The sequence below is a fragment of the Corythoichthys intestinalis genome, chromosome 1 (assembly GCF_030265065.1).
Source record: "Corythoichthys intestinalis isolate RoL2023-P3 chromosome 1, ASM3026506v1, whole genome shotgun sequence".
NCBI classification, from domain to species: Eukaryota; Metazoa; Chordata; class Actinopteri; order Syngnathiformes; family Syngnathidae; genus Corythoichthys; species Corythoichthys intestinalis.
This window is the reverse complement of record NC_080395.1, coordinates 27,161,784-27,233,872: the sequence shown is the minus strand read 5'-3', so window position 1 is coordinate 27,233,872 and position 72,089 is coordinate 27,161,784. Positions and strand designations below refer to the sequence as shown.

Below are 72,089 nucleotides of genomic sequence, written 5' to 3'. Positions count from 1 at the left end.
AAAATAATAAGTACTCACTGCTTTTAACTGATTTGTGCATGCGTGCGCAAGTGCACTGCAAATTCGTAGCACGTTAAGCCGTGTAGCATATTTTGGCAGAACACCATTTCAAAATGAGATTTGTTCTTGGACACGTTGCAATTTGAAAACACGGTACTGTAAACTAAACACTAAAAAAATATTGTTGATGAAAATACACCGCAAGTCGAGTATTTTATTTTATTTTTTTAATTCGTCATTCATTTTGACCCTATGGAAGTGGTCACCCTATGAGCTAGACATGTTACATCTTATCCAAGTAGCCTAAAAACAATTAAGTTATGAACGCGTTTTTTTGACGCCTTCAGAAACCATAAATGAACTTTATACCTCCGGTACATCGTACAAGCTTTGCATGCTTGGAACCACAAACAACCCTCTAGTGCACTTGAATGAGTACATGGATGAAGAAATTTCGACAATATAGTTGTGTCGTGCAATGGCAAACGGGGTCGACTTAAATCCCAACAATGCACACGTCGGCAAATACATCCTGTACATGCTGCGAAAATTTGTCGGAAAATTAAAAATCAAACACGCAAATCGCATTGTTCTGCAGATGCACCTTTTTTTCCTGACATTTTTTTTAAAGCCCCGCTAATCTCAAAACGAGTGAGTCGAATTCAACTCTGTCAGCGTTTGTAGACATTATGCTAATCTTCCTAGCATAGGCCCTTCTGTTTTTTTCCCCCTCTCCGACCTCCCATCTCAAAGCTAAGCACTTTGCCTTATATACACACGACAAAAAGCAGAGCTCCAGGAGCTGTTAACAGCACCGCTCTCATTATCTGTGTCGCCGAAGGAGACGAGGGGCTCCTTTCAGGTGCAGATGTAGAGCATCATTGATAGGCTCTTCTTTTATAGCTGTGGCCCCCCTCTGATCAATCAGTGCTGACAGGGCGCCAGCTTTTGTGTGTGGCACACGGCAGGGACAAACGTCTGCCATGGAGCGGGGGGCACACCTGAAAAGAGGAAGCAGATTAGACCCCCGGCCCGCTTTGATGGATTAGCATGCGGAGAAATTGCTTGATTATTGATATGAAAATGTTTTTCGCAAAGGGTGGGGGGTGGTTCCCTGCCTGGTGTGGTTCTTTTCCTACTGGTTATCTACCTCACTTCCCCTTCCTCTCACCTAACCCCATATACTGTAGGTCTTTAAAGAAAAGGGGTGATACAAAGGAAGGACATGGGGAGGAGAATCACCCCCATCATGAAGGGACATGTCAAAACGCCCTTCACGAAATATTGTTCATCATCATATTAACAGGGCTGAATGTGCAGAGATAAGGGACGGAAAATAAAAAAAAATAGTAAGCATAATGTCCCATTGAGATATTTCAGTCCCCACCTAGTCACCTTTCCTTCCATCTACATTACCCTTTCATTCATTCTTTCACAGTGAGTATGAAATATACTATGACCTTTTCCAAGACCTCAAATAGATGACATAATCTCCTCCCCTTTTAATAGCTTGATTTGTCAATCCTTGTTCATCCTCTCAAACCAAATACCACTCTTGTTAACGGAGCCTTTTGGATAGTACGAAATCTAGTTGATCTTGCCTCAGCATAGTAATGTTTCAATTAATTGAATACATTACTTAGCAGATTTAAAGTCAATTGTCAACGGTGTTGTTAATAGTGCATGCTACGATTAATCGATTAACTCGAGTAATCGATTAGGAAAAAAAGATTCAAATTGAATTTTGCTGCTTCGAGTATTTGTTGAATTAAAGTGGTGTTGTAATGGTTTGTTTTGAAAGTTTTTATTCATTTGGGTGGATGTACAGCCCACTAGTCTACCTTAATTTTACATGGCTGAATACATCTGCTCCCGGTTAAGACGAATATAAGCTAAGTTTTTGTTCAAGCTAATGTTTTTTAACTTGTAATCATTACGAAATCTGAATGTCAAAAATTGATATTCGATATTTTCTGCGTCCTATATGGTATACTGGGGACGGGTTTCAATAAGCTTCGGCTTCTCCCGTCAGCCCTTTTCTTTTCGGGTTGAATTAATTGTAAACACATACAAATGCTGTATGTTTGTTTGGATTTGTCATGCCTGAAGGGAAAAAAAAAAAAAAACGTTAGCATTTTATAGCATTTAAGCTAGCGGGCTTTTGCTTTGTAAGTGAGCCAACTCTTTTGCTGTACATAGATCCTTATTTTTTTATACAGTTTTAGGCTCAGCTCAGGTATTTAAATTTTTATGTTCCTTATCAGATTACTCGATTATTCAAATTAAATAATTCATCGATTAATCGACTACTAAAATAATCGATAGCTGCAGCCCTAGTTGTTAATAATGGTGTTAGAGTATAGCGGCGTTACTAACGGCGTTATTTTTTCTGTAATTAGTAATCTAATTACTATTCTCATCTTTGAAATGCCGTTACCGTTACTGAGGGGTGCGTTATTGCAATTTGTAAAGGGGAGGAGGGAAGAGAGTTGTGACGCCGCTGCAAACACAATGCTAGGTGGCTCCAATAATACCATCTTCTCTCATAATACTTGACTGCAGCCGACAGCCTACAAACTACGCCTGTGTTGCTACAAACTACGCCCACAAGATGCTGTGTTAGATATTACATGTACAGTGGTAGCTTTACATACGAGGTAAATTCGTTCCAGGACCTTGTTTGTAAGTCGAAATTGTCGTATGTCGAGCAGGATTTTCCAATAAGAATACATTATAATTCCATTAATTCGTTCCACAGCCCGAAAACCAGCACTAAAGTCTTAATAAATACTGACGTTACTATTGCAAATATCAGTTACAAAGAGCAAAACAAATAAATTATGAATGAAAATTGGAATAACAATATAGTAATAGTAATTATAATAATCTAATGTGGCGAATGTGTTTGCGTGGTGTACCTGAACGCATTGCGTGGCTGAATTGACACAGCGAGCCTTTTTACTTTCATTTTGTTTACTTGCTGCGGGAGACACTAGGTGTTTTGTGTTGCACTAGTTGATGGAATAAATGATTAGAAACCTGATGCAGCTGCCGATTTCTTTGGCGATGTTACCACAATAATTGCCACCTTAACTTATAAAGGCTGACGAACGGAGGAGGACCGCCGAGATAGACAGTCTAAGGCTATATTGTTAAGCCATATCACGGATGCGCACCCCACGCTCATGTTTTTCAATCATATCCATCCTCATGTCAATGGTAAGCATCATCTTTTTCCTTTTTTTCACCACCTGCACTAACATTGTTGAAACCCATGTTGATTTCTCTCACAAAAAAATATACCATGCGTCGGTCTTGCGGGAAAACAAAGAAACTGCGGTGCTGTCATAGATCGTCGTATTTAGAGCATGTCGTCGGAAGTAGAAACAAATGGCAAGTCAAATTTTACGTCGGATGTCAAAAAGATCGTGTTTCGAAGTGATCGAATGTTGAGGTACCACTGTATATAGAACTAAATGTGAAATGACACTCACCGGCCATCTTAAAGCAGTAGACTTCTCAGGAAGGCTGTGTTGTCGCAAATCTTCCTAGCGAACCTAAGTAACTTTTTATCTAAAATACTCCTTAATCGGCAAAATCTTGACTTGAATCTATCTTTAAATAATTAAACAGTTTTAAAACTTTCACATGTCGAAAGTAGACAGAAGGGAACTAATGCAATAACGTGAGCAATTTTACAATTTTAACGGTTGATTCACAACAATAAATGACTTCCAAACACGGCAAAGGTTACTATATACAGTAGTTATCGCAATATCCACAATACCCCTGTGTCTAGTTAAGTTTAGGGTAGAGAATTGGGCTAGGGCCTATTTTTTGGAATGAAAAAAAAAAAACATTCAATTCATTCTGTTAATATAAATATATTTGATGTAAAAGACGTTATAGAATGGATCAACTAATAATGTGTAAAACATGAAAAGTAACGCTAGTTACTTTGCTAAGTAACTAATTACTCTTACATTGAGGTAACTGAGTAACTAACTAAATTACTTTTTAGGAGAAGTCATTTGTAACCTGGGTAACACTGTACAATAAGGGTCCCTTAATTAACATTAGTTAATGCATTTTTATACCATAACTAATGTTGAAGTTACATTACAATAATTAATATGATTGCTTATCTAACATTTATTAATATATTAACCCTTTAACAACTAAGCCTATTTTGACCGAATTTGCATGCATTTGATGTTGCCTTTATATTTCAAAGAAAAAAAATGTTTACAATGGCCAAGTTGGGTCCCTTTTTTCAGGACACCTTGAACTTCATGTCCACACTGTTGTTTTCTTCAATGACCAATTGTAATCCACATTTTGGACCAAAAACGACAAAAAAATCCCAAAATCTTTTTTCAAAATTTGTAATGTTGACGTCCCATTGACAACCAAACATGCTCGACCAACTGTTTTGAAGCTTGATAACATTTATTCAACTTGTTAGAATAAACATTCAATAGAAAAAAATAAGATTGAATAGTTTTATGTTTGACAATTCAACACAAACAGCAGGTATGGTCATAGGCGTTTTTGACATTTACACATACTATGGTCAAAACAGGTTATATGCAGTGCAAAATAGTGAGGAAATTTTTTATATATATATATATATATATATATATATATATAAAATCATCTAACACAAAAAGGGTCTGGAGGATATCTCTTTTTGAAGTTACAGTGGGGAGAACAAGTATTTGATACACTGCCAATGGGTTTTCCCATTGACTGTGTATCAAATACTTGTTCTCCCCACTGTAGGTGTTGTACCCATCACCTTATCAAAAGTATATATGTACATGCAATCAAGTTTCTCGAACACACATCTACATAAAAATCGAAAAGATTATAGTGCAGAAAAAATATATATAACATTGAAAAAAGTATTTTTAAAAATATTGCCAAGTAGTTCAGTTCAATTCAATTTTTTCAGGCATGCAACCCAATAAAGTTTTTAAAAAATTTTTCCACTCAACAAAGCTTCTTCTTGAACAGGTCTTGGAGCTGCGTCACACACGTAACACAGCCTACTCTTTTGCCGTTTGCACGCTGCTCTCACTTCTACTCGTCGAGACGCCGACTCATCCCAAGAAAACGACAAATACAGCTCATCTTCTTCCTTGAGTTAATGAAATAATGCATTCGCTTGCGCTAAATGTAGTTTTAGATTCATTCTGCACGTTTCAAAGTCGCTCGCTCAAACCAACCGGCCGTTGCATGCTTCGCATGCCTCCCTTTCATTAGTTGGCACCTCGCTTGGAAATTTATTAAAAATGATCACATTCGCTTCGTCCTTCTAGACAACACAACGGCTCTTGGATATGTAGTCTTTTGTGCTGCTTTCGGTTTTGAAAAAGGACAAGAAATGATGGAAATATGGAGACAGATACATGGTCCATGCAGCGTTTTAATGCATATTTATGAGTGCAATAAAACTATAAAACTAAAATGACGTTATCTCCCGTTTTTCTTGGTCGATTGACTTCAAATAAAAACTGGTGTGGACATCAACTTTTACACTTTCAAATGAGACCAACCAGCGGCACGTAGGTGACGTAATTACAGCGTGACGAAGCTTCAAAGACTATATGCGTAAACACGTCGCCGACACGTTCGGTGTTAAAGGGTTTAACATGAGTTAATGCATTAGCTAATGCATTAGTTAATGCTTTAGGTAATGCATTAGTTAATGCATAACCAGACAGTAAGTAATGGTTTGGTAAAATTAAAAATATATATAGGCCTATATAGGGTTAGGGTTTGTTAACTTAGCATTTATAATTTCTTAGTTAAGGGACACGTGGGTTAATTAAGGTCAAGTAATACTAATGAGGTACGTTAAGTATTACTTAACCTTAATTAACCATTACTGAATGCTTTTTGGACCCTTATTGTAAAATGAAGCACATGTGTCCCTTAACTAAGAAATTATAAATGCTTAAGTTAACTAACCCTAAACCCTAACCCTATATAGGCCTATATATATTTTTAATTTTACCAAACTAGTTACTGGCTGGTTATACATTAACGAATGCATTAACAAATGCATTAACTCATGTTAATTAATTTATTAATAAATATTAGATAAGTAACATGACAACAATTCATTGAATCCATTAAACATGAGTTACTGTCTAAAAATGCATTAACTAATGTTAATTAAGGGACCCTGATTGTAAATTGTTATCGTAACCTGTAATTAATCACTTTTTTAAAGTAAGATTAACAACACTGATTGTCAATAATTCAAGTGTAATCAAAAGGTGTCAGAATCACATTGAGAAGCACACCAAATCCCCCCAAAATATCTGAGCAAAATGATTGTTAAATTGCACTAGAATTTGGTCATCAAGCTCAATATAGTTAATAAAGAGGCAGATTATGGCGAAAAAAAAAGATAAGTAATACTTTCCAGGGGTTCAATGGTTCGTGTTTAATATATGAGATTCTTTTGATGGAACATTACTCACAAGCAATGAAACGTGTAATTGCCTTGCACTCGACTGAAAGTAAACCAAAATGTGATCTTAAAACCAAGGTATGTGATTTGTGACATCTTGTTATACCCTAGTTTCTGTATCACAGCTGTTGTCTCTGAACAAAAGACAGTGTAACATTTGATGGTCTGATGCAGTAATTATTGGTCACCAAAGGCCAACACATTTAAGGTGTCCTCTAGGTAGAGAACAATTCAATTGTGTGTCTCACTAAAAACACATTAAAATATCCTGTGGTGAGTCGGAGCTTCAAGGGTCAACGCTGACGACCACAGATGTCAACCTCCGTACGTCTCTCAGCACTACCATAGAGGGATTTTTTAAGGGTGTGTGGTTAGAGCTATAGCAATCTCAGGAAATCGGTGCCCCTGTCTGTCGAGCATCAAGCGAGAATTGGTGGACGGGATGAGAGCTCTCTCACGATCCAGACTGTGGCCCCCTTGATGGAGTAGAGCCTGACTAATGGGAACAGTGTGTGCTCAGTTTGAACCCCCGCCCCCAGAACACCGGTGACAAACATGGGCAACGAAAGAAAAAGTTAGTTTTTTTACAACCCTCCTAGTAAAGGTCCAGTCGTAAATGAGAAAATTTATGCCCTTCATTAGGGGTAATACAATGCACATAAGTCCCAAGTATAACAATTGCAAATAGCTGTAAAGTTAGTGTTTTATACTTTCTTAAATCTCTGACTCGTAGGTGACCTCCGCAGAGGCAAGCCAAGGGCAATCTGATTTACGTCCACTTTTCATGCCCTCAGATTGGCCGGTCTGTTTGGGGAATTAAAAAGGTGCTAAAAGACAAAATAACTGAAGCGACTGCACAGCGTCAGGATTATGAATCTCCAAAGAATCATTTACAACTTGTAACTGGAGTTTTTGTTCAAGGAGATTTCACAATAACTCATGTCTAACTTTGTTTTTATGGCCAGCCAGGGACAGATTGAAACGTATTGCTCTTTTCCTGCTTGTTTTACCCTCTCGGTACACTAAGATGAGGTTTTTACTGTTAGCATTCCATGTAGTGGTTTTATGTCTTGTATGGTATGATGTTTAAAAAAGGAAAATGAGGTAATCGGTCGTCAAGGTGGGAACATTTGTACTTGGCAAACCATGAGCCCTACTGTGAATCTGCAACTACAGTTAAAGGGCCTCTGATGGAAGGGCCCCGTGTTCAGATTTCTGGATTTTAAGCTTGCTTTTAATGCTGCGGTTACCTTGAGCAAGGCACTTCGTCTAGAGACTCACCAGGCACAAAGCAGGTATGTTGCTGCAATGTGTCATTAAATGTAAAGGATAGAGGAGGGCACATTCATGATAGCCTTTGAAGTAAACATTTGGAACTAGAAGGAAACATTTAATAGAATTAATAAAAATATCATTAAAACATAATCTAAACAAAACAGGATGAGAAGAGACCTCGCATACATGACACAAGTCAAGTTTTAGCCATGTGTGCATATTTGAACATGTCAATCAATTATTATTATTATTATTTATTTTGTAATTAATCATATCCATAACATCGTTAACTTATTATCATGAACTAGTGAGCTGCATGTTTTTTGGTGTAAGTATCCCATAATATAACGCAGACATTTACAGTGGATGGTCCAGTGCGGCTCATTTATGAACAAATAGTTTTCTTGTAAAATATTTTTGTCGCGGCTTAAAACAACACTTGGCAGGTTTCAGTTTTGGTAGATTTTAGCGAGGCCGGTGGACAAAAGCGGTAGTGTTTTGCCTTAAGGGAGACTGCGTTTCCCATGTTGAAGGACCCATGGAGTTGAGGACCAGCGCACACCCGCAAAGTATCGTAAAATCATCAGTCAATCAACCTGCAGACGGATTAAACAACATTTCTGTTTCCAGCGGAAAGAAGAAGAAAGATGAAAAGTAATGAAGTAATGAATCCAGTTGTGACTAAACAATTGCATATGACGGTTAGCAACCATGTGGCTTAAAATCACCCCCACGTGAACTCTTCAGTGCTAACGAGTTCGGTTGAGGGGTGGGGTTCACGCCTTCGAGTGAAAGCCGGGCCCATTTTTATTTTGTAGATCCTGGTAGCCTTCCTTTTTTTTCCTCCTCAGACGAAACTTTTTGTCTTTTTTGGTGCTCTGCCATCTTTACAAAATTCACGCAGAAGCGTTCGCATGTCTATGACTTCCATGACTTCCATGTCTATGATGTATGGGGAAAGGGGGAAGTGACATATGTCGTTAAGCAGTCAGCACAGCTGTAGTTCTTTTTTTTTTTTTTTCTGGTTCCTGCCATCTTCCTCAAAGTTAATTAGTGTTGGTGAAAGCGATACAGACCCCTTCAACTTATGAAACAGGTGTCATCCAACTAGTTGTCAGTTGACATATTATCAAAACTGTATGAAAATATTTTATAAAGGTTGAAATTTTTTTTTTTTTTTTTTTGCTTTTAAGTCTGGTACATCTCATTGTCCAAAAATTACGGCACTCTCTAGCCTTACGAAATAGATGTGGATTTGGGCGCAGGAGACATTCCCTACAAGTTCACAAATTACAGTGTATCACAAAAGTGAGTACACCCCTCACATTTCTGCAGATATTTAAATATATCTTTTCATGGGACAACACTGACAAAATGATACTTTGACACAATGAAAAGTAGTCTGTGTGCAGCTTATATAATAGTTAATTTATTTTCCCCTCAAAATAACTCAAAATATAGCCATGAATATCTAAACCCCTGGCAACAAAAGTGAGTACATCGCATGGGTACTACGTACATCCCTAAATGTCCAAATTGAGTACTGCTTGTCATTTTCCCGCCAAAATGTCATGTGACTCGTTACAGGAGTGCTGTCAGCATTGCTGCGGAGATTGAAGAGGTGGGGGGTCAGCCTGTTCATGCTCAGACCATACGCTGCACTCTGCATCAAATTGGTGTGCATGGCTGTCACCCCAGGAGGAAGCCTCTTCTGAAGACTGTACACAAGAAAGCCCGCCTGTCACATCAGACCATAGGACATGGTTCCAATAATCCATGTGCTTCGTTGAGATGACTTCAGCAAACTGTTTGCAGGCTTTCTTGTGGACCGTGAGACAATGAGAAAATGACAAGCAAGATATGCTTAAATATCTGCAAAAATTAGGGCTGTCAAAATTATCGCATTAACGGGCGGTAATTAATCTTTTTAATCAATCACGTTAAAATATTTGATGCAATTAACGCACATGCCCCGCTCAAACAGATTAAAATGACAGCACAGTGTCATGTCCACTTGTTACTTGGGTTTTTTGGTGTTTTGTCGCCCTCTGCTGGCGCTTGGGTGTGACTGATTTTATGGGTTTCAGCACTATGAGCATTGTGTAATTATTGACATCAACAATAGCGAGCTACTAGTTTATTTTTTGATTGGAAATTTTACAAATGTTTTAAAAATGAAAACATTAAGAGGGGTTTTAATATAGTAAAATTTCTATAACTTGTACTAACATTTATCTTTTAAGAACTACAAATCTTTCTATCCATGGATCGCTTTAACAGAATGTTAATGTTAATGCCATCTTGTTGATTTATTGTTATAATAAACAAATACAGTACTTATGTACAGTATCTTGAATGTATATATCCGTCTTGTCTTATCTTTCCATTCCAACAATAATTGAGAAAAAATACGGCATATTTTATAGATGGTTTGAATTGCGATTAATTACGATTAATTAATTTTTAAGCTGTGATTAACTCGATTAAAAATTTTAATCGTTTGACAGCCCTAGCAAAAATGCGAAGGGGGTACTCACTTTTTGTGATACGCTGTAGGTGGATTTATTTGGATCAAAATTCAAGTAAGAGAGTAAAGAAAAGTTAACGTATCAAGTTAAAACCAACCAGACATTTGTTTACTTAGTGACATTCATATTTCCTTTGTTGTTTTACTTGATTTTTTTCCCTCCACATTATAATTTTTGATCAATGCACATTAAAACCAGAAGGTATTCCAATAGCTTCTTCCCCCTGGCTATTAACGTAAAAAACTTACAGTTGTATGATGGCACATTTTTTTCTACATCTCTTTTTTGACAGTACTGCTAATTCACTGTCATTGTTTACATAATGGTTGTCGATTTGTATTTCATACCATTACAATTCACTTTGCACCATACACACATTATTTTAACATTATTGTTATTGCTTAATAATAGTCATCACACTCCTTGCTATTTTATTTTATAACAATTGCATCATTTGCACAATCATTACAACATCAGTAACTGTATTATTTTATTGAACACCTCTGCATCACTTGGACTGCTTTCAGTAATGGGAACCTTTTGTGCTAGTAAATGAATCCTACCCGTAAGTCAATTGTTCTGATTGACACTATCGAAAATGAAGACTTGCCCTCAGTGATCTCTATAAATAAAGGTTAGTAGTGTTGCAACGATTAATCAATTAACTTGAGTAATTCGATTAGAAAAAATATTTGAATTAAATTTTACTGCTTCGAGTATTGGTTTATTTAAAGTCGCGTTGAAATGGTTTGTTTTTAAAGTTTTTCCATTTAGTTTTATTGATTTGCGTGAATACACTGCCATCTAGTGAATATGACACAACTCATTTCACATGGCTGAATCCAGCTGCTCCCTGTTAAGACCAACATAAGCTAAGTTTTTAGTTTGAGCTAATGTTTTTTAATGCAGTCGTAATTACGTTTATAGGTATATTTAGCCGTTTTTTGTGTGAATATGTGTTTTTGTTAAATTAATATGCATTAATTTGAGCATTGTTTAAAAAATGTTAGCATTTTATAGAATTTAAGCTGGTGAAATTTGGCTGGCTAAGTTCGCCAATTTTTCTTTTGTTGTACTTAGATCCTCATTTATTTATTTTTTTATACTGTTTGAGGCTCAGCTCAGGCATTTTACTTTTTTAAGTTCCTTATCCGATTGCTCGATTATTCGTACAAGCTACTTCATCGATTAATCGACTACTAAAATAATCGATAGCTGTGGCCCTAAAGGTTAGTATTCAATTTAATTAAAATCAATGTGATTGGCTAGAGACCAGTTCAGGGTGTACCATTACTCTCAACCAAAAACAGCAGGGATAGACTCCAGCTTTGCTACCACCTTACTGCAATAACTATAAGCAGTAATCGAAAATGAATAAATGGTATTGAATTCTGAGGTGGCTTTACATTTGCTTGGGGTCCTTTCTACCGGAGCCGTGTGCTGGAGAGTGTCCTGCGTACTAGTCAATCACTCGGCTGCCATCAGTGTCAGAGGCTGGCACACACTGAGCGGGCGGGCAACCTTAGTGGAAGCACATTGGCCATTGATGAGATGAAACTGGTTGACTTCTCCTTCGTCGGAGTGGAATGAAAAACAAATGTCACGCAGGGTGACGGAGTGCGTCTGCGTCTTATCAGGGCAGCCGATGTGAGTGATGGCTCTTATCTGACCCCTCCTCCGCCTTCTCCACGGACTCCTTCCTCCGAGGCTGTTTATTATCCTAAGGTGGCAGGGTGGTGCTAGGCCCTTTGCGATCCATCTCTCAGAAGGTCTCCTTCCCCCTCTCTTATCTGACCGCGACACGATAGCCACAGCTCTTGTTTACAGATGCCAACCTATTTGAATGAGGCACAGGCTGAAGGATATGACTCTTTTGCTCTTCCACTTCCTGCCATAGAGGGGCCAGGTGAGTTATTGGGAGGCGGGAGTACACATGCATCATCCTTTAGCACGGCACTACATCATCACATCCTATTTTGCTCCTGTTTGGGAAATAAATGACGGTTGAAGAGGGGAAACAGACACACGCTCGAGAGGATAAGCTGAATTTATCGCTTCTCGTGAATTACATTCATTTCTGTTATCATATCTTTTTTCATTCTCTGGGTTATCTGAGCCAGCATGTGTCGTCGGTGTATACATGAGTGAATTGATATGAGAAGAAAGACGCCATCTACGCCTGTGGTGGCAAGCGGGTACTCTATTGAGGTTACTGAATGGAAAGAGTCGCTCCTATATCTACACGTGTTTTTGAAAGGAAAACCTCAATAAAGATGGCTGTTTTTATGCTCCCCCCTCACTTGTTCCATTTCCTTTCACCGTCCGCCCCTACCGGGATATTCCTGGTGCCTCCCTGGCAGGGCAGAATGCGCCGGTTTCCATTTCAAACGCGGTGCTCGTGTCCATCACATCACCGGGGGTCTCTCCAAAAATACATACCTTCTGTTAAAGCCCTGGGAGGGAGGGCAATGAAAGCAGAGGTGTTTTGAGGCTACCACTCGCCCCCCATGAGGCTCGCTGGAGTGGCTGGCTTTCTCTTCACATCCTAGGCAGCTTTCAAGTAAAGCGGAGATTGAAGGCCTCTGAACGTACAGTCCCCTCCCCTTGCCGACATCCCTGGCAACTAGCCGTGACATTGTGCAGTGTGCAAACATGCAGAAGCAAAACACTAATTGCAAACTATGAAAAAGGGGGGGTATTGCATGGTTAAGGTATGGAAGATAAGGGATACAAGCAATGATTTCAATGCACACCACAAAACCACTGTAAATTTCCTGTAAAATAAATGTGTTTGTCGTCAAATAACAATGCTATAAATGATAGAAAGACATATTTGCATATATATTGTCGTATCGTACGGTTAGCGTGTCAGGGATAAATGAAAAAGATACAAGCTTACCACAGTAATAAAGTGGAAACACAATCTGTTCCAGGACACATTCTTCATACTTCAAAAACATTTTTAACTTAATTTCATTATTTCTATTTCCTATAATAAAACTTTTATTTACTGATCCAGCAATGTTTTAAGTATTTATGTCACTCAAGTGTAAACATAACTTAAACAGCACTATAAACTCAGGTGCAACTTTTTTGTTTATACCCCACCATAGAGAAGTTGAACACCAATGTTCTTTACTTCCTTCTTTTCCCACTCTTTGTCAACTAAGATTTATATGTTGCATTCTGAATCAGCCTCACGATTTTTTTTTTTTTTTACCATGTCTAGAACTACTGATATGTTGTAGGTTCTAAAGGTGGGAACATTCTACTTTCCTAGTCTGCAGCTGTATATATTTGAAACTGCAACTGTCTTAGAAAAGCTATAGACTACTGGTTTAGAGCGTGGTACGTAACTGATAGGCCCCAAGACTGGCATTGGGATTTACTTCCTATTTTCACAGCTGTCGATGACTCAGATATCAAATTTAATGATAATGTACAGTAAGTCAAACGCATAGAGGGATGACAGTCATAAAAAAAGAAGTTAAGCAGTTAATAATAAAGCACACTACTAACGTACAGGTAGTCCCCGGTTTACGAACGAGTTCTGTTCCTACGATGGCTATGTAACCTGAATTTTCGTGCAAGTTGGAATTAACCCTTTAAGTACTCTTAATCTCATTCAAAACATGTATTATCTTATCATATTAATAAATAAATAAATTAGATATTTCTTCCATCCCTTAACATTGATCACACCATAGTTCTTCTTCCTACTGACATTTATTTATTTGTGACTGTCAGACTAGGAAACACACATTTAGAAAACACAATCACAGAGCATACAATAAGGCTATAAAGTAAATCAAGAGACATATTTGCTTACAAAAACATACATCAATTGCTGCAAAACAATACCTGATGGAAATAAAAGTCCAAATCTTGGGCAATTCAACAAAGAAAACGGCCGCTGTTAGTGAAATTGGTCCATCGGTGAAAACAAACGCTGCTTAATAAGCTAGCAGGCTAATAGCAAGCTAACGGGGGGCATCGCCGAGCCTGCTCCGTATACCCTTTCTCTGCCTTCTTGTAATGTTCAATGCCGTTCACCCTCGCTTCCCAACGTAAAAGCAACGGATATGGATAGCAATTAGAGATTTAGATTTAATAAATAACAAAATTAAATGACAAATGATATACTGCACTTACCATCAATGCCGAGAAGTGGCGGACAAGACATTGTTACGCGACTCAAAAAAAACAACAAAAAACAACTGGAGACGAAACGGCAGACGAGGCTCCTGCGTCATAAGGTCAAAATCATATACGTTAGGTACATCGTAACACGGGAAGCACCTGTACTTAGAGAAAATCCATTTACGAATAGGGAGAGCATACAAATGCTACATAGCGTTCTGATTTGAAACCAGAATGTTAGAACTGTGAAGCAGGCTCACTAGCAATTTTGTCTAAAAGTTCTGTAATTTAACTTGGCATTCTCTCATGTGTCACGTCTCACTTTGCATTGCTTCGGTAAAACAGTTACAATTTGATTTTATGAATCAAAGCTAACCATTGGACCACTGCAGCTACATTTGTGCCCAAGGGCATAGGTTTGGTCTCAACAATGGTAGGGACGATATAACGGCATAACACTTTTTGCTGGGGACGGGACTTTAATAAGACCAAACAGATTATTGAACGGAGGTCAGGGCTACATTTCTCATGAATATGAACCTAATTAATTGATAGGATAAAATTTAGCCTATAACAGCATAAAAAACAGGATGAAATTTAGCCTATCAATTAATTATTCTGATGTATTTTGCATTGATCAACGCAAAAAAAAAAAAAAAAAAAATCTGTATTGACATTATTATTATGATACATCGTTCGATTCAAGTCTGTTTAAATCAACAACTACTAAAGAAACATTATGAAGTTTAAGTCCCTTGATTTAAAAAAATCAGGGAGGTTGTCAAGAATGGGTCCACTTCTGGGGGGGCCACTGGACCACCCCTAGACTCAAACTAAATTATTGAAATATAAAAGTGATTTGGGAAAAAATTATGGAAAAAAATCTCAGATATCCAAGGACTGATCTACATCTGAGGAATCATAGACTACCCCAAGACTCGGATCAAGGTACTCTCATGAAATTCTGATGTGTGATTTACCGTAATGCACATAATGCAAACAATGATCTAATGAGGCGGCTAGCTTGACTTCTTTGTTCCTTGTGGAGGCTGGCCTGACCGCAGTAATTTTGCAGGCCAGCAAGTTTAATGCTATGCTAACACTGATGCAGGTCGGACTTCCAGCAGCAAAATTAGTGGCGTTTTCCCCCACTTCCACAACATTGACATCTTTTTGCAATACTTACAGTGGCTGCTGCTGCTGCTTGAAAACTCCTAATATCTCTCCTCTTGAAGGGGGCGGAGGCATGTTGTATTCCTGTCGGGGTGTCAGTGGGGCAGTGTGGGTGAGAGTGTGCGTCTGTGTGGCTGGAGGGGGTGGAGGGAGGTCAAGTCATCAGCCAATCAAACGTGCGTTTGAGGGGAAAAAAATGGACCGGCACATTCAGCAAGTGAAAAGGGATAAATGTAAGTCTCAAAGATGATGAAAATAATTAACTTAATAATGTTAGGGTCTAGTCTATCCTTACAACATACGGGAAGACAATCTAAATTACTTATATAACTGAACTCATTATATACTGCAAATAAGGTCGCTTAAAAGTTGGTGAGGACAATCTGAGCATCCTGAAAAGTTGGTAGTGTTATGTCCCTACCGTCCCTATGCATACCTACGCCTTTGTTTGTGCCATATGCAAACTGAAGGTCATATGCTAGAGTCAACACATGGCTTAAAGTTCATTGTTCTCAGTACAGGGTTCATTCATTCATTTTCCATGCCACCTATTCACAGGGGTGCTGGAGCCTATCCAAGCTAAGCAAGGGCAAATGGCAGGGTACACCCTGAATTGGTTGCCAGCCAATTTCAGGGTACAAGGGGACAAACAACCACACACTCATAGGCAGGGACAATTTGGATTGTTTGATCAGCTTACAATGCATACTTTGGGTATGAGAGAGGGAACCACAGTACCCAGAGAAAACCCACACAGGCATGTTAGTAACATGCAAATTTCATACAGGAAAGCCCGGAGCCCGATTGAACCCTTAATGCCAGAGATGTGAGGTGGACGGCTAACCCCTCCTACACCATGCCGCCCAGTCCAGGACATAAAAAAAACTAAAAAATTATCCGTTTGATCCTCAGCAGAACATGCGCTGTAGTTTCTCTCGTTCCACTGCACCAGGCTGACAAATCCTGTTTTATTGCTGTGTCATTGCGTAAAGCAGATCAAATGAGCAAACAATTTGTTCATTCTTGCCTGTAGCTCTTTCTAATACTTTGTCAGTTAATGTCCAAGTTAAAGCAATGTCTCTAAATGGGCATGATCCACCTCCTACTCAACACTGCTAATTAATCACAGGGCACAGCGGCATGCTGTCAAAATAATGTCATTTTAATAACACGACGCATATAGCAAGGGCATTACCCAGTGTTTCTAAATGTCAGGGGCTTGCCTGTAATACACAATGACAGGCAATTGGGTGCGTGTGAGCCCCTACGTAACGTAACAAATGCATCGTCCCCATAGTGAACTGGCTATGAATAACTGTGATAATCACACCACAATGGCTTCATTTGTCAGCGTATGAGGAGCAGCGACATTAGCGCGATTAGCCTCCATCTTTATTTTCTCTTGACAATGATGTCACAGGTGTCGCCATCTGTCTTGTGACCTTTATTAGCTAGGGTGTGGTAAGCAACACTGCTTGTTTCTTGACAAATTATGGATAATCCATGTTCACATATTTTTTTAACATCAACTTGTACCATGTAATATTCTTATCCCACTGCTCAAAATAGTTGTAATCTTGAAATGTTATATACTCGCTCTGACCGTCACAAACTTAGCGTATTTAGAACATGGTTTTCCATTAATGTAAAGTAAAAACATAAAAACATGACGTACATGTAAAACACAAATACGTAAAAATATGGCCAGCACAAAATGCTAACAAGGCAGTCATCTTCATTCGGCCCTGTCAACAGCACAACACCAGTCACAAGGGGAAGTAGCGGCTGATAGTTTGAAAATAACAGTAAGCTTTTGTTTTTTCCAGGCACTGAAACTCACAAAAGTATTTTTGGACTATAAGCGGGGTGTAAGTGACTAGAATTTCTTGCCAGAACTCCCTGACATAAAGGTTGCCACGGAGTCAAATTTTGGGGGTGTTAGTTGGGGGGTCAAACCTCATAAATTCACTGAAATGCAAAGAAAACGGATTTTGGCACAGTTATAAATATAAAACACATTAAAACACAACAGATCTTACACATGCATTAAGCTACTGCAATACACTTTCTGGAAGGAGGTATAAACGAGAAACTTGTTTTCATTCAAAAATGTTATGTTTTTTTAGATGATGTGCAAAATAACAGCAAAAACCCTAGTATCCCCAACATCCGTCTTCTATTTTTTTCCTCTCATTTCTTCACATTACTCACACACATTGCTTTAGAACATAAGAACATAGAATGTACTCGTGCATCAAATTCGAAGATAATGTATACAGTAGGGCGAATAAGTACTTAGTCAACCACTAATTGTGCAAGTTCTCCCACTTGAAAGTATTAGGAAGGCCTGTAATTGTCAACATGGGTAAACCTCAACCATGAGAGACCGAATGTAGAACCCCCCCCCCCCCCCCCCCCAGAAAATCACATTGTTTGATTTTTAAAGAATTTATTTGCAAATCATGGCGGAAAATAAGTATTTGGTCAATACCAAACGTTGTTTTTCACACACTGTTGCTGGTATTTTGGCCCGTTCCTCCATGCAGATATCCTCTAGAGCAGTGATGTTTTGGGGCTGTCTCTGGGCAACAACTCCCTCCACAGATTTTCTGTGGGGTTGAGATCTGGAGAATGGCTAGGCCACTCCAGGACCTTGAAATGCATCTTACGAAGCCACTCCTTTGTTGCCCTGGCTGTGCGTTTGGGATCATTGTCATGCTGAAAGACCCAGCCACGTCTCATCTTCTATGCCCTTGCTGATGGAAGGAGATTTTCACTCAAAATCTCTCGATACATGGCCCCATTCATTCTTTCCTTCACACAGATCAGTCGTCCTCGTCCCTTTGCAGAAAAACAGCCCAAAAGCATGATGTTTCCACCGCCATGCTTCACAGTGGGTATGGTGTTCTTCGGATGCAATTCAGTATTCCTTCTCCTCCAAATACGAGAACCTGTGTTTCTACTAAAAAGTTCTGTTTTGGTTTCATCTGACCATAACACATTCTCCCAGTCCTCTTCTGGATCATCCAAATGCTTTCTAGCGAACCGCAGACAGGCCTGGATTTGTACTGGCTTCAGCAGGGGGACACGTCTGGCAGTGTAGGATTTGAGTCCCTGGCGGCACTTTGTGTTACTGATAGTAGCCTCTGTTACTGTGGTCCCAGCTCTCTGTAGGTCATTCACTAGGTCCCCCCTGTGTGGTTCTGGGATTTTTGCTCACCGTTTTTGTTATCATTTTGACGCCACGGGGTGAGATTGTGCATGGAGCCCCAGATCGAGGTGGTCAGTGGTCTTGTATGTCTTCCATTTTGTAATAATTGCTCCCAAAGTTGATTTCTTTACACAAAGCTTTTTACCTATTGCACATTCAGTCTTCCCAGTCTGGTGCAGGTCTACAATTTTGTCTCTGGTGCCCTTCGACAGCTCTTCGGTCTTGGCCATAGTGGAGTTCGGAGTGTGACTGACTGAGCTTGTGGACGGGTGTCTTTTATACCGATAATGAGTTACAGGTGACATTAATACAGGTAAAGAGTGGATTCTCGTTAGACCTCGTTAGAAGTTAGACCTCTTTGACAGCCAGAAAGCTTGCTTGTTTGTAGGTGACCAAATACTTAATTTCCACTCTAATTTGGAAATAAATTCTTTAAAAATCAAACTATGTGATTTTCTGTTTTTTTCCCACATTCTGTCTCTCATGGTTGAGGTTTACCCATGTTGACAATTACAGGCCTCTGTAATCTTTTCAAGTAGGAGAACTTGCACAATTGGTGGTTGACTTAATACTTATTTGCCCCACTGTATATATATGTATAACATAAATAAGTACAAATGACTGTTATGTTATGCAAACTGAAATGGAATATATTATAAAGATGGCACAAACAGTGACTTAAGTCCAAATGTGCACATTAACATGGAAGGTGTTCGGAACCTCCTCATCAGAGCAAATCAAATAATAAATAATGCTCTTCAAGTTCAGAATTTTTTCCAGGTTTAGGTTTAATCTTTGAGTTAGTGTGGGTTTAATTAATCGGTGGCGTTGATTTCAACGAATTTGGTGCAGTTTGTCAGTTATTTGTTAGTTTCGGGCTCCAGAGTGGCTAAGCTAACGCGAGTCAATCTTAGCATATAAAAAAAAAAAAAAAAAAAAAAAACAATATTAACAGATATAACATTGTCAAATAAATGCAAAATGCATATCATTGTTCTAAATCTAAAACAGTGTCACACCGAACTGTCGTAATTCATTTTATTCTGCAGGACTATTTAGCTGCGTAATACGACCACTATAGAGAGGAGTGCTTCGGCCACTCGTACTCATGCTGCATTCGAGGAAGTTGGAAAATCGGACTTATTCCACTCGGATGGTACCAGTTGTGACCTCAAAGCGTTCCAAGGGAATGTACACAGCAAAATGGCTGATCGTGACAGGTTGTTTTTTATTTTGGCTATCAAAAGACATTTTAACCTCCAGCAAACCTGCCTTCTCGTAAACGATCAAATAGGGGAGGAAAAATGACAGCTAAGGTAAATAGCACACACTGTAAACTGCCTTCTTTAGTTTTACTTTTGACGTTCTGCTTTTCGACGGGCAGCACCATTTTGCCAAGTGACGTCAGATTGGAGCAACTCGTGAAGTCGGGGTACTGTTTTTTTCCGACTTCGTGACTAGGGCCTCCCAGTTCGAGTGGCGTTCCAACCTGATCGGAGGTTGGAATACTCCGATTTACCACCTTCATCGAATGCAGCATCAGTCTACTGAGTCTTGATTGAAGAACGTCAACATGGTGAAGTGTGCCTTTAAAGGCTGAGGAAACAGACAGAAGAAATGCACAAATGAAAGTATCCACAAATTCCCTATGAAGAACGAGGAACAATATAAACTGTGGTTACTTGCTGCTGGTTACGACATAAACATATCACTTCGCCCTGCAGCCGGTTCCCTGCAGAGCTTCTGAATGACAAATGTTGCTGTTTGACAATTATTAACATGCAATACTAAGTTTTAATAACTTTATCCTGAAACTATAGCCAACACTATTGATTGCATGGTTCATCAGTGGTTCTCATGTGAGCATTTGTGTTTATTAATCATCTGTTCTGCTACTATTGGATCTCAGCGCCGCATTTGACACGGTTGATCACAACATACTACTCAGCAGATTGGAACAGTGGGTAGGGCTTACTGACACTATTCTTCAGTGGTTCACATCCTATTTACATGATAGGGATTTCTTTGTGTCAATCGGAAATTATCAGTCAGAACGAACCAAATTCACTTGTGGAGTCCCTCAAGGGTCAATTCTTGGACCACTCTTATTTAACATCTATATGCTTCCGTTAGCTCAGATAATGGAACAGTATGACATCTCCTATCACGCCTATGCAGATGACACACAACTGTACATTTCTGTGTCCCCACATGATTATAGTCCCTTAGTCTCCCTGAGTAAATGCATTCATCAAATCAATGAATGGATGTGCCAGAATTTTCTCCAGTTAAATGTGGAGAAAACAGAGGTGATCATTTTTGGGCCAAAAAAGGAAAGGTCAAAGATAAGCAGCCAACTTAGCACAATGTCACTTACGGCTACAAATCAAGTCAGAAACCTTGGCGTAATTATTGACTCAGACCTAAAATTTGATAGCCATCTAAAGTCCGTCACTAAATCCGCTTATTACCACCTAAAAAATATAACCAGAATTAAGGGGCTTCTGACGCAACAAGACATGGAAAAACTTATGCATGCATTCGTTTTCAGCAGATTGGACTACTGCAACGGTATATTTACAGGTCTTGATAAAAAATCAGTCAGGAAGCTGCAGCTAGTACAGAATGCTGCAGCCAGAGTCCTCACAAATACAAGGAAGCTGGACCACATTACACCGGTTTTGAAATCGCTACACTGGCCACCAGTGAGTCAAAGGATAGACTATAAAATACTACTGCTCGTCTACAAAACACTTAATGGCCTTGGACCAAAATACATGCTTGACTTGTTAGATTCCTATGAGACATCTAGACCCCTAAGGTCGTCTGGAACGGGTCTTCTGCATGTTCCAAGAACAAGAACCAAGCAGGGTGAGGCAGCATTTAGTTATTATGCTCCTCACCTCTGGAACAAGTTACCCGAACGTCTGAAGTATGCTCAAACTGTTAGCTCCTTTAAATCAGGGCTAAAAACGCTTTTGTTTAGCACTGCATATCCATAACTGTCTATATATTTCAATCTACCTGCCTTCTATTCCTCTTGTGCTTATCTCCATTACTGATTTCAATGATTATTATTAGTAGTAGTTTTTGCTTTATTTCTATTTTTGTTTTATTTTCATTTATTTATTTTTATTCTGTGATTAAATGCGATCTTTTGTCTTGGTTTTTACGTTGTGTTGATTTAAATGTGATTTTTATGGTTTTCATGTGATGTAAAGCACTTTGAATTGCCTTGTGTTGAATTGTGCTATATAAATAAATTTGCCTTGCCTTGCCTTGCCTTTATTTATTGGCATGCTAAGATGGGACCATTTTCTCGCGCAAGCTTAGCCACTCCACAGCCCTGAAACTAACAGATAACTGACAAACTGCAAAGAATTTGTTGACATTTTACATCACGCCATTATGTGTTGAGCTGCATAAAAAAAAAAAAAAAAAACAGCCAATCAAACAAATAATGTCATTATCTGAAACATTGTAGTCAGGTTTGATTTAGAGGTACTGACACATTGTGTACATTCCCTTTGTGTAATTGCAAGAGCAGCAACACTAACAGTTATCATTAACAGATGAACCATCTGACCTCTCTGTCACAGAGATCAAAACGCTTTATAGTGAGCAACACAATCTACTGATTCTCCAACAAGCCTTTTATTTCTCTGTAAGGGGCTTTTGGAAGAAAAAGTTTAAATACCCCTGATTTGAATTAAGGTACTTCCCAGTTATTTTTTGAAAGAATCATCTGAACTTGATATCAAAACAAAAAGAAATATTCACACGCATCTTAGAACTGAAGACTCATTAAGAAGGTGAGCGTGCATAAGCAAAATTGAATTAGATTAAAAAAAAAATAAAAATAAATAAAAAATAAAGACCAAAATAATTTTGTCTGCACAAAGGTTAGTGTGTCATATTTTCAAAATCATCAAAAATGTTTCATATAAACTAAATCTAACCGGCTAAATCTAACTGGTGACAATATTAGTTAATTCCATCGAAAATCAAAGTCTACTCTGAGGTTTGATGAACTATTGCAAATTCTGAATTGTAGACATATTTGGGTTACGTTGCAATACAATGGTGAGCTCTTCTCAAAAGGACGAGATACCAATTTTTGGAAGAAGGACTTTTCATTTTTCAATAGTTGTCGAAATTGAAAAACAGATATATTCAGTTTTTAGAAACCCTGTCAGTTGCATATGAAGTTGTTTAACGGTAATTTTCATAGCATTCATCAGTTGCATTATTCTCACACATCTGAGTGCAATGTTAACACACCGAGTAGCTGTGTAGACAGCTGATGGGAAGATAGATGAGCTATGGGAACGTGATCTCTTTGTCAAGGGGGGTTAGAGCGTTCTGTCGTAACCCAGTAAAATAGTGAGATGGATAGGTTGACAAATGAACAGAGAGTCAGGGAGAGAGAGAGACTTCAGCGGGGGCGGAGGACGCTCAGTAGGGATCTGAAAGGAAGGAGGTAGCGGTGGAGCTGACCACCGTTGGGACCAGAGAAAGGTCATGGTGAAATGGAAACTGATTCTCCACCCTGGCTCCCTGGGTAATATCCAGTGACCGTGCCTTTCCCCCTCCAAGACAACCGTGCTGCAATGCCTCTGTAAGCCGAAATATGTTCAGGCCCAAAAGAGCAGGTCACAGAGTCTGTTGGGGTACATCCTCTATCATACACGGAGGGGTATGTTAGGTTGGTGGGGGGCTGCATTCACTGAGTAAAGTTGCTGACAGTCTTTAAGCTTCCAATGGAGACTCGGCCGGAGGTTCTGACCCAAGCGCCTTTCCTGCACAAGTCTTTGAAATTTACAGATCCCTCACATCAATTACCATAACGGAAACCCAGCAGGAGTCTGCAGTATGGGTTGCGGAGAGATATACCTTAGGGATGAACGTGACTAAAGATCCTTGAACTAATCAATACCATAGTGTATAATCCATTTAAGACGGTGCCTTATTATGGAGCAATTTAATGCTGCTTAAAAGAAGTGTTGCGGTTTGTAGGGATGCACAATAGTAAGTGACTTTGCTATAGACCCTACTCACGTGACGTCACAGCCACGCCCCCGCGCCATGTTGTCCGTATACTTGTCATGTTAATGCATTAGCGCTTCGTAAATTCCTCCTATTATGGCGTGTTTTTCTGCTCGTTAACATTAATAATCAAAATGGTGAAGTCATGTGTGGCAGTCGGTTGCAAAAACAGAGAAGATAGACGGAGAGACTTTAAGTTTTACCGTATTCCGAGAGACCCGGAGAGGAGACCGAGATTGACTGCTGCAATTCGACGAGAAAACTGGGCTCCAAACGACTACCACAGATTATGTAGTAGTCATTTTATATCTGGTAAGATGCATTTAATTTATATTTAGAGGGTTTTGGGCTGACAACCACAATTAAGATCATTGCTAGGCTAATCGCCGACAACATACACTCAGACGTTGTGAATGAACTACCTGAAAATATATAATTATAAGGGGATAATCAGACAGTTGTCATACAATTAATTTACAATTTCACTATTGAGGTCAAAAGCCAAAAAATAAATTCAACTAGGGACAATCTGGAGTAGAGCTATCGCTAAACCATATAAACATTAAAAGCCCTAGCTCCATTGACAAATGACATGAAATACATTAGACTTGACAGTGGATGTTAGCAAGAACAAAATATTTTGAATTGAAAATTTCGTAACTCACCTTCCCGAGCACACGATAGATTCCTGCCGAATTTTCGTGGACGAGGACCTGTTTCACCCAACCAGCAACGAAGTATTTATAAGCCTCCAAGCTCTTAAAGTTTTTCAAACTTTCGTGAGAATAGGCTGATTTTGTGTGGACAAGATAGTTGTAAATATCAGGGTAGCTAGCAGATGTCAGGCAAAGACGACGAAGACAGCGGGCCGAAAAACTTCGATTTAGGCATCAAATATGGATCTGGCGAATGGATAAACTGAAGCTTTTCCACATAACGCCTTTTATGCAACGCATCCAATGAGTTTACAGCGTCAGATAACACCGGGGCTTCCATGAATTGCTCTATAACTTGCACGACTAATTGAAAACAATGAGAATAAGTCTAAAAAATACGGACAATATGGCGGCCGGATACAGCGACACGTCATTTTGTGACGTAGGTGAGTAGGGTCTATAGCTCATATCCTGTTCATCATCTTCAAGTGGTTTATCTACAGTATATCATGCTGCAACTCAAACAATTTTGCTGCAATTCTTCATGAACTTGGCAAATGTGGACTGTAAATGGCTGCAAAACTACATGTCTGGCTAGCCACCAATCCAGGATATCACCCACCTCCTGCCTAAAGTCAGCGAGAATACTATAGGTTCCAGCCCGAATAAGGACAGCCCCATATGGTGGGATGCTATCTGTATTCATTTTCTGAACTTCTCTTGTAAAGCCAGTGTCTTTTTTTTTTTTTTTCAAAGAAATGTTACATCGTGGAGAGCTTAAAAACTTCAACAGTCAATTAGACCAAAAATTATTTTTCTTTTGCATCGGAAGATTAGAATTTTTTGATAACCCCAGAAATCAGCAACTATTATCCCATTGCATGAAGTTTTCCAGGCGTGGCATATGGAGGCCTCGTGGTCCGGGAACCGGCCCATAATTCCACAACTGCAGTCAATAACTAATAACTCGATGTGGCCGGCGATCACCTTGCTGTTTAAAGGCTGCATGGAGTGTAAGCTGGCGCCCATTATGTTAGTAGCAGCTATGAGGCTAACTAGTTGCTAAAATGTCACTTGCCATTATACGGCACATGACGTCAATGAACCTAGATGTGTAATTTATTACTTTCCGAATAATAAGCTAGAACACTGGTTTGATAAAGACACTGAAAAACACTCATTCTTTTGTTGTTTGTAAGTAGAAAAAAATATAACTAGTAATATAACTATTTGTATGAATTAGTGTCACACCAATACCATTTTTTGGCCCCAATACCGATAACATTCCGATACCACTCGGTTTGAAATATATATACTGTATGTAGTGTATATGGCGAGATACTGTAAAGCGCTTTGAGCGCCTTGAAAGGTGGAAAAGTGCTATATAAGTATAACACCATTTACCATATATATATATATATATATATATATATATATATATATATATATCTTTACTGTTAAAATGAAGAGCAACATACTTGAATGTGAAATCATTGCAATCGTGGCTTTGTCAGGCTGCTGCTTACCTTTGTGAAACAGGAAAAATACTGTTACAAAGTGAATCCAGTTGAACGTTTTATAACATACCTGGTATAGGTGACAAATAGTAATAATAATTCAATAATAACCAGCCTCCCTCTCTGTGCACCAGCAGCAACATAACTCAACTCCATTTTTATAGCAACGCACAAATGCAAGCAGCACACGAGTCTCTTTCTCTGACACACACACTTAGCCATTTAGCTTTGCTTACTTTGCATACTTCTACGGCACTTTTGAAACAGGTCTCAAATTACTGCAGCATTTCTTTCAGTAAAAGACAATAAAAGTAAAGTAGACAAACTAAACTGAGCAGGGTTTGTTGCTGCGGTCCAGTCCCCTTTCTCTTGGTAGCAGTTGCTGCTGTTGCAGCCTCAAACTCTTTGTGTTCGGTCACGTTTCGTCTTCAAATGTTTTATCAGGTTCAAGGTATTGAAACTAGCGGATTTAACTCCACCTCTTGAAACTTTCAGGCTGCAAATCTTGCATGCAACCATTGTACTCAACAGTTTCTATGCTGAAATATTCCCAGACCGCCAACATTTTCTTCTTCTGTTTTGTTTTTCATTCAAATGAAAAAGCTGGCCCGTCATTGGTTAAGTGCGGCTATTGGCCTGCTCTCATTGGTCTGGAGCAGGCCAATAACAATAGCTGCTTGGCATGCAAAGTGATCACGTGTCATCACACAACACAGAGTGTAGTGAGTGTCAGGAGAAAGAAGGGTGTGTTCAAGTGATACCAGTAAATGGTATCGGCGCCCTATTTGTTGGTGCTCGCCGATACCAACGCCAACATTTTAGTGCTGGATCGCCAACCCCCCTGCCTATACTGGTAATGGTATTGGTGTAACATTAATATATATAATTACTTTCTGCAGGGAGTATTTACGTACTGTAAAGCTTTGCAATTTCTGAGCGTAATATGTATTGTTTCTTTTTTACTTTTTTGAGTAACAGCCCCCTGACACTGTTTGGTTTTCAAATTATGGTTTGACCCTTGAATAAAAGTCCCAACCACAAGCAATATCATCTTTGTCCTCTTTTTTTCAGCCCACTAACATCTCACGCTCAGGATAACGCAAGACAGATTGGAGGGCCTGCTGTAGGAAATTCAATGAACTGTACCCGCCAGTGAGATTACTTTTGTGAGACATTTAAAGGGCTACCCTTTTAGTGCGACAATGGTGTGGTAAATAGCCATTATAATGTGAAGTGTTCAACCAAATTGCTTCTCATTTTCGCTTTCACGGATGGTTTAAGGATCTCCTGCAGTTAAGGGTGGGGAGCGAGGCTTTTGTCAAATGTTAATCAGTGATGGGGATTGTTGTGGAGAAGTAAAACATTATCAAACAAGTGTAAAGGGCAGCAGGAGGAAGCGGTTCTCTGCAATAGTCGGCGGCAATTCATGTAGCGAGTCGTCTGTGTTTGTCTAGGACGAAAACCGTATTATTATATATTTTTTTACTTTGTAATTTGCAGTCTTCTGTGTTTACTTAAACTTGTTAGTACTATGCTTTAGCAAAAAGCTACATGTACTTTTCTGTCATTTCCCTGCCATACCTAACTCAATCATATAAATAACATTCATAGTTAGCCAGCCCAGACCATCACGGAACATTTGCTGCCAACTAACCAGAAAATGTGTTTCTGGTTCCTGAGACTATTATATGGTTTTCAAGCAGCAAGAGGCCGCGAGCTTGGCTGGCGTCCTGATTGAGATTTATACAAGCATCAGTGAAGGCTGTACAGTATGTCGATATGCACGTAAAGAAACATAAAATGTATTTATTTTTCAGCTAGGAATAACACAAAGGAGTCATTCTTTGAACCTCTTCCTTTACTTCTTAGTGACCAGTATAAGCATTTTATTTTAGAACTTGTGTTTTAGTTGCTGGAGCTTCATTGTTTGGGGGTTGAATTACGATTTACTGCAGCCTAAAAGAACAACTAACATGACGATCACATTTAAAAACAGCACTTCAGTGTTTAGTTAGCCTTGTGTCAACACGAGAATATGCATTTTCATTTCCTCGAGAGAAAGGAATGGATAATAATGCAGGAAAAATTATGTCTTTGTTGTTCATTTTATAAGTTTTTGATAATATATAGTATTCTGTATATGGCGGAAAACACACAGACAAGGCTGAAAAAGCAGATTCTGCTCTTGCACCCCTCTGTAAAATAAACTGCTGTATTTTAAGCCAAAAGAACTGTTGTGTTTGACAGAACAATATGTTTATATGCTGCCTTAGCAGATTCATGGCACATTAAGCCCCAGAACTATTTTTGATCTGTCCGTTTTACCCTGGAAACCCCCATTTACAGACATCGCACAACCACTTTTGTTTCAACCTAGCCAAGAAAAGAAGATAATTATACCCGTATTGGCCCGAATATAAGACAGCCCTGATTATCAGACAACCCCCTCTTTTTCAAAACTTAAATTTGAAAAAAGAATTTTAGAACACCAAATTAATTTTTATACAGAAAATAATTACAGTACATCTGAAACGAATGATTATAACAAAATATTTGAAAGAAAAAGCATGTTATTTTGCCCCGTTCAAATCTTAATATCTGAACATTTAAATATGTAAACAAAAGTGCAATCACATTCGTAAACGAATGGCTTCTGGTTTTTGAAATGTAAATAAAACAATCCATTGTGATAAAACAACAACATTGCAATAACTGCATTAACTATCAAAGTGAGGTCTAACTGTAACTGTAGTCTTGAAACAAATCTGAATAAGGAAAACATTGCAATAAGATAATGCAAACTAGTTAAACTTGAGAGTAGCTGAGATCTGTCATGACAGAACATCACTTCAATGATATTTGGCGCCATCTAGCGTCGTGAATGGGTATAATGTCTAGACAGCGAATATCAGACGACCCCCGTTTTTTCAGTCTTATTTCAATGCAAAAAACACCGTCTTATGTTCGGGCCAATACGGTATTTATTATTCGAAGTCTATGTCATTTTTAGCTTGGAGTCATTAATTGATGTCTAATATTTAGTTTTAAAAAAATAAAAAAATACAAATTTATTCACTCGCATATTTTAAACTTTTAAACAAATTATGTCACAATGAAAAAAATGGTGTCTGTAAATATGTCACTGATATCTACCTCATAACTTTCGCTTAATTGTATTTTTTTGCTACTGTTGCATTAAAAAAAAAACGTTTAAAGGGGTAAATAAATGAAAAAGAAAATCTCAACCACTCCTTGATGTCTGTGATTTCTGCGTCGCGACCCCTGTTATATTACCATGTTTCACCCATAAAATCCCCCCCAAATCCGGCTGTGGCCATTCACAGCTGTGCCTTGACACTCCGTGATACATGCAACATGGAGTTTTCGGATGGAAAAGAGGTAAATACGTGATATCTCGTTAAAATCATGGCGTCTTTAACTATGCTCTCGCGTGCTCTCACCTCCAGTTAGGGTTTTACTGTTTAATTTGTATTTTTTTTATTTTTAAATTACCTCCTTTTCAAAAACTTTCTTCCCCAGAAAATTGATATTTTAAGCTTTTAATGATGTATCACACATGCATATTGGACAATTTTGAAATTTGGCCAAATTGGGGGTTTCAGAGTTGAACTTAAAGTCACCTTGGTGTTTTCAGCCATATACTTTATGGTGCTAAAAAGCTCTGTTACCGTACATCCTTGACATTTTATATTTTTATCTGTGTGGTTTTTGTTGTTGTTTCTTTTTTTTTTTTTTTTTTCCTTACAGTGAAACTGGAAAAAAGGCTGCGTTTGGAAAAAATAACCTGATCAAAATGAGTAGTAAGATGGTCTCCAGTATTAACTACAGTTTGGGTAATATACTATTGGATAGTTGATATACATATAAAATATTTTATATTTCATAGTCTTGGTGTATGTGTGTGTTGATCAGATATTAAAAAGAACAAAAGTAATGGTGGATTCATGATGACCCTGTATGCTTCGTCCATATGCAATTTCTCACAAGATAAAACAGGGTACACGCAGGTTATTAAAAGTATTAAAAAAGCATTGAATTTAGTTTTCCATTATTAAAGGTATTAAAAGTATTAAATTAGCTGTCGTAAGTCTGGAATTTTTTCACCGTGGTTTTAATTTTGAAGAACATCTCAGTGCAACCTAAATTATATCCGTGCTGATTTTTTTTTTTAATCCATAACAGAGATGACGCGTAGAATTTTTACGATGCACTGCACTACAAATCATAATGCACCTCGTGCGTGCGCGCTATTAGCATCATTAGCATCAACATCACAACAGCAGGCAATCGCACAGTACTGTGTGCTAACGTAAGGAACTGCTCAGAGGCCTTAGTTGTTATGTTCGATAAATACCCTCAACAAGACAACCAAGTCCAAACAGTTGGACCAGCATGTGAGATATTGGATCGGCGACCAAGTCGCATCCAGATACTTTGGGTCGCAGTTTATGGGTCATGCGAAGGCAGTGGACCTGCTTAACATTTTAAAGTAAGTTGCCAATTTCTCCAATTAAAATGTGTTAGATGCAATAATGTATTTTTGCACGGTTTGGCTTTCGAATGAATGTGAATTTCGTAGTTTTAACTCAAGAGTTAGCCATGTTCAATGGGGTATTGGCATGTACACTGGCCTTAGCATGGATAAACAAGAGTCGTAGATCCACCATCACCCTCAGATACACAACACGGTTGACACTATTATTGGAACGAGTGCGGGGTAACGTTGATCTGAATAACATGGCATGGTGATAGGCAAATTATAATGTAAGTGATAGTAAAACACCTCCTGGTATATTTAAATGTTTTTCTTGATTGAATAAGAGTATGGATTTTCTCTATCTGATTAAAAGAAATGTCTTCAATAGCTAACAAAGGATTAACATGTGTTTTGTATACTTCTTGTAATGTGATTAGAAAAACAACAATTACCAAGGGCAGTGGTCAAGTGTAGCTTTTTTATTTTGTGGTAATTAATGGTAAACTACTGCCATTTAGTGGCTGTTTTTTAAACTTTCACTGCCAATTGCAAGATTTTCCCAAGCACTTTACAGTTAAGGTGACCAACTTGACAATCACCAGTTAAGGTGACCAACTTGACAATCACCAACCTACAACCTTGACTAGGTCCTCTTAAAAGGGAAACCTGTTGTATTGTAAATGTAATTTCTGAAGTTGCTTTACAAAAATAGTGTAAAATCCATTTTATCCTGGGAAAAAAAAAATCTAAAAGACCTTATATTTAAATGTGTTTTAATTGTATCTTCAGTAAACGTGCATTCTTTTGTCAAACACACTTAGTAATTGGGGTTAAATTTGATGTTCGTTGCTTTATTTTTATTTATTTTTTTAAATATGATTCAATATTATCTAAATAATGGGTGCGAGAAAAGTATTTTCAGTTGAAATGGCATTAGAAAAGGTCTTAAAAGTCTTGAATTTAGATTTATCAATCCTGGGGGGACCCTGTAAAAGGTGCAACAGGCAGTGTTATGCAATGGTTAGTAAAATCAAATGTTTACAATGTAACGAAGACACAGCGTAGGTGGCCTGCACTTTACTCTTTTTCAGCCTCCGAACGCCATCATCTTGATTACCCTCCCCCTCGCTTTCTGATCTCTTGCACTTGTTTTCAGCCGATCCCCACTTTGCAGCCATCATTCAAGACAGCCTGGTTTTTTGACACGCGTGCAAATTGGCAAATTACAGGATGGCGAGCTGTCACTAGTCAGATTCATGTGGTCACAAGAGGGGTCAGTAGGAGGGAGGGTGGGTGCCAGATTTGCAGAGGGGGACATAAGCCCAGTTCGCTCTGGCCTAACATTGTTAACGCTGACCGCTTGATTGACACTCACTGCTGCCGGGATTTCAAAAGAACCTCTGTGCTGTATTGCTTCAGGAGGCTTCCCCAACTGCCACCCCACCCTTTGTGTCCATGTACCTCTGAATGTTGTTTCCCTATTCTGCATCCCACCACCTCATTTGCATCAGCTGCTGAGATTCCTCTCACACAAACCCTCTAGCAAGGCCTTCTTTGTCTCAACATGAACACAGAAGGCCTCCCGCGCTGCTTCTCCTGCCCCAGGATGGGGCTGGCGTTTTTCAGGGTGGGCTTGCTGGGGGAAACAGCATGACAGTGTTATTGTAACTGGGCATGGGCTCGTCTGAAGCAGCATCCACACGGCAGCGTCTGGTTCATCCAGTTTATCCCCCAGGAAAGGATGTCTCACTTCAAGAGAACAGGAAGCCGCTGCGGAGGATGGGATTTCTGGGTAAATAAAAGAACCGCTGTTTGGAGTCCCCGGAGAGGCTTCAGGGACAATCTCCTGTCTCGCTTCAATGATTTGTAGTGCAGTGAAAGTGGACTTGTTGAGAGAGTTGAACGTCCATGGAGCTGATTGAACATTCCTGGAAGAAGTATGAAAAAATTGATGTGATCTTAATTCAATAGCTCATTTTGACATTGAGGACAGTTAGGTGTAGTAGGTGACATCCCAATCTATCCTATATTATTGATTAAAGGATTAGGATTTCACTTCATGTTGGATTAATTGTTTGGCCATCATGTACAACTTGACAACAAAAACCAGAGTCACTAATGGTTCAGCGACTAAAACAGGAGTTGAGAACATTCAGAGAGGAATTTTCGCATCATTAAAAATGTTTATTTTTTTTTCTTCATTTAAAATTATTGTAAAATGCTCACCCGCAATTCAACTATGAGGCAGTTTACATGGTGACTCTGCGACACAAAGACACAATGACTGTGTTGCGGAGTTGCCTCGCGTGCATATGGTGTCAGCGGAGATGAAAAATTCTGAATCCTGCCTCCAAAGTGGAAGAATTCGATTGAAGGGGATTGAGGGGGGGCCATCTCCGCATGCATATTAAAGGCTCCTGCGGCGCGACACTGCGCCGATAACGTCAGCGCTCGTACATGTCACATTGGGCGTGCGCAGCGGTGCTACTAAACCTTAAAAACATCAAATATGGCGGAATGTCGGCTTTAATTTACTGTTTTAATAATATTTTTTAAATCAAATATGTTGAAATGTTTCCATTTTTGTGCCTTTTTGAACAAAAGAAAAATGCCATTGCTTCGAGTGGGCGGGCATATTTTTTTCCGGGCTGAGGAACTTTGGTGGGGTCAAAGTGCATCATTCGCTGTCTCCTTTGTAAATCTGCACTGCCCCCTAGGGCCTGGCATGATTACTACATCGTTTTCATGCGGAATTGCAACATTGTTCAAATGGAGACGGGCCCATATAAATGCAAACATGAAATTTTTCGTCTTCTCGGAGAGTCACCGTGTAAACGGCCCCTAAATAGTTCCTCAGAACACGTGAACAAAAGTTTTTTTGTTCATCAAAGGCACAATCATTGACATAATAGCACTTTGTAAGCCTGCCGTGGATTTGCTGGTATTTCCAAAATGCTATGGTATGCTTTAATGCATTAACCGTAGTGCTTGCTTCTTTTTCATTACTGCTCTTACTTACTGTGAAAACTTATCCATTTCCACCATGTGAACTGAAACTGACTCTTTTCCCCTGCAGACAAATGCCCCCCTCCTGTTTATAAGTGGTTAGAACATGTTCTTAGTCTGATTAAATTAATGGAACCCCTTGCTGTGTGCTTGCACTCTAATGCTTTGTTAATGGCTACTGTTTATCCTGTCAGTATGGTCATCATTTTAGCAGTTTGGGTGTCTCAAGGACCAGTTTTAATTAACTGGAAGAAAACACGTCTCTCCCTGCTCAACTTTCACCTGGGAGCTTCCAGGTGGGAAACCGACACCAACCCTGCATGCTTCTGATTAAAGCAGGGCCTCATTTACCAGTTCCTGCTGTATACAAAACACTATGAATGGCATGGTGCCCAGGCATTGGTAGTAGGTGGTAGGGTAGGTCCAAGGACTAGTCCCACACTTGTCCTCATGAAACAGATTTAGCCTGATCTCTGATACAGCAGCTTAATCTCTCTGTGATGTGATCAAGGATGCTTCTCATGTTATAGGACTAAAAAGGCTTAAACAGGTAGAAGCAAGTTACCGACCCTGGGAAAGAGCATTTGTGCTTCTTTCATCACCTGATGGATTGCAGCGTGGATGTGGCTCGCATTCTGGCAGTGACCTCATACATGTCCCAATCCCTTCGCCCGTCACTTCCTCTAAATATAGTCGAAAGCCATTGTTCAAATAGCTCGGGTTGCCCCCGTTTTTGATGTCCTGGGCGGAACAAAGCTGCGAGTGGCCCTCATGCACTTAAAGGGAACACTCCAGTCTGGAATCCTGAACATGACGCTTGTGTCAACCAGTCCATTATCACCTCGGCACTTTTGACGCTAAACAGATCTGTTACATGCAAGTCAAATCACATTGTGGAAGATCCAAAATAGCAATAAAGTGGTTCCACGAAACTAACGATAAAGAGAAAGATCTTGTTGTGGCAATGAAAACCTCATAAATTTTAGTATGACTTTGTCTGTCAACCTAGTATTGTCTGTTTTCTCATCTACTGGTAAATGTGATGAGTTGTAACTAATCACGCATTTCCATTCTATAAATCTAGTGCAGCTGACTTTGTATAATAAACACATTTTGAGCAGATGCAGGTCACAATCAGATAGCTGACTGATGTTAATATTTAACCCTGCTACTTGATTTTGCAAGAGGAGCTGGAAACCAGAACTGAATAAAATTGTTTATATTTATGATGCAAAAACTGCATCAGAACTTTATTTCCCCATAAACATATTCAATTATTTTGTACTCATCTTGGAATCTAAAAAAAAAATCATGAGAAAATTGGAATTACATCTCCTCTTTCTTTTCCATTGAAAATCTCACAATTAATTTGATTAATCTATTTTTTTCTAATCTCCATATACAGTGGGGGAAATAAGTATTTAGTCATCCACTAATTGTGCAAGTTCTTGTTCCTGTAATTGTCAACATGGGTAAACCTCAACCATGAGAGACAGAATGTGGGGAAAAAAAACAGAAAATCACATTGTTTGATTTTTAAAGTATTTATTTTCAAATCATGGTGGAAAATAAGTATTTGGTCAATACCAAAAGTTCATCTCAATCAGGGGTCGCGTTAACCGAATATTTTCCGTCGTTGACCGATTTTTTTAAAACGGTGACTGAAAAAGCTGAAGTCCATCTGTCATTTTGACAGGTTGCAATTCACACCCCAGACCACAGGGTGGCGAGTGAGCATATTAATTAGCTATAGACCCTACCCACGTGACGTCACAACTCCGCTCTCCTGAATGGTACCGCCCAATTGTCCGTCAAAACATAGTGTTAACCTGTTACGGCTACGTACATTCCTCCGATTTACGGCGTGTTTTTCTGCTCCTTAACATTAATAATCAAAATGGTGAAGGCGTGTGTGGCTGTTGGTTGCACTAACAGAGAAGATGGAAGGAGAGACTTGAAGTTTTACCGTATTCCGAGGGATCCAAAGAGGAGAGCGAAATGGACGGCTGCAATTCGACGTGAAAACTGGGCACCAAAAAATCACCACAGACTATGTAGTAGTCATTTTATATCCGGTAAGATGCATTTAAGATATACTTAGAGGGTTTTGGGCTGACAAATAACCACAATTAAGATCATTGCTAGGCTAATCGCCGACAACATACACGTATGTATGTAGTGAAAGTGCTATCGCTAAACCATATAAACATTAAAAGCCTTAACTCCATTGACAAACGACATGAAATACATTAGACTTGACAGTGGATGTTAGCAATAACAAAAGATTTTGAATTGAAAATTTCGTAACTCACCTTTCCAAGCACAAGATAGATTCCTGCCGAATTTTCGTGGACGAGGACCTGTTTCACCCAACCAGCAACGAAGTATTTATAAGCCTCCAAGCTCTTGAAGTTTTTCAAATTTTCGTGAGAATAGGCTGATTTTGTGTGGAAAAGATAATTGTAAATATCAGCGTAGCAGATGTCAGGCAGACAGGGCGAAGACAGTGGGTCGAAAAACATCGATTTGGGCATCAAATATGGATCTGGCGACTGTATAGAACGAAGCTTTTCCACATAACGCCTTTTATGCAACACATCCAGTGAGTTTACGGCATCAGAAAGCACCGGGTCTTCCATGAAATGCATTTTAAATTCCTCGATCAATTGAAACCAATGCTAATACAGAGACAAAATGACGGACAAGTGGGCGGAACCATACAGCGAGCACGTGGTTTTGTGACGTCGGTGGGTAGGGTCTATTGTCTCTCTTGATGCATGACGTCGTTGGCCTTACTCTGAAAAATGTCAAGGCAACTGAGTGTCCGAAGTTTCTTCAAAAAGCCGCAAAACGACGATGGTGTTGATAAAAGAGGTGAAAAAACAGGCACTGCACAAGCGGGCACGCAGTTCAAGTCCATGCGCACCAGGAGGAAGGTGTAAGACTCCGTTCAGGCCACAGCAGGTGAACTGTGAACTGTTTTTGTCACTGCGGAGAAAAAGTTACATATTCATCTGCTTGATGTGTGATGGCACAGTGTGGATTCTCTGTTAAGCTTGTTCGGACAGAATATTAATTTAAAATGAATGAAAACTAAATACTATTGAATATGTTGAAGCGGTATGCAATGTTAAGAGTCTTGTTAGCTCGAATTGCTGTGTCCAGCCGCTGTAGCTCTGCTGCTCTCTGTGAACTCTCTATTCAAGCCGGAACGCGTGCGGGTCTTAAGTGTATCTCGTGACTGTGTCGTAACGCGCTCGGCCAAATGGACACACAAGTACGGAAGGTGAATTATGCCAAACAAAGGGTCACCACAATGTCATTATCATCATTTTAAAAATTTAAGTGACGGGTAAAAATAGATTATGACCGGATTTTTATGACCCTGTCAGTTAAAATGACAGACAACGAAAAAGTCTAGCGCAACTTCTGATCTCAATACTTTGTTATGTACCCTTTGTTGGCAATAATGGAGGCCAAACGTTTTGTGTAACTCTTCACAAGCTTTTCACACACTGTTGCTGGTATTTTGGCCCATTCCTCCAAATCCAAATCTCCTCTAGAGCAGTGATGTGTTGGGGGTGTCGTTGGGCAACACGGACTTTCAACTCCCTCCACAGATTTTCTATGGGGTTGAGATCTGGAGACTGGCTAGGCCACTCCAGGACCTTGAAATGCTTCTTACGAAGCCACTCCTTTGTTGCCCTGGCTGTGTGTTTGGGATTATTGTCATGCTGAAAGACCCAGCCACGTCTCATCTTCAATGCCCTTGCTGATGGAAGGAGATTTTCACTCAAAATCTCTCGATACATGGCCCCATTCATTATTTCCTTTACACAGATCAGTCGTCCTGGTCCCTTTGCAAAAAACAGCCCCAAAGCATGACGTTTCCACCCCCATTCTTCACAGTGTTCTTCGGATGCAATTCAGTATTCTTTCTCCTCCAAACACGAGAACCTGTGTTTTCTACCAAAAAGTTCTATTTTGGTTTCATCTGACCATAACACATTCTCCCAGTCCTCTTCTGGATCATCCAAATGCTCTCTAGCGAACCGCAGACGGGCCTGGAAGTGTACTGGCTTCAGCAGGGGGACACGTTTGGCAGTGCAGGATTTGAGTCCCTGGCGGCACATTGTGTTATTGATACTAGCCTTTGTTACTGTGGTCCCAGCTCTCTGTAGGTCATTCACTAGGTGTCCCCGTGTGGTTCTGGGATTTTTACTCACTTTTCTTGTTATCATTTTGACGCCACGGGGTGAGATCTTGAATGGAGCCCCAGATCAAGGGAGATTATCAGTGGTTTTGTATGTCTTTCATTTTCTAATTATTGTTCCCACAGTTGATTTCTTTACACCAAGTGTTTTACCTATTGCAGATTCAGTCTTCCCAGCCTGGTGCAGGTCTACATTTTTGTCTCTGGTGTCCTTCGACAGCTCTTCGGTATTGGCCATAGTGGAGTTTGGAGTGTGACTGACTGATTTTTTGGACAGGTGTCTTTTATACCGATAATGAGTTAAAACAGGTGCCATTAATACAGGTAACGAGCGGAGCCTCGTTAGACCTCGTTAGAAGAAGTTAGACCTCTTTGACAGCCAGAAATCTTGCTTGTTTGTAGTTGACCAAATATTTATTTTCCACTCTAATTTGGAGATAAAGTCTTTAAAAATCAAATAATGTGATTTTCATTTTTTTCCCCCACATTCTGTCTCTCATGGTTGAGGTTTACCCCTGCTGACAGTTACAGGCCTCTCTAATCTTTTCAAGTAGGAGAACTTGCACAATTGGTGGTTGACTAAATACTTATGTTCCCCACTGAAGCTCCAGTACAATACTGCTAGTCCCTTGGGGCATTCTGGTTCAAAGTGACCCCAATGCTAGCATAAAACAATACATATCATTACGTGTGCAATCAAATTTCTTGTCTTTAGATATTTATCAGCATCATTTTCATCGAGTAATATCAAAGACATTATTTTGGGCTTTTCCTATTTTTGTTACCTTTAAAAGGGAATAGGTTAAGTTTGACCAAGTGTGCTGATTAATTAGAAAAGTTTGTTTCTTTTAAAGCGGCAGCTCCTCTCTTTAAGCAGCTCTTTAAATGTTTATAGCGTACAACTGACCTCAAATTGGAAATTAGTGTTGGCTCACTAATGCGACTCCCGGCTGTTGTTAATTTTATATTTGTCCAATAAATTGCAGTGGGGTTACAGCATATGCCCGTTGCCTCCCCGATGACCCTTAGTCTCCGCCCTCCTTTTTGGCTCTATTCATGTGCTTGATGAGGGGTGCTCCCAATGTGTAACGCATTGGTGTCATTGTCTCACACATTATTGTTTAACTTCTTGCATGTATATCCAAAATTACAGATTTCTTTACCATTTTTTTTCTTTACCAGATTTGTTGACCGTTTCATTATAATGAAACACATTAGACCAGGTGTGCCCAAGTCCAGTCCTCGAGAGCCCCTATCCAGCTTGTTTTCCATTTCTCCCTCCTCCAACACAACTGACTCAAATAATCAGGATCATTATCAGGCTCCTGCAGAGCTTGCTGATGAACTGATCATTAGATTCAGGTGTGTTCAAGGAGGGAGACATGGAAAACAAGCAGGATAGGGGCTCTCAAAGACCGGACTTGGGCACCCCTGCATTAGACAGATACATTGATTAATGTGCTTGTGTTTTTTCCCTCCTGAAAATTGAACCCAAACTACTTGTTGCAAAAGTCACATATTCTTGTATTGTGTGTTTTTTACAAAGTTACTGACATACTAACAAGACGCTGCAAAACATTATCTACCCTAATTTTCGCACTATAAGGCACACCTGACTATAAGCCACAACCCACCAAATTTGGCACGAAAACGGCATTTGTTCATAGATAAGCCGCACTGTACTATAAACCACAGCTGTCCTCACTCTATAATGGGATATTTACACCAAAAAATATTAACCGGTAACACTTTATTTGACAGCGGCATCATACAACTGTCATAAGACCAAATAAAACATCATGAAGCTTTGCAGCCAATTGGTTCAAACTATCATTGCTTCAAGGAGCTTCATTTGGCCACCACTGCTCCTTTTGGGGGAGATGGTCAACCTCTGCTGCCACTTGCTGTCAACACAGTTGTCATCCAACATGCCTCCTATTATACATTGCATTGCTACAGATGTAGATAACAATCAAAACTAATTTTCTGTGCTAAATATTTCTTCAGTTACTGTTCCAGTTGTTTCATTAATTTGTAGTTATGGTATTTGCTAACGCTTTATTTGACAATGGCGCCATTAGACTGTCATTAGACAATCATAGTTATGACACTGTCCTGAGCATTATTGAGTGCTTATAACAGATGGCATTTAATGTTATCCTGGAAATGATCTCACCTTTGAATGGATGTAAAAGATCCAAGCTGGACATAAAGGAGTTATGTCTAATTTGCCGGATGACACTTAATGACATAAGCATTCAGTAATGCCCATGACAGTCTTATGACGCCACTGTCAAATAAAATCAAATAAAATGTTACCTATGAACCCAAATAAATTAACAAATAAGCCATACTGGACTAGAAGCCACAGGTATCAAAATGAAGGAAAAAAAGTAGTTCATTATAGTCCGAAAATTACGGTATATTTACATTTTGGTATCAAGGAAATATGTGAAGCCAGAGAATGGATTTGAACCCACAACCTCTAAACAGTAAGATAGATGGGCTAACCAGTTGGTCACCATGCCACCGCTAGAACGGTTTTGTGGAGGGACTATGGAGTTTTTTTTTTTTTTTTTCTCTTTCTAGGTGAAGTAACACTACCCAGTCCCTCTTTATGGAATTATGTGTTTTTCCAGTGTATATGGTACAAATACTTAGCCGTTAGTGCAAAAGTCTGTAGAATGACATGAGGCATAATAGGAAGTTCACGACATTGATTGCTGCTTCAAGCACGCTGAACTATGGAGCCACTTAAAAAGAAGGAAAAGGAAAATAACTCAAATGATGTTTTTTAAACTGCGGCCCCCTATTTTGTCAGTGGAAACAATATCAATGATGTAAGGGAAATGGGACATGAATGGCCTTGTTTACAGTGGTTGGATGTTCACACATAAGCAGCAAGTTCCAACATAAACATCCACTTAGTGCATGTAAATCTTTGGGCTATTAATAAGCTCTTTTATCTGCTCTTTTTGGAGAGCCGCCCTGGAGGCTTCTGGGTAATTTGGTCCGCATTGCTTCAACCTTCTAGTGTTTCTCTTCTCTTGCGTTCGCTCTTTTTTTGTCTTTTTGGCTAAATGTAGAGCAACTCTCCAACCCAAACATTAACATCTCAATTTCAGAGGCTCCTTGTTTACAGATTTAAGTCTGTCTTGTGTTTGCACTAGATTTATGACTGTCCAATGTGTGATCATGAAGCATTCACTTATGTTGGAATTGATCATTTAACATTCATTTCAAATCAATGTGATGTTTCTAATGTTGGCCCAAAAGATTTCATTTTGTGCAGTTTATTTTGGCTCAGCATATTTACCGAATAATCGGAACAAAGACGTTTGATGTGGGATGATTTCAAGCCAATAAATTATTGCATTCGTTGTGAAATATTCACACTGTTTACACAACTGAACCACGAACACAACCACAATAACAAGGATATCTGTTAGGAAATGCTGGTTGACCTTTAATTTGTTCATATTTGAGATTTTTTTTTTGGCAAATTAAATAGACAATTAGAAATAAATGGGTGTACTTTTCAAGCCATCTTAAGTAAAATCCATTCTTATCTCCAATAAAAGTACAAGAAGTCCACTGTTAATGTGAGCAAACGAATGAAACAAAACACTGATGGCATAAAGTGAAGTTGAATTGCATAACAGCCTTTGTTAAGCGCAGTATGTATTTTAGGTGTCATGTCACAATAAACCAAGAAAAATCAAAGCATGTTAACTACAGTTCCATGGGACCAAAACCAAACACTAAAAGCCCCCTTTGGTGCAGTACTACTGCAATGGATGTTTTCACGAGGTTGTCTATCACTAAACCGATTTCACATGGTGAGATGCTCGCATTACTCAACAACAACAAAAAGAGTAGAATAGACTTACAATGTTTTCTTAAGTCGGGTTGGACATGGAGGTTTTGCTCGGAACCGCTGTCTCTGTTGTGTTTACAAGCGCAGCATGTTTAACTCTTTGTACAGGCAGTTAATGTTATGATTTAGGGATTTTTTTTTCATGAAATTTTATTTGCATTGGAGACAGACTTTCTTTAGTTGTTTGTGCCATCACATATTTTTGTTCCTTTTTATTAGCCTCATGGTCAGAGCTGAAAATGATGGATGACTCCTATTTTGAACATAGGAAGAGAATAAAAAAGATATTTTGTTGTTTGTAGGCATTTTACGTTTTACATTACTAGAACACAAGTACCGTAATTTTCGGACTATAAGCAGCTACTTTTTTCCTTCATTTTGATTCCTGCGCCTTATAGTCCAGTGTGGCTTATTTGTTGATTTATTTGGGATAATAGGGAACACTTTATTTGAAATCAGTGTCATAAGACTGTCATAAGACCGTCAAAATTATGACATAATACTATCATGGGCAATACTGATTCCTTATGACATATGTTATTAATTGCCATCAGCAAATCATGTCACTAACTCCATTTATGTCAAGCTCGGATCTTTTACATTCATTCAAAGGCGAGATAATTTGCCAGATATCACCAAATGACATCTGTTATAAGCATTCATTATTGCTCATGACAGTGTCATGTCATAATTATCATTGTCTAATGACAGGTTTATGGCGCCGCTGTCAAATAAAGTGTTCCCAAATACTATAACTAGCAATTAATGAAACAACTGGAACAGTAACTGAAAAAATAATTAGCACAGATCATGAATTTTGATTGTCATTTACATCTGTAGCACTGCAATGCATGCTAGGAGGCATGTTGAACAACAACAGCATTGACAGCAGGTGGCAGCAAAGGTTGACTTTCTCCCCCAAGGGAGTAGTGATGACCAAATGAAGCTTCTTGAAGCAATGAAGCTTTGCAGCCATTTGGTTCGAAGCTAATAGTGGTTCATTTTGTCTCATGACAGACACTTATAATACAGTGAGGACAGCTGCGGCTTATATTCCAGTGCGGCTCATCTATAAACAAATGCTGTTTTTGAGTAAAATTTGGTGGGTGGCGGCTTATAGTGTGAAAATTATGGTACATTGCTATAGCTGTAAGATAACATTATTTTACTTTTGCATTACATAGCATTATATGACTTAATCACGATTTGTAAAACTGAAAACCCATAAAAGAAATGAACACATCAGGAAGAAAGAGATTGTGAAGGACTAGACACTCGTGCATTTAATTGTTCATGGTCAGGATATGAATCATACATGAAGAAATTGAATACGGCCCAAAAAGCGGATTGCTGAATTACAACAGTTGAAATTGTGGCATTGTAGTGCTTTACATAGCAGCTTGGTTAAACTCGCTCTATTTACAAACACCCTCTGATTGACTGATGACTAGTCCAGGTTGAAGCCTTCCTAAATCAACTGTTTGAGACTCAATGTGTTTGACCCTGAACAGGATAAGGGTATGAAATTGATGGATGGTTGAGTATTTTTGCAAATTAAGCCCTCGGTAGTGTACCGGTTTACATAGCTGACTTTCATGCCATTGGGATCCTTTCTCACTCATAATCGCCTTGTGACCCTGAACAGAATAAGTGTTCTTAAACACGAGGGTGTATGAGTTTAAATTTTTTTGCAACTAAGCCAATGTTAGTGTATTATACGCAACTGGATTTCATGTCACACTTGTTATTACCAATTGCTGTTTATAAATGCCCTGCGATTGGTGACCAGGCCTGTGTAGTCTCCCACAATTAACTCATTCACTCCCAGCCATTTTCACCGGAGCAACCCTCTTCGCTCTCGGCCGTTTTACTGGATTTTGACTGATTTGCAAGGCCCACAGAAAATTATGTTCTATTGCTATATAAACATGGAACCCACCAAAAGAAAGATAGACTCTCCTCTCTCAGCAGGAAAAAAAAGGAAGTTCATATCTTTTTCCATTCTTTAGATATCAGCATTAAAATATAGCTTAGTTTGAGCAATTTTCCCATTTCTGATTAAAAAAACGAAGAAATTGAGCTTTTTGTAAAAGCATACATTTCAAACATAACTTTGACTTTAACACAGCTATTTTTTGCTTTTGTGACATTCCAAACATCTGAATAATGTTTTCCTTCTACAAAATAACATAAACAACAAGACAAATAGAGCTTTTGATAGCAAAGTAACAATTTATTTCCACATAACTAAACTATTGAACTGAGAGATGACACTGTTGTGGCCGCGGCTGTATCGGCAGACGGGGTACATTTTTCCCTCATCACTGCCTGTCTTATAGATTTTTTTGAATCTTTCTTTTGTAGTGACCACTACCTCATAACAGAATTCACCTAGGGAACTTGTGTGGGGCATGTGCCTTGTGTTTGACATCGTTCTCCACATTTTTCCCACGCTTCTTACTTCTTCCAACTTCCGTTTCCTGACTATTTCTCTTCAATCATTTCCTTTCGTGGTCCGATATGAGTGCTAACCAAATGTGCTACTGCCCTCCAGTGGCTAGTTTTATTGCTTTAAAATGGATATTGAGCGTTGTGCTTTGGAGCTAATTTGCATCAGAACATTGAGATGTCTCTTGTGAAAAAAAATTGTAAAAGTCATATAAATACGTTTTTGGGACACTGAAACAATTGAAAATAGAAAATATTTATACGTTTTTGGGAGCAAATGAGTTAACTGCCTTAAGCATGAGTTATGCTTCTGCGTTGCGGTGACGGCGTAGCGACAATGTAGACCCTACGGCGTCAATGAGCATTCGATAGTTCTGCGGCAAGGGAACGCATTGCTCTGTAATTCACCGCCAAGCCGCTACAGGGGTGTGACATTGTGTTTGTACGGTTTTATCGACTTCCTCTAGTTTTCTTCCGGTTACACAAAAATGCCAGCTGAGATGGAACACTTGAATGTGGATCTTCAGCTTATCAACATTGAACAACAAATGTTGATCATACAAATGTTGAGGCGCTGGCGACACAGAAGACGGTAGCGGAGGTGGTCTGTCCGACCGTTGATGCCGCACAGAGACTGGCAGTTTACGAATCCCAGCATTGGGTGAAAGCCAGCAAGCTGTGTCGTCCAGTGTTTTGTCCGATTTGTTTTCCTTGTCCTACAACCAGCCAGTGGGAAGCCATAGCAGATTTCTGGCGGCTATTGAACTTCCCAAACTGCATTGGAAGCCTTGATGGTAAACACGTTATCATAAAAGCACCGAGGCACTCTCAATCAGTGATGATGTATCAAGTGTGTGAACTGTATTTTGTTGAAAATTAAACATCAAAACAACTCTTTTGACACCAAACCTGTGCTTTATTCCTCATATACTCGAAGTGTAAAATGTAAATAAGTCACAGACTTACATTAAACATATGTACATAATAAATGATAAGTGCACCAACCAAAAATATGACATGAAGTGATAAAAAGATGGCAGTTTTTGGCCGACTGTGTCATCACTTCATGTCGCCATTCGCTTCCGAGCACACACATAGTTGTCTCGGAGGTTCTTCCATTTTTTTATGCAATCGCTGACCTCCAGCCACATATTTTTAGCAATCTCCTTCCACAAATTGTTTGCCATTTGGCAATCTTTATAATGTCTTGATGAGACATTGTAGATGTTGTCGTACTTGCGGACCTCTTCGATGATTTTCTCGTTGGCTTAGTCCATTTTTGCGTGTAGCACAACGATGTTTGAAAATGGTGGTGATTTCACGCTAAATCGTAAACAACGGCCTGAGCGAACCAATCACAGTCCTTTTGTGTCACATCACCACGCGTTAATGTGACGCCCAGTTAGGATTCTGTGCAGGGTCACGTCAGGCTACGGCGGAGGGTCGTAAATCAGGAATGCCTTGACGGCGTAGGTCTGCCGTAGAAGCATAACTTGGCCATTAGACTGCAGCTTAGGTGACCCTGAACAGAACAAAATAAATGGTCCTAAATGGATGAATCGAATGGATCGGTAAATGATGTTTTGCAATTAAGTGATTTGTGGTCTAGTGGATCACAAAACTGATATTCATGCATTTCAGTTCACTTTCCACCGGCTTGATGAAATGCCTTTTGATTGACTAGTGACCAGTGCAGGGTATCTAGTGAACTCAGATCATAGCCTGGGTGACGCTGAATAGGATGAGGTAACAAATAGCTGAGTGGTTGTGAATTTTCACAATTGGGCCACTGGTGAGGACTGGTTTCTTGAGATGGGAATCTTTGGGCACCTAATGATTCGATTACGATCACGGTTCATAGGCTCCGATTCGATTATAAATCGATTATTGATGTACCACAACCCCCCCCACCACCCCTACCTGCTTTTAATTTTTTGTACACTAGTTCCAAAATTGTTCAAAAATCCTCTCAGGCTAAACAAACTACTATTTCAGTATCAAGTATACCGTTAAAAACATTAAATAAAATACTCAAGTCCCCATTCTGTATCGCCAGCTTTAAACTACTTTCAATTAATTTAATGTTGTGAATCAACCGTTAAAGTTGTTAAAATTGCTCCCGTTATTCCATAATTTCCTTTCTGTCAACTTTCAACGTGAAAGTTATAAAACTGTTTCATCATTTAAAGATAGATTCAAGTCAAGATTTTGCCGATTTTTTTTTTTTTTTTTTTTTTCAGATAAAAAATAATTAGGTTCGCTACAAGAGCCTTCTAGAGAAGTCTACTGCTTTAAGATGGCGCCTGTTTACAAGCGCGGGAAAGTCTGTCATTTCGCATCTAGTTCTTGGTATATGATCTAACACGGCCGTTGTCTGTCATTTCGCATCTAGTTCTTGGTATATGATCTAACACGGCCGTTGTCTGTCATTTCGCATCTAGTTCTAGATATATGTGATATCCACCATAGGGGTATGTTGCCGTAAGTTTGTAGCAACTAGCAACTGGGCGCTGTTTGTAGCGGCTGACAGCCGCAGTCAGGTATTATTGTTTTTTTTTTTTTTTTTTTATATCTAGCGGCATGAGTTGAACATGATATTTACTCTCTGTGCTGTCCTCACAACACGTCACGTGTGTTGCTATACAGCCAGCGAACCAATAAATGAAACTCTCCAAAGACAAGGCGTACTTTTCTTGATTTTATGGAGGTCTCAATTTGTGTGTATAACGTATGTTGTTGTTGTGATGCGGTAACTGAAATACAATACGAAATATAAATTAATAATACATTCAAAATGTTATACATTAATATCTTGCACGTGTGAGTAGCTTAGCACAAACACAATGTCTCCAGTCATATCAATGAATAACGAAAAAGTTCGCCATAAACAAAACACACATTTTTCCTTCAAACTCAACATACAAACCAACTAAAAACTCACAAAGACGAAGGTTAGCCAAGGCTTAGCCGGCAGAGCAAGTTCGTCGATGTTTTAAGCCTCGCAGGCGCTGAGAAACATGCTTGGAAGGAGGAAAAAAGGCTGACGACAAAGATCGCTAATTGCGACAGATGCTCTTGCTTTCAACATAAATGCACGTTTGCTGGAAAAGGCGATGTCTCACTCGCTATCATTTTTAGATGAACTCTTTGGACTACAATATTTACATTTGAACTAACTTATAGAATTTTAACTAACTTATTAACTTATGAATTACTTTTGTCTTTTTAACAAAAAGGCATGACACTCCCCGCTTGATATAATTACATTATATCACTATTAAACGAGAAACATATGACATCACATGTGGTATTCAGTTAATATCTGAAAGTAAAACAACAATTTCTGACACAGGTCTTAAGAACACTTTGGCTGTGCCATCTCTCACGATCCGCACTTCAACTTTGCGGACCCTATTGTCACCGCTGGGTACAGTTCTAACTATCAGTCCCATTGGCCATTCGTTCCTGTGTGCTTGAGCATCTTTCAACAGGACAATGTCTCCTTCTTTCACATTCGGTTGATTGTTCGTCCATTTTGAACGTTTTTGCAAGCTAGACAAATATTCCATTTTCCATCTTTTCCAAAACGTGTCCGCCAGATGTTGGACCCGTTTCCATTGTTTCCCATATAGCTGACCCTGGGAAAAGTTTCCGGATGGAGCTGAAACGGAACTTGCCTTTTGAGTTAGTAGCATTGCTGGAGTGAGTACTGTTGGGGACTCAGGATCTGTGGACACTGGGACTAGAGGTCTTGCATTAATAATAGCCATCACTTCAGCCATGAATGTGCTTAAAATCTCATGAGACAGATTGGTCTGAGCATTTTTTGTCAACATAGCTTCCAGGATGCGCCTAGCTACCCCAATGAGACGTTCCCAAGACCCTCCCATGTGGGATGCATGAGGTGGGTTAAATGTCCATGCACATCCTTTCTCTTGAAGGAACTTTCCTGTAGCTGACTTATCAGTGTCCAAGCCCAGTTCTTTACAAGCTCCAACAAAATTAGTTCCTCGATCTGAACGCAAAAGTTTAGCTGGCCCACGAACTGCAAAAAATCTCCTTAATGCATTTATAAAGCTGTCAGTTGACATGCTTTCAATTAGCTCGATATGTACGGCCCTAGTTGTCATGCATGAGAAAATAACAGCCCACCGTTTGCTTAGTGCACTGCCACCTCTCGTGCGACGTGTAACTATTGTCCATGGCCCGAACACGTCCAAGCCCACTGTTGTGAAAGGGGGCTCTGGAGTCACTCGGTCAGCAGGCAAATCAGCCATTTTCTGAAACTGCATTTTGCCACGCAACTTGCGGCAGGTGACACAGTTGTGTATCAAAGAAGAAACGAGCCGCTTACCTCCCACTATCCAGAACCCAGCACTACGGACAGCTCCTTCTGTGATGTGCCGTCCCTGATGAGCAGACTGTTCGTGGAAGTGTCGCACTAGGAGTGTGGCTACGTGACTGGAAGATGGGATGATCAGAGGGTGTTTTTCATCTTCATTAAGTTCAGCAGAAGATAGGCGCCCACCGATTCGCAAAAGTCCATCCTTGTCCAAAACTGGGTTAAGTTTCATGAGTGTCTCTTTTCTTGAACCAATCATTTTCCCCTGTTTTACTTTTTTAATGATCCCACTGTATGCATCCTGCTGGACTGATCTTATAATGATATTTTTGGCTTGAGTGAATTCTTCCATACTTGTTATGTGACTTGAAAACCCTGCCTTTCTTTGCTTAAAGAGGGCAACAAATTGAATGAGCCTGGATATTGCCTTGCATGCTGTTGTCCAGCTTGAGAACCTTTTGAAGCGCTCTGAACCAAGCTCTGACTCTAGTACTGAGGTAGTAAGCGTTTTTACTTCTTGACGCATTTCTTTGTCATTTTCGGGTTCGACAAGTGGGAACTGACTGACTTTGGGCGAGTCATTTGAATACAGAAATTTTGGCCCGGTGAACCAGTTACTGTTTTTGAGTTCAGCAGCTTGGAGTGACCTAGTCGCCTGATCTGCTGGGTTTAACTCTGTTGGCACGTAGCACCATTGTTCTGGTTGTGTAGATCTCCTAATTCGTGTGACTCGGTTGGCTACATACATGTAGAATCTTTTCGAAGAATTATGTATGTATCCTAACACAATACGGCTGTCGGTGAAAAACTTGACATTGTGAATTTGAATGTCCATCTCATCTCGGATTAACTCGTACATCTCTACTGCGAGCACGGCAGCACAAAGTTCAAGCCGAGGAACAGTGTGTGCCGGACGAGGAGCTAGTTTAGACTTTCCCATCACGAAGCCTACGTGATATTGGCCTTGACTGTCCACAGAGCGCAGGTAAGCTGCTGCCCCTATCGCCACAGTTGATGCATCTGAGAAAACAAACAAATCATGACTTTGCATAGTACTCACTGAACCTGGCCCATAGCACCTTTTTATTTCCAGATCCTCAAGAGCATTCAAAGAGTCTTTCCACGAGATCCACAACTGCTCTTTTTCAGGGGGAAGATGTGCGTCCCAGTCTTTCTCATCACATGACAGTTCTCTGAGCAGTGCCTTGCCCTGCAGGATTATAGGAGCAGCAAATCCTAACGGGTCATAGAGGCTATTGATTGTCGATAGCACTCCTCTGCGTGTGAATGGTTTTGTTTCATTGGATACACGATAAGTGAAACTGTCAGTTTCCAAATTCCAACAAAGTCCTAGGCTTTTCTGAACTGGAAGGGGATCAACTCCAAGGTCCAGATGTTTCAGTTCCTTTGCACGGTCCTCCATAGGAAATGCTTCCATGACCAAGCTGCAATTCGATGCAATTTTGTGAAGGTGCAGGTTGGATTCTGCTAACAAGCCTTTTGTTCTTGTTAACAGGTCAATTGCATGTTCTGGAGTGGGAACAGATGTAAGTCCATCGTCGACATAGAACTGTGTCTCGACAAACTGTCTAGCATCTGTGCCGTGTTCTTGCTCACCCTCCTCTGCTGCCCGGCGCATACAGTAAATGGCAACAGCAGGTGATGGACTGTTACCGAAGACATGTACTTTCATTCGGTATTCCACTACATTTTTTGTAAGGTCATTGTCTTTAAACCAGAGGTAGCGAAGATAGTCCCTGTGGTCTTCGCACACCTCAAAGCAATAAAACATTTGCTGAATGTCCGCTGTTAAGGCAACTGGTTCCTTCCGGAATCGCATCAAGACACCTAACAGGGAATTGTTCAGATCGGGTCCACTTAATAGCACTTGGTTAAGGGACGTACCATCACACTCTGCACTAGAATCGAACACGACTCTAATTTGATCTGGTTTCTGCGGGTGATATACGCCAAATGTTGGCAAATACCAGTGTTCTTTACCTTCAGGTAGAGGCGGTGCAAGTTCAGCTTGATCATTATCCAGCATTTTCTGCATAAATTGGATGTAATGCTCTTTCATTTTTGGTTTCTTTTCCAAAGTCTTTTTAAGTGAATAGAGACGCTTCAGGGTTGCATCTCTATTGTTTGGAAGCCTCCTCCTTGGACTGCGGAAAGGCAAAGGAGCGACCCAATTGTTCTCTTTGTTTTTGCTCACGTTGTTCTTCATGATCGTTAGGAAGGTTTTGTCATCTATGGACAGTGCTACCTTGTCATCTGATTCATCTCTGTCAAACACAGATTGACCTAGCTTGTCTGTGATGTCTACAGAGTCCATTCTGTTTGTACTTGTCAGTATGTTTTGCTCAATCCCAACACTATGGTCCTCTTTTACAGTAATGACATTTGGACATGGCTGAAGAAAGGTTGTGCGCCCATTGTCCAACATGTGCGTTTTGTAAACATTGACCTCTGTGTTGCCGTGAATCTTGCCTAAACATACCTCCCCCACTACAACCCAACCCAAATCCAGTCTTTGGGCGTAGGGAGCGTTGTTGGGCCCGTTAATCTGCTCACGTACCTTATGAACCCTGAGAACGTCTCTTCCCAGGAGTAGAAGGATTGGAGCGTGGTGATCAATGGGTTGAATTTTGTCTGCAATTCTGAAGAGATGAGGATGGTGCTTTGCAATCTCAGGTGATGGTATTTCTGATCTGTCATCGAGTATTGAGTCACATTCAATCAAAGGAGGCAGTTTGATGTCAGTTTTGCCATCCATTGACTGTATGAAGAAGTTTGCTGCTCTTCTGCCTGAGGTTTCTGCCTTTCCAGAACATGTTTTTAGGGTGTATGGAGCAGGTTTGGCCTTGATTTCAAACAAATTAAAGAACTCTGTTCTTGCCAGGGACCTATTGCTTTGTTCATCGATCACTGCGTACATATTTAGCATTTTGTGTTTTTGGCCTTCTGGATAAGCTCTCACTAAACAGATTTTGGAGCAAGAGCGAGGGCTTTCATTTTGACCGCATACTTCCGTACACATGGAAAGCACTGCAGTTTCCTGCTCAGTAACTGAACTTTCTGAGACGTCATTTTTGGGAACAGGAGTGGGACCTGGATGAAGTGCCCACACGTGGTTAGGACTGTTGCACTCAACACACTTGACTGCCACCTTGCAATCTTTTGCAACATGTTGTACTGAGCCACAACACCTATAACAAATGCGATGCTCTTTGAGGAAGGTGCGGCGCTCTTCCATAGGCTTGTCTCTAAACAGTTTGCATTTTTTGAGAGGATGTGGCTTTTTGTGAATTGGGCATTGCCGATCTGGCTCCTCTATTTTATTTTGGTCAGGCCCACTCTGATTTTCGATTGCAACGTCTGTTCTGTGTACTGTCACAGCAAATTTACGATTGTGTGGTGTCGACCTCTCTGTGCGACTGGACGTTTGAGCGTTACTGTTGTATAAGGCGAAGCTCGGATCATTTCGCATTTTCGCCTGTTGCTGTACAAACTGCACGAAAACTGAGAAAGGGGGAAACGGCACACTGTGAGTGTCTTTATATTGTGAGCCCACTACTGTCCACCTTTCTTGTAAATTAAAGGGGAGTTTTTCAACTATTTGCCTTACCCCTCGTGCCGTGTCAAGATACGCAAGCCCTGGAAGTGTTCCGTCTGATTTTGCCCACTCTAACTCTAACAAGATGTCACCAAGTTCTCTAAGCTTGGTTGGATCTTTATTTGTTAGTCTTGGGAACTCTTCTATCTTTTTTAGAAGTGCATCTTCGATCGCTTCTGAGGATCCATAACACTCTTCGAGGCGTTCCCAAATCATTTTTGTACCTTTAGCGGGATTAAGAGTGTGAACTATGCGGATTCTTTTAGCTTGTTCTGCTGATTTTGGCCCCAACCACTTTGTTAGTAAGTCTAATTCCTCTCTAGCGGACAAATTCAGATCTTTTGTCGAGCTGACGAAGGACGCCTTCCAAGCTCGGAAGTTTTCTGGTTTATCATCAAATTGCAGTAAACCAGTACTGACCAATTCTTTGCGTATGAGATATTTAGCGAACTCTGCTGCTCCATTTAGTTCAATTTGGTTGTTTTTTGCCGGTTGAAACGTATGAGCGTGTGGGTTCAAAGACTGGGTGTTATTTATATTTTGATTTATTTTCATTTCGTGTTTGACGCCCTGAATCGTGGGTTCTGAGACGTGCGAAGTTTCGGCTTTAACTCTGACATGTTCATTTGTGACTTGCATGTCCGAGCTATTAACTACTGTTTTTGATGGCACTAATAATTTGTGTTGCTGTTCAACATATTCACTAGTGCGCTGTATTGAATTCAAAGGCACATTTTCAATTTGAGGTTCTATGTCTGACTCCCCGCTCTGACGTTCTACTTCTTCGTAGGCTGCAGCTTCAGCTTCAGCTGCAGCTATTTCTTTTTCACACTTCAGAACGTGGAGACTAGCCTCTAATTCTGCTCTTTGCCTCATCATGTTAGCTTCCTTTTCAGCAAAGCTAAGTTGGGCCTTGGCTGCCTGAGCTTTGGCGTAAGCCCTTGTTGCTGAGAAAACCGACGATGAAGATGAGTGTGACCGCCGACTGGGAGCGCTGGACCTAGTGCTGCGTGGAGGTGAAGGCTGTCGTCGAGGCGAGGACCACTGTTGAGGCGAAAGTTGTTGGCGAGGCGAAGACCACTGTTGAGGTGAAGGCTGTCGCCGCGGTGAAGGCTGCTGCTGAGGTGAAGGCTGACGCTGCGGTGAAGGCCGCTGTTGAGGTGAAGACCGCTGTTGAGGTGAAGACCGCTGTTGAGGTGAAGAACGTTGCTCCATCGACGACGGCTGGACTGTAGGGTCTAGTCGATCTGTGGCTGTCCCGGCGTCCAGTTCGTCTTCCGAGTCGATTTGTGGCTGGAGGGCTGCTTCATCTTCAGTCTGTTGGTCGTAACCTCCCAGATAGCTTCTTCCTGAGCGGAGACTCATGTTGCCTCGATATAGCTCTGTGCTGCTGGAGCCCGCTGAGTAATCGTCTTTTTACTGTGCTGTCCTCACAACACGTCACGTGTGTTGCTATACAGCCAGCGAACCAATAAATGAAACTCTCCAAAGACAAGGCGTACTTTTCTTGATTTTATGGAGGTCTCAATTTGTGTGTATAACGTATGTTGTTGTTGTGATGCGGTAACTGAAATACAATACGAAATATAAATTAATAATACATTCAAAATGTTATACATTAATATCTTGCACGTGTGAGTAGCTTAGCACAAACACAATGTCTCCAGTCATATCAATGAATAACGAAAAAGTTCGCCATAAACAAAACACACATTTTTCCTTCAAACTCAACATACAAACCAACTAAAAACTCACAAAGACGAAGGTTAGCCAAGGCTTAGCCGGCAGAGCAAGTTCGTCGATGTTTTAAGCCTCGCAGGCGCTGAGAAACATGCTTGGAAGGAGGAAAAAAGGCTGACGACAAAGATCGCTAATTGCGACAGATGCTCTTGCTTTCAACATAAATGCACGTTTGCTGGAAAAGGCGATGTCTCACTCGCTATCATTTTTAGATGAACTCTTTGGACTACAATATTTACATTTGAACTAACTTATAGAATTTTAACTAACTTATTAACTTATGAATTACTTTTGTCTTTTTAACAAAAAGGCATGACACTCTCGGTCTGTTACTCATTGCATCCTGAAGACCGCGCTGACTGTTTTATTTCCGCTTTACCTGGTATAATTCAATAATTGGAATTTGGATGTTTGTGAATCGTTCTTGAATCTTCCACGGCCGAATCGCAAATAATCTAAGAATCGGAAATTTCGCACACCTCTACTGGTTTCCTCTATTTCCACTGAGATTTTTCATAATTGCCTTGTTTAACAATCCCGGTGTTAGTACACTATTCACCCTCAGTCAACTGGAATACACTGCAGCTTGAGTGACCCTCGTAAGAAGCAGAAAACCGATCCATCGGTGATCGTTAATGTTCACACTTGAGTCATTGGTATTGTAGTTGTGTATGTACATAGTTTATAGTCTATGATTAATTCGCCACCCAATTGTTCACAATGGTCCGATGATTCTCTCAAGTAAGTTGACCCTCTGATTCAAGGGTCTAGCTGGGACATCCATCTGGCCCAAGCCATGCATTTTCCAAATCAAAAGTTTTAGTGGAGTTAAGTTTCGTCACGACTCACCAGTATCTCTGAGTGTGTGTTGTGTTCAGCAAGACAGTGACAGGGCTCCCTAACATATTTTCCTCTGCAGTCTGATGAGTTCTGACAGAGAATACAGTACGTATTTCCCACTTTCTCTCTCCCGCACTCATGCAGGCCGTTTTCAACTCTTGTTTTTCTTCTTCCTGTCGACACAAAAGTTGTTTCAGCTTCCTCCCTTCTCTGTGTCCGTGACAGTCTTACTTTTCCCGGGCTAGGGTACGTCTACACCAGTGTGCGTGTGCAGGTATGCTCACATATACAGTATGTGTGTATCTATGTATGTGCGATTACTTCAGTGGAGTTGAGACTGCTTTCATCTGTGTGCCAAGTTTGGAGAACGGTTCCGGCAGTGAAGGACAGCCTCTTTCGCCGCATTGGGTTTCCCACTCTATTCCGAAGAGCCAAATACCTTTTTTTCTGATTTGATTTTTTTTTTTTTTTTTATCTAATGTTGGATCTTTTGTTATTTGTCCATGAAACTACAACTGAGAACATGTTATACTTGAGGGACCCGATGAATGATCTCCTTTGTAGGAGCATGTGGACACAGACATAAATGGAGCAGTTTAGCATCATATATTATTACCGACTCTGAGCCAGATTCCCACTGCAGCCATCTTTTTGAAATAGCAAACAGAGTAGCTGGAAACCCTTTCTGTGAGCTCCGTTAGGGATAAGCCACTTGGCCCGAGCTCACCATCGCTGATGCCGTCGACATCCCTGAGGTTCCTCTGTTCATGTCACTGTGTCGTGGCTGAAGTAAACTGACAGCCATCTTGAGGCACATGTTGCAGACTACTGTCTTGTGGTTTGTGTTAGTCTCAAAAGCAGATGGTGGCACAGTTTCCCCAATTTCCCAATCATCCACTAAAGCGCTTTACTTGTGTTTTCTCACTGGGTCATCGATGTCGCATTTTTGAATTAGTACATTACGCTCTGTCTCTTCAGTCTAGTACTTTTTCACCACTGTCTGAGTTTTGATAACGTACCACACTGTGTAAACACCCAGGCAAAGGAACATACTTCAGAATTTTGTCCACTATAAAACATCAATGCAGCAACCATTTTGTTATTTCATTCATGACAAAAGTTTCTGATGTTCCAGCATTTTAAGTAAAACTTGATCCACATTACAGGGTCATTGATTGAGGAAGACCATAACTAAAGCAGGGTCACTAACTATTTTTACAGTAAAAATTTGTTTAAAAAAAGTTTCATGATATGATAAACAGTATGTAAGAAGTTGTCACTGAGCGTTCATTCTAGTTTTACTAAGGCAATTTTAGTATATGGCGGAAAACAAAGACAAGACTCAAAAAGCAGTTTCTGCTCTTGCACTCCTCTTCAAAAGAAACTGCTGTATTTTAGGCCAAAACAACTGTTGTGTTTGATAGAACAATATGTCTATATGCTGCCATAGCAGATTCATGGAAAACTAAGCCTCCGAACTATTTTTAATTTGTCCGTTTTACCCTGAAAACCCCCATTTACAGACATCGCGCAACCGCTTTCGTTCAACCTAGCCATAAAAAGAAGGTAAGTAATTATATTCATTATTCAAAAGTTCTGTCATTTTTAGCTTAGAATCCTTAATTGATATCTAATATTTAGTTTAAAAAAAAAAAAAAAAAAAAACTTTAGAAAATTATTCACTCGCATATTTTAAACATTTAAACAAATTAGGTCACAATGAAAAATTTGCCGTCTGTAAAAAAGTCACGGATATCTACCTCATAACTATCGCTTAATTGTATTTTTTTTTTTTGTTACTGTCGCATTTTCCCCGATATGTTAGATGATAAATAATCGATCCAAACAAAAAAAAAAAATTGAAAAGTAATGTTTAAAAGGGTATTTATATGAAAAAGAAAATCTCAACCACTCTTTGTTGTCTGCGATTTCTGCATCGCGAACCTTGTTATATCACCATGTTTCACCCATAAAATAAAAAGAAAATCCGTCTGTGGCCATTCACAGGTGTGTCTTGACACTCGGTGATACATGCTACATCGAGTTTTTGGATCAAAACATGGTATGTACGCGATAATATCTCGTTAAAATTTTGGCATCTTTAATTCTGCTCTCGCGTGCTCTCGCCTTCAGTTATGGTTTTGCTGTTGAATTTTTTTTTTTTTTTTAATGCCTTCCTGTCCAAAATTTTTATTCCCCCAGAAAACTGAGATTTTAAGCTTTGCAATGATGTATCACACATGCATATCGGACAATTTTGAAATTTGGCCAAATTGGGGGTCTCAGAGCGGAACTTCAAGTCACCTGAGTGTTTTCCGCCATATATTTCTCCAATCTGGCCCCCTTCCAGTATAAATTATCGGAGGAGCTCATATAAATGTATAAATGATAGTCTCAGAAAATCAATAAGTTTAATTATACTAAATAAAAAGGGTTGCCAAATTGGAAAGAGTCTCACTAACTTAAAACATACTATAATACGCAACAAAACCCACCAAAATTATAATGCAATTTTCGTAATTTTTTTTTTTTTTTTAATTAAATCGTTTTCTAAATGTATTTAATGTTACAGACATAATATGTTACACTCATCCACAGTCTTTAGTTTAGGCTTAAGGTACCGATAACGGCGGTAATTAATTTTTAAAAAAAGTATCACGTTAAATATTAAACGCAATTAATGCATGCGTTGCACGACCCACTCACGCATTTTCGCGCTCAATCTGTAATGGCGCCGTTTTACCCATTTAGAGAGATAGAAGGCAGCGTAAAATGATTAGAGTGAATTTTGGCAGCCTTTGAAGCCTCTTTTTTAATAGGCTAAAGCCTTACAATCCCTCTCCCTACAATTAGAAATATCATGGGAAGCAATGTGGGGAAGCAAGGTAGCAATTGATCTTTTTCTTAACACCTTATGTTATTTCCCAACGCAGAGAAGATATATCAATTGGTAGCACTACGCACAGTCATGGGTCCACTTCCCATCATGCATTTGGGTTGAATGGCTGCAGTATCATTTACTGAAAGATTAACAAATACACTAGATGGCAATATTTAGTCACAATATACAAAGTAACAAGTCTTTCTATCCGTGGATCCCTCTCGCAGAAAGAATGTTAATAATGTAAATGCCATCTTGAGGATTTATTGTCATAATAAACAAATACAGTACTTATGTACTGTATGTTGAATGTATATATTCGTCCGAGTTTTATTCATTTTTTTCTTAATGCATTGCCAAAATGTATATGATCGGGAAAAATTATCAGGAATGATTGGAATTGAATCGGGAGCAAAAAAACATGATCGGAACAACCCTATTACGTGATTTAAGGAATTATTTGTTGACGATGACTATGTATGTACGAATCAGAAATTACTTGCAGTTTACAGCTCAAAAGTAGTGAGGCGCTAAAATAGCAGTTCAATAGTAGAATGAAGGTGTGCTTTAACCAAGCAACGTAGTTGAACTTCAAGTTGTGGCTGTTAAAACTAATCAAAACCGTTCCTTCTAAACCACCGAATTTTGTCAAAAATAGCTCACGTTTTATCAACTGGGGCGATGGATTTCTCTCCCACCCAGAGTCTTTGAAATTAGCCCAGCTGGGCGGCAACCCACCCAAACTGGCAACATTGCTCCTAAATTCCATGCGCCACTCCTTTTGTTACCAGATATATATGGATACAGTTAAAAACATGTACGGAAAATTATTATATAGTTGTTTACCCTCCTTGTTTCCATGGCATACCACAATAATGTCATCCATTTATCACTACAGTGCAAAATGGCAAACATTCAACCAGGCCTGGAAAATCAAACCCAGCATGTCCATCGCTGCTTAGAATAGTTGCCACTCCGGCCCCCCAAAAAAAGGTTTGCCGTCTCATTTCAACATTGTACTGTAAGTGTGCTTCACACTTGAGATGGAAAGTACAGCCCGGCTGCCAAAGGCTCGACGATCCAGCAGGACTCTTTGATATCTGCTCACATTTCTTTGATGCTCCCAACACGAGATATGCAGAGATATTTACTAAATCAAAGACGCCTTTCTTTCGACAGCTGCAGAGAATTTAAGATGAATGGAAACAGTTGTCTCACATTGAAAACACAGTTACGGCACCTTGAGGAGAAAATGATGTTTTCATGTCTGGTGAAATGCCATACCCCTAAAAATGGCTTTTATTTAGTGTGTGTAGGGGTGGGGGGAAAGGTTGAATGTTTTTTAAATGGGAAACACTGGAAACAAGAACTTTGAATACTTCTACCTTTATGTTTTATAGCAACCGTATGTGATGATATGCCGGTAAAATATTTACTGAAGAATATCATACACGCTATGTATGTTCATGTCGGTTATTCATTTTGACATGGATTTCCACATTAAATAAGAATCAACCAACAACTTTGGTCCTACAGTAGCAAAAATCAAAGCACATACCTGTCATGTTTTACGGTTTCGGCGTAATATATACCAATGAGCACTGATTTTTAAATGTGTACACCGTACGTTCAAAATCTGTACGCTTTTCGTGCATTACGTTTTTTTTTTTTTTAGTCCGTTCTGATTTTGTCACCGTTTCAGCAACGAGACAACGCACCGAATTAAGGCCGAGTTATACTTTCGCGTCAGACCAGCGCCGTCAAGGAAGACCCGATTTACAACCCTGCGCCATAGCCTGACGTGGTCCTATTGATTTTTCAAACCCTAGCGTCACGTTAACGCATATGACGTGTCGGAAATGGACTGTGATTGGTTCGCTCAGACTGTTGTTTCCGGTTCAGCATGAAATCACCGCCATTGTAAAACATTATTTTTCTAGACGCAAAAATGGACCAAGCCGACAGGAGTATTATCGAAGAGCAAGTTTCGTCAAGACATCATAAAGTTTTCTAAATGGCAAGGTCAGTGATTGAATACGAAAATGGAAGAACCACCGAGACCTGTGTGTTCGGAATCGAGTGGCCACACGAAACGGTGACCCAGTCGGCCAAAAACTGCCAGCTTTTTATCACTTTATGTCGTATTTTTGGTTGGTGCACTTCATCATTTATTGTGTACGTATGTTTGCTGTGAGTCTGTGACTTATTTACGCATCACACTTCAAGTATATGAAGAATAAAGCACAGGTTTTGTGTCAAAAGAGTTGTTTTGATCTTTAATTTTCAATAACAGACAGTTCACACACGATACATCATCATTGATTGAGAGTGCCTCGGTGCTTTTTATGATAACGTTAACATCAAGGCTTCCAACGCAGTTTGGGAAGTTCCATAGATACAAGAAATCTGCTATGGCTTCCCACTGGCTGGTTGTAGGCCACGGCAAACAAATCGGACTGGAGGGCTTTGCAGACCTCGGACAAAACGCTGAACTCAGTGCTCGACGCCAGTTTGAAGCTCGCCGCCACAGCTAGCTGGTTTTCACCCGAGGCTAGAAGAACTCTATGCGGCATCAAAAGTTGGACAGACCGCCTCGAAACCTTCTTCTGCGTCGCCTGCGCCTCAACATTTGTATGATCAACATTTATTCAATGTTTATGAGCTGAAGATCCACATTCAAGCGTTCCATCTTGCATTGTTTATTTTTTCTCTGTTAAACTAGACAAGAGGAAGTCAACAAGCATGCCTCAAAACCGTACAAACATAACACAACACCCCACTAGTGGCTTGGCGGTGAATTACAGAGCAACACGTCACCTGGCCGGACAACCATCGAATGTCGAATGACACCGTAGTCGCTGCGCAGTCACCGCAACGCGGGAGCACAACTCAGGCTTTAGTCTGTAGCCGTTTGCTTGCGAGAATCTTGCGTTGAGCTTAGAGTCTGCTTCTTCTGATCACGTGACTGCACTTGCACTTCCGCCAACATTTCGTGACTTGCAGTCGACAAAGTTGATACAAACGTGATAAAAATATGCAGGAACCAGCTCGTAAGAAAAGACAAACTGTTGCCAACGGCCGCCATCTTCCAGAATGGGAGATACAAACTGGTGAAAACGCTGGATGGATAAAAGAGTCTTCAAAAGGACCACAGTATTCATTTTGCGTTCCTTGAAGATTGAATACTAAAGTTTCGGCATCAGGATTCTACGATTTCAGAAAGCACTTTGAGAAAAAAGGTCATAAGGATGCAGTCTGCAGAATGAAAAGTTACGAGCCTATCAATCAACAATTTTTACCGCAAAACAAAACCAGGCACTCATCGGATGCTGTGACGAAAACAGAGATTTTATTCTGCCATTTTGTTGCCGAACACAGTTTGCCTGCAACTATTGCAGATCACTTCTCAGACTTAGGCTAGTTTCATACTACAGGTCTTAATGCACAAATCCGATTTGTTGCCACATCTGTTTTTTTGGCGTGCCCGTTCAGACTTTGTCCATTGAGACCGTTCAAGTATTACACATGCGCACTAATTCGCAGTCCGAGATACGCTCAGCAAAGAGACCCGCATGCGCAGAAGCATCAAAACAAATTACACATTCTAGCTGTATGTCATTCCAGAGTGATCGTATTTTGATTTCCAAAAAGATGACACAAATAACAGACATTATTAATCCCAGTTAAGTCTTATATTCAAAGTTATATGGACTGATAGAACACATACACGCACACACATGAGCCTTGACGTGTGTGCGTGAAATGACATGGGTGCGTCAGTTTGCTCGACTCGGCCATGTGTGCAATAATGAAATATTGCTCATTCGGCGCACAATTAAAATCGAAAATTGTAAGGCTTATTCTTTTCTTCATTTTATTTTTTTATGACTGTGGTCAAGCCTGCTTCGTGCTCAAAAGCAGAGTTCAAGCTAGGCGCTAATGCCATGTACATGGCTGCCGTCCTCCGTGCCTCTTGCTCTTTGCTGACATAATTGCTGCATGGATTCCGATTTGGGAGTCTTTACACTTCAGACCGCCAGTCTCGTTCTGAAAAAATGTTGCCCAGATCGGATTTAAACCACATACAAAAGTGAATCAGATCGGATTTGAAATGGTCCACTTCTATACGACTTGTCCCGTTTAGACCGTCAAGTTAATGCCTAACTCGAGTCGGAAAAACACGAGAAAATTGGATTCCTGCATTAAGACCTGTAGTATGAACCTAGCCTTAGAAAAAAAAATGTTCCCCAACTCGAACATTGCGTCGTTAAGATAATTTAATCAGTTGACCTTTTTAATTTCGTTTACCAAAATACTGTTATGCGCTGTAATTTTACTCAAGCTTATGAAAGCGTATGAAAACGCATAAATATAGTTACTTGGATTTCTCTCAATAGTTTTTAATTTTTTTATTTTTGTTTCATATTGCACGCTTTATAAAACGTAAAATTAGTCACCATTTTGTAAGGGCATACGTCACTATTTGTAAGATAGCCAATGGCCTAGGGTTGACAGGTAAGAACGCATGATGCCCATGGAATACATTTAGGTTGTTTTTGAGCATTTATTTATTTTATTTTATTTTTAGTGTCATTTACGGTCGTCAGTAATCTGGACCTAAGGACAGTTGAGCTGTCTGTATTGTTGTTCACCCAAAAATATTTAATAGCAAAATCTTACATTTTTAAGTTTAAACTATTATAAAATCAACTAACATCTCTGAAAAAGAATATTTAAAACATATTTTTGAGTAATGTTTATAATTCTTAGTCATTTAACATATTACGGTCATTCACATTTTTTCTTTCTTCTTTCACACAAATGATTACATTTAACTGACAAAAGTCACTGAAGTTAAACATTCATTTTAAAAAAAAATTTTATTGGACACGTTCTAATACTTTTATAAAAAATGTTTTTTTTATTTTTTTCTCATATTTATGTTTCATTTTATATATGATAAACACTAACCACTGGTGCATTTTACGGAGTCTGGACACATCCCATCGAGTGTGTTTCGATTGACAGGAGTGGCATTGAGTTTGAGCCGCCTTAAGACCGCCCATATCCCTTTACACTCTGCTGGAAGCAGAGTCAGGCTGAAAATGGCCTCTCCCAGGGAAAGCCGACAACTGGCTTTCAGCCCGACCGTTTGTCTTCATCAATCAACCTGCGCTTGTTGACCGAGCAACATGATGTCAATATCCTTGTCATGCATACCCTCGATGGGGAGCAGGGAGACTATCTGTCCTCTTACTGGGCGTTTCCTGTCCTGCTGCATTATGGGAGATGTCAGCTTCCGTTTTTATTTTCTATCACTTGCATGCTGCCCCCTTTATGTTGTTGTTTGCTTTCTTACAGCTCCTCTCTTGTCTTCCCTTTCTTATGACGCTCCTCACTTTACTACGCCGAACTGGATGAAGTGGCGCCGTTTGATCAGTGCCTCAGATAAGCGGTGCGGCACACTCACATCAGCGCATTAGTATTTCATTTGAAAGAATGGTGTCACCATGTTGACAAGCCGGCGATAAGTCGGCGGCTTCTGACGGGGTAGAGAGGGAAAAAGAAAAACATGTTTAAAGCCGATAAATGCCGTAGGACTCCAGCTGTCGGTCTCTTTGTCCCCATTGTAGTTTATTTCAGGTGATGGTGAAAACCTCCCTTTAAAAACAGCTCTTTGGGATGTTAGTTTATTAGATGTTAATGTTGTCTCCCACTTGAGTCTGTATTCACTGTCTACGCCAAAAGCTTTTTATAATTCCTTTTGGTTATGACACATGTGCATGTCTGATATTACCCTCCTCTCCCTCTTTAAAAAATCACACAGGTCAAATTGCACTTTGCCTGTTCTTCTATTTCTTCCCTTTTCCACATTGTGATTTGCAGCATTCAGTTTGCCTTGTGGCATGCGGTGCCTCTCTTGAGTCACTTTGGCAGAAGGAGAATCCCAATTGCCTGAGATATTATTGTCTATAGGTAGCTAGCTATATGCAGGGGTGAAAGTGGGCCAGAACGGTCAGGAACGCAGTTCCGGTATAAGATTCAGGGCCAGAACGGTCAGGAACGCTGTTCCGGTATAAGATTCAGGGCCAGAACGCAGTTCCGGTATAAGATTCAGGGCCGGAATGCTGTTCCGGTACATGGTGCTTTGATTCCGAAAATATGACGGCAGCTGTCAAAACGCTATGTAAGAAAAAAAAAAAAAAAAAAAAGGCTAAGCTGCCACACATGCATTTCATCTCCAAGAAGAAAACAATCTACCAACATCAGATTTACATAATCACGTATTAACAACAAACATAACAAAGTGCTCGGTTGGTCTGATTGGTTCAAATGGGCATGTTTTCTAAAACAGAGAAAAAATAAATAAATAAATAAATTGATGCGACAAAAAAAGGGCAATACAACATAAAATGGATGAAATCTTTAAGAGCAACGAAAGCGTTTAGGAGGCTTATTTATCATATTTAGTTTTATTTGCTCTGATGGGGAGGTTCAGAACATCTTAGCTGTCAATGTGCACTTTGGATTTATATTTGTTCAGTTATGTTAGGCTACTTATTCATTTCCTTGTGATTTAAAAAAGTCAATGTTTGCACGATTTTCAAAATAGATTCCATTTCACTCATTTGTACCTTTTTTTCTGAATGTATGTCACTTATATCTTTATTATTATTAAAAAAAAGAGTAAATGTTTACATTACCTTTAATTTTAATATACATCCTATGTTCTTAAGTAGTTAAAATTTAGATTTGGCGATTAGTATGTGAGGAAATGAGGGAAAATAAAAATAGGAGATGGAGGTTTGGGTTATTGCTGTCTTTGTTAACTTTTATTTTGCAACTCATTGAAAAAATACAATTTTGAATGAAAATCAGTTTTTGTATGTGTTATAGAAATAACTGTGCTAAAACAGTTTTCTTTGCATTTCAGTAGTTTAAGAGGTTTGACCCCCGCCACCCCCCAAAAAAAAAAAAAAAATTAAATTAAAAAAAATAAATAAATACAATTTCTGGCTCCGTGGCGACCTTCACGTCTGGGAGTTCCGGCAAGAAGTTCTAGCCACTTTCACCCCTGGCTATATGAGCAATAATGACATACTTGCAAATGTTTCCTTGTTTGAAATCTCTAAACAAACACAAAATCAGTTGAGGTATATTAATACTACATTTGTTTACTTTGCTTTTCTCTCGAGAAGATTCCCAAATTGTATGTGCACTTGCTGTCATTTTCTTTTCCTGCTTCTGTCACTTTACCAAATTGCTTGTTTTATATTCATTATGCAGATCTGTGTAAATCATTTAACTGCTGGCCATACTTAAAGAGGTTAACCAGAACGGTGTTTAAAGGATTCTAATGCTGCATTCAGATGGGCCACATTTGTCGTGCGTGTGCAGTTTTGTGTTCCCACTGACCCTGCGTCGCCAAAAGTTGAACTCTGCGTACTCCGAACAACTTTTGGATCACGTAACGTAAAAATAACTAATGTAACAACATTAATGTGCAATGTTATGTTCTCTATCTTCTTTTTCTAATCTTCTAAAATTACACCAAAAGCAGTTTAATGACACAGTTCCTTACATCGTCAAAAGTCTCAGCCCATGAAACCAAATCACTTCCGGTTCACACAGCGTAAAAATAAGCAATAAAATGACTTTTATTTCATATTATTGCTACTTTTCTCCTGTAATATTTTGATTTTTGCAGTGTTCTTTTTGTCAGCCCAATTTTTGTCTTCGTCTTTTGGACGAAACTACTTATTACTCTTTGTCATACGCGACCTCAGGAACACAGTCTCACTCCCACTTTTTTAATCGAAACTCAAAACTCACCTGTTCACACTCGCATATCCATAATCATCCCTGATTGCTTTGTGTTTTACTGTTCTGCTAATTATTTTCATAGATTTGCATTTTATCATTTTGAACGTTCTATACTTAATTATTTTTCTTTTTTTTTGTCTTTAATTTGTCTAATTGATTTTTTAAAATGATTTTACGTAAATGATTTTGTCTTGGTCAATTTTTTGTTGAAAAAATCTCATACAAATAAAAATCTATCTTGAAACACATACTAAACTCAAGTGAAGGAGAATGAGAAAGAGGCACAGCACATCTCACATGAGTGACACGACCCAAACACAGCTACGATGAAAGCTGACAAACTCCACCTAGAATATGAAAATGCCGCACATTTCCGTCTCGTTGTCACTCATTAGATAAAAACTGGCATTCGTCTCGTTATGTTCTAGCCTCTCAAGCCACATTTTTAGCTCATCCTCACATCATTGTCATGAAAAAAAAATGTTTGTCGATGAAATATTTTCGTTATCGTTATTGTTCACGAAAGCAACAATGGATATTAGTTCAAGTGATACATTGTTCGATTCAGACCATTGATTTCAAAAACTACGAAAGAAACATTTTGAAAAAATGAAAAAAATGATTTTTTTTTTGTTTGTTTGTTTAGCAAATTTAAATTGCAATATTTGAACATAATTTGAATTATATTATCATACACAATAATCTGTTAAGTATCCAGGAATGCAAAAAAAAAAAAAAAAAAAAACAATTGTCCTAAGACCACTCTATATTGTCTGTCTAAATAAAGGAATTAAATACAATTGAAAAAATGTCTTAGTTGGGGAATACCAAAAATAGATAAAAATGGAACCTTCCTTCAGGTAAAACACTACTGCAAAAAACTCAAAGCTCCTTTGGGCTGCTTTAAGACCACATAAAATAAAATAAAAACGAACATTGGTGATAAGAGGGTAATCCTGGGTTCACTACATTTCTCACAGTTTAATTAACGTAAACAGTAGAAAAGATACTGAAAGACACTTCTACGAAGCAGCTTCCTGCTTGAGTTTTACAACTAAGCAATTTCATACAGTTTAATATCATGCTAACTCTGATGCAGGTCGGACTTTCAGTAGCAAAATTAGTGGTGTGTTACCCACCCCCACAACATTGACGTCTTTTTCATCTCTTGTAGTGGTTGCTGCTGCTGGCCGAAAAAAAAAATCTAATATCCCTTGTCTTCGAAGGGGGCGGAGGAGGCGGCAAGTTGTCGACATGTATATCGTGTGTGGTGGTGGTGGTGTGTTTATGTCATCAGCCAATCAAACGTGTGTTTGAGGGACAAAAATGGATTACCACATTCAGCAAGTGAAAAGAGGTACATGTCAGCCTGAACATAATGAAAGTAATCCACTTAATAATTGTACGGTCAATTCTATCAATACAACAATTGGAAAGACAATCTAAATTATTATATATAAACCTATATAACTGAAGTAATTTTATAATCCAAAAAAAAAAGTTGCATAAAAGTGGGTGAGGAAAATTTGAGCATCCTGAAAAGTTGGTAGTGTCATGTCCCTACCGTCTCAATGCAAATCTACGCCCTTGCCTATGTATGACTTATTGTAATACTTACATTCAGCTCGTAATATTACAATTTATGTCCTCATTGTCATAATATTGCAACTTTAATCTTATAATATTTTGACTATTGTCGCGGTCATATTTTTTTCTTTGTTTGGACTTCTGTTGACTGGATGTTGAGGAAGGTTCCGGCTCCAAAAACTCAAGTTACCTGAATGAGAAAACATTTTTGATTGGCTGCTTCCTCGTCAACGCTGTAATCTGTTGCAGAAAGATCAACCCAGCGATCTTCTCTGCGGCACAAAGATTCATTGCGGGACATTGTGGGGCACGGCCTATTTTGTCATACTGGCGACATCGCGTTGCGCCTGACGCATGTTGCTCATCAAGAAGCCGGCTGTCGACCACGCGCGATCAGAGGTGTCGTGTCCCATTAGGCAAACCAGGCAATTGCCTAGGGCCCCCAGCAAGCAGGGGCCTCCAGAGGGCCAAAAGATTTAGCACACGCAGCTTTATTGCACTGTCGCAGCGACAAGTGTAGGGAGTGTTTCAATACCATGGAATCATTTGGCAGATTATCTAACATTTCTGTTATCAATCCCAATTAGCACTAACCATATCACGTAGATTATACATGTTTAAGAATGTCCAATCAGCTATTAATACGACATGATTGTTTAAAGAATGACTCACCAAGTACTCTCTTGAAAGTCCTTGCCGAGTTGTTTTACATTGATTTTCACAGGCCATGTCATTATTCATGTGACTACTTTAACATAGGTGATTTTTTTTCCAAAAAGTCTATTAATGGTTCTATCGTATTCCTCGTTGAATACTCTATAAGAAAAATATAACATATATGCATCTAAAATAATCTTAAACAATTTTATTAGCAAATTTAATACTCATTTTGGTCGGTAGTCCACCAGTGGTTTTTAGGGAATAATTTGAATTTGGTGGGTCGTAGGGCCAATCTGACTACTGATTTCACACAAAGGTATATACCTCCCCATCCGATGGTGGTATTTTTGTGTTGCTACTCTTTCTTGTATTGCTCCAAGTCCAACTGTCCTCCTTACTTGCACACGCGCGAAGGGTCCCATGTTGCTTGTTGCCTGGGGCCCCCGGGGACCCTTGCTACGCCTCTGCGCGCGATGACATTGACTTTGTATGGGAACACATCGCGCGACAAGAAGAGACGCGACCGGCGTAAACACAACATACCTGTCTTTTGTCTCCATTGTTAGCTCTTTAGAGTGATATTTGAAAACCGCAAATTTAAAACGGTTTTTCGGGGCTGATGCTTTATTAGAATAACTACGACAAAGTAATGCTATCTCCCGCTCACTTATTAACTGCCTACTCCAGGAGCTTTTTATCATTCCTTTTGATTATTTCACAGGAAGTGTGTGTTGATGGTACACCCCCAACCCACGGCTTTAAAAGAGAGCTTAGCAGCAGCTTAGCACCCAGGTCAAGCTGCCCTTTGCCCTTCTCGCGGCAGTCTTTTGATGTGGTGCCAGTTCTTTGCCTTTTTACGGGATGTCCGAGGGTCACGGGAAGGCCCCTGCATGACGCCTCCCCTAGCAGATGTTTCTTGCGATGCCCCCTTCGCACACCGCCCTGCCCGCCCCAGTGCCCATTATTATTTTATAGTTTGGTTCTGCATTCCTTTCAGTGCGAGGCGGACCTTTTGGGCTTTATTGCTTACACATGTCCTTGGCTCTCTCTCTTGGCGGGGAAAGGAGATGGCCAATAGCAGCCCTGCCATCCAAACTCTCCCCACCTTGAACTAATCGTCAGGGGGGCATGCGTGGCTGTGCGCCCTTCCTCCCTCCTGCGCAAGTCAATTTGTAGAGACATAAACAGATACTAAAGCCAACGTAACAAACGCCGTGATTTATCAGTCCGCTTCACATCAAATTATCACAGCGCCCTCCTGCTGTCGAAACGCATAATGACGACCCCGGTCTTTACTCGCGAGCCCCTTCAGAGGTGAATCGTGGTCACACTTCATTTGGGAGTGCACAAACATGTGTCCTTCTTTCTGCTTTCTCTCTGAGCGTGACGCTTTTAAACAGCCATTGATCATGCAGGACGAAGCGTTAAAAGATTAAAGGGGACACGCATTGATGTGAGGTTCCTCTCCTATGCTTATATGCGCTATTGTACAGCAAATGCAAGCAGGCGTATGAAAGGTATTTACACCTTGTTTGTTTGTGAGCAGGATTACACAAGCTTCATTCATGAAAATCTTTTTTTTCCCATGTTGGTTCATCCCCAATTAGTATGAAATGTACACACAAAAATAGGCGGACATAAGCCACATAAATACAAGTGATTAAGTCCTAAAGTGCCAATGACAGCAAAAAGCATGTTTATTTCATATTTAACGCGGTATTTTATGCTCCTAAATGAAATGGACCGCTTGGATGTGTGTGGAAGTGATCGATATATTTATTAAATTGTTTGAATCCCGCGCCATGAAAATGAGTGACTTTCTGGATTGACGAAGACTGCGAATGTGACGTCAGCGAGATACTCATCTTCAGTATACGGCCAATACTACAGTATGCAGAACGACTGCAGATTCAGGCTATTTTGCGGATTATTTCGTTTATTTTTAGTATCACGCCAGCCCTATGTGCTGCAGGCTTTTGTTGCTGCACCAGGGAGAGGCTTGTGAGCCTTTTTGGGTTTCAAAAATTTCCCGTTCACCGCCTGTAATGGCCAAATCCGACAACTGTGGGACTATTGTGAGGTGAGTAAGCTAGGTGTTTTATATTATGTCAAATACTGGGATCATGGCACACGTTTTAATAAGGAGATGGCTTGCATTTTGTGGGTGAAAATACTCCCTGTCCACCGAGAAGGCCACATGGCTGACGATAAAGGCGTGCCCGCTAAGAATGCGCTTTCCTCGGCATGGCAACAAGCAGCGCCCCGCTGCGACGTCAGCCCGTTTGGAAGGCCGATCCAGCCTGCTCGATCCTATTCGCGTGCCCGCCAAGAATACGCTTTCCTCGGTTTGGCCTCGAGCAGCGCCACGCTCCGACCTCGGCCGGTTTGTCCGGCGGTCATTCTCCAGCTGCTTCCCCGGCAAACGAGCTTTCCTGCCCGCAGCAAGGGAACTATGAGCTGTAACTTGCTTGTCGACAGGGCGGGTCGCCGATTTCATGAAGACAATCAACAACCCCGCCGCCGTGTGAAATTATCTGGGGTGTTTTGTGTGATTTTTCGCTTCGAAAGGTGAGAATAAGGCTGGGAAACGCCGCTCAGTTTGGGTGAGCATGTCGGCTAGCTGTCACGCCTCCTGGTTTGTTTACGCGCTCCGAAGCCGGGGCAGGGAAATCACAAAAGCCGGACTAACTCCGGTGGCATAAATTCTCGTTCGGGAGGTGCAAGAAGTCGACCGTTTTGACCATTAAGGAGTAATTGTGCCATGTCGAACTGCATAAATGCATTTTTAATATTTCATATTCCATTTAGCACAAGACTGTTATTTGTCATGACCATACCATTTATTTAGCAATTGGGGGAAAATACTTTGATAAAAATAATATCCTGTAAAAATATTGAAGTAGAGAGATTGAAACAATAATGATTTTGCTGCTTTATGTCGTATTTTCCTCACTCTGAATCTTCCCCCTAAATGGGATGAATTCTAAATCTGATGAAATCGTGACCCTGCCGACGTTGTCATCCGTCTGGGGACGCTAGAGGGCTATGATGACAGGCGGGTCTAAACGGCAGCTTAAAAAACTGATTTCTTGTCATCTGCGCTTTGCCATATTGTTGTATACAGTCGAATCGTCTCTAAATAAGATTGTAATTCACATAATAATGCTATTTAAGATTTTTTGCATGCTGTCACAGGACTTTAACCTTTAAAGTTTCAAGCCAGTCCCAAGGTTACTGTGGCAAAAAATATATTTAAGCGAGTCCCATAACCAGTTCACATATGATCTATTACTGTGTTCTTGGCACTTACAGTATCTTACCTTTTTTTATTAAATAAAATGAAGCTGTGACTTATCTTGTAGTCGCAAATTTGAAATGATTTACTTTCTTAAACTGTTCCTCTAACAAAATGATACAATGTTACTCACCACACGTATCATACTCTAAACGAGTGTCTTCAAAAGCTTGCCTAATCCTTGATGTCTTTGTGCTATGTGATTAATTCTTTGCATTTCCTACCAGTCTAGAGAATTTTGTCGAAAAAATTGCACCAATTCACAACAGAAGTTAGGTACTTCAGACAAAAGCAGGTCAAGAACCACTAGCCAGCATGCATATTATCGTCTGTGCTTTCCTGTACTAACGTTCAAAAACTTTAATGTTTTTATTAGATCACTGTCATGTAAACATAACATAAGTACTGCCATGGTAGTTCGCCTAAATGTCTCTATTTCATCACCTGCAGTGGTCTGCAAAAGTCGTTGGCTGTGAAAACACCCGTGTCGTCTTCAATTGCGTTCTAGGTAAGTTACGAGGAATCTTTCTGGAAGCGAACAGATATTTTTTTTTTTTCTGTGGCAAAATCAGGTTTCAGCGCGACGTGGTGCTCGAACAGCCTTTGATCCGCAGCAGCTAGAGGCCAGCACATGGATAATATATCTTTCAGAGATAAAAGTAAAAATGTGCAAAGGCTGATGATGTCATGCAGTCGTGGCCGCACGCCCGGGAGTAAAAGCGAAACTTTCACATGCAAAAAAAAGAAAAACCTTCGCCAGGGAGAAAAGGAGGAGGGTGCGTTCTTGAGCCTTTTGGGAAATCAATTACACATTGTCCGAGCTGTGATTCGCGCTGTAGGAAGTTAATCGTGGGGGCCCTCTGTGTAGGATCATCCTGATGAGTTTGGACACTGTTGTTGCTCCCTGATGTCTGCTTGCTTCTCTCCTTGTCCCTGTAGCCTTTAAAAGCGTTTTTTGGGGTGTAATTTGCAACATTTGTGCACATCTTACAATCCTGCAGAGAGTCATTCATCATCATTTGCTGGCATATCTGTCCTGGTTGCCTTGCCTTTGATCACCTTGTATTTTATATTTTACATCTGTTCTACATTGAGCCTCCTTTTTTTTTTAAGAAGTAAGGAAGGGTTGTACCTGGTGACTCTTCAAGCACACATAAATCTTCTGTTTGAAAGCTTGCGATAAGTGCATTTACATCGACTTCCTGCCTTATGGGACATGACTTGCAACAATTCCT

At 39.8% G+C, this 72,089-nt stretch overlaps 1 protein-coding gene across 1 annotated transcript; it reads right to left on the bottom strand.

Moving 5' to 3' along the window:
* Positions 1–46,701: 46,701 nt before the first annotated feature.
* On the bottom strand, positions 46,702–53,992 carry LOC130912108 (uncharacterized). The gene is made up of 3 exons (XM_057829945.1): positions 53,783–53,992; positions 47,011–53,594; positions 46,702–46,822 (listed from the first exon to the last, which is right to left on the bottom strand). The coding sequence occupies exon 2, from the start codon at positions 53,390–53,392 to the stop codon at positions 47,381–47,383; it is 6,012 nt and encodes a 2,003-aa protein (XP_057685928.1). The 5' UTR covers positions 53,393–53,594; positions 53,783–53,992; the 3' UTR covers positions 46,702–46,822; positions 47,011–47,380.
* Between the last annotated feature and the right edge of the window lie 18,097 nt (positions 53,993–72,089).

Coding starts and splice junctions, on each gene's coding strand:
- LOC130912108 (XM_057829945.1), bottom strand. CDS start 53,392: ATGAGTCTCCGCTCAGGAAGAAGCTATCTGGGAGGTTACGACCAACAG.